The sequence below is a fragment of the Triticum aestivum genome, chromosome 2B, assembly GCF_018294505.1.
Source record: "Triticum aestivum cultivar Chinese Spring chromosome 2B, IWGSC CS RefSeq v2.1, whole genome shotgun sequence".
In the NCBI taxonomy this organism is placed as follows: domain Eukaryota; kingdom Viridiplantae; phylum Streptophyta; class Magnoliopsida; order Poales; family Poaceae; genus Triticum; species Triticum aestivum.
The window spans coordinates 793,453,665-793,525,753 of NC_057798.1; the positions used below are offsets into that span (position 1 = coordinate 793,453,665).

The 72,089-nt window shown below is 44.6% G+C and overlaps 2 protein-coding genes across 6 annotated transcripts; one reads left to right on the plus strand and one right to left on the minus strand.

Annotated features, from left to right (window-relative positions):
- Positions 1 to 9,969: 9,969 nt before the first annotated feature.
- LOC123047470 (uncharacterized) lies at positions 9,970 to 24,694 on the minus strand. Of its 5 annotated transcripts, XR_006422999.1 has the most exons (6): positions 24,424 to 24,694; positions 24,222 to 24,345; positions 11,935 to 12,053; positions 11,389 to 11,507; positions 10,157 to 10,246; positions 9,970 to 10,064 (listed from the first exon to the last, which is right to left on the minus strand). XR_006422999.1 is itself a non-coding variant. In XM_044471037.1 (5 exons), exons 1-4 carry the CDS (start codon positions 24,630 to 24,632, stop codon positions 11,390 to 11,392), a joined length of 570 nt encoding a protein of 189 aa, XP_044326972.1. In that variant the 5' UTR covers positions 24,633 to 24,694; the 3' UTR covers positions 9,970 to 10,240; position 11,389. The 5 variants fall into 5 exon arrangements, 3 of the variants coding, with proteins under 3 accessions (XP_044326972.1, XP_044326971.1, XP_044326973.1); XM_044471037.1 differs by having other exon boundaries at positions 9,970 to 10,240; XM_044471036.1 differs by having other exon boundaries at positions 9,970 to 10,246.
- Positions 24,695 to 26,336: 1,642 nt separating this feature from the next.
- Positions 26,337 to 34,188, plus strand: LOC123047471 (ABC transporter E family member 2). Its single transcript, XM_044471039.1, has 11 exons — positions 26,337 to 26,637; positions 27,923 to 28,008; positions 28,116 to 28,213; positions 28,301 to 28,418; positions 28,516 to 28,605; positions 29,183 to 29,487; positions 29,583 to 29,778; positions 29,860 to 30,042; positions 30,411 to 30,680; positions 31,310 to 31,555; positions 33,712 to 34,188. Exons 1-11 carry the CDS (start codon positions 26,535 to 26,537, stop codon positions 33,829 to 33,831), a joined length of 1,815 nt encoding a protein of 604 aa, XP_044326974.1. The 5' UTR covers positions 26,337 to 26,534; the 3' UTR covers positions 33,832 to 34,188.
- The last annotated feature ends 37,901 nt before the right edge of the window (positions 34,189 to 72,089 follow it).

Genomic DNA, 72,089 nt, shown 5'->3' on the forward strand with positions numbered 1-72,089 from the left:
AAATAGTTAGAGATAAAATCATCTTTGCACTTATTCCAAGAATCAATACTACTTTTAGGCAAAGACGAAAACCAAGTTTTAGCACGATCTCTAAGTGAAAACGGAAATAACTTCAATTTAACAATATCATTATCCATGTATTTCTTCTTTTGCATATCGCATAATTCAACAAAGTTGTTTAGATGAGTAGCGGCATCTTCACTAGGAAGGCCGGAGAAATGATCTTTCATAACAAGATTAAACAAAGCAGCATTGATTTCACAAGATTCAACATCATTAAGAGGAGAAGTCGGAGTGCTAAGGAAATCATTATTATTGGTAATTGAAAAATCACATAATTTAGTATTATCTTGAGCCATTGTGACAAGCAATCCAACACACAAGCACACAAGAGACACGCGAAAAAGAGGCAAACGGAAAAGAGAGGGCGAATAAAACGGCAAAGGTGAAGTGGGGGAGAGGAAAACGAGAGGCAAATGGCAAATAATGTAATGCGAGGGAGATGAGTTTGTGATGGGTACTTGGTATGTCTTGACTTGAGAGAAGACCTCCCCGGCAACGTCGCCAGAAATCCTTCTTGCTACCTCTTGAGCATGTGTTGGTTTTTTCCTTGAAGAGGAAAGGGTGATGCAGCAAAGTAGCATAAGTAGTTCCCTCAGTTTTGAGAACCAAGGTATCAATCCAGTAGGAGGCTCCTCCCAAGTCCCACGCACCTACACAAACAAACAAGAACCTTGCAACCAACGCGATAAAGGGGTTGTCAATCCCTTCACGGCCACTTGCGAAAATGAGATCTGATAGAGATAATATGATAAGATAAATATTTTTGGTATTTTTATGATATAGATTGAAAAGTAAAGATTGCAAAATAAAGTTGATTGGAAACTTATATGATAAAGAATAGACCCGGGGGACATAGGTTTCACTAGTGGCTTCTCTCAAAATAGCATAAGTATAACGGTGGGTGAACAAATTACTGTCGAGCAATTGATAGAAAAGTGCATAGTTATGAGAATATCAAGGCATGATCATGTATATAGGCATCATGTTCGCAACAACTAGACCGACTCCTGCCTGCATCTACTACTATTACTCCACACATCGACCGACTCCTGCCTGCATCTAGAGTATTAAGTTCATGAAGAATAGAGTAACGCATTAAGCAAGATGACATGATGTAGAGGGATAAACTCAAGCAATATGATATAAACCCCATCTTTTATCCTCGATGGCAACAATACAATACGTGCCTTGCTGCCCCTGCTGTCACTGGGAAAGGACACCGCAAGATTGAACCCAAAGCTAAGCACTTCTCCCATTGCAAGAAAGATCAATCTAGTAGGCCAAACCAAACTGATAATTCAAAGAGACTTGCAAAGATAACCAATCATACATAAAAGAATTCAGAGGAGATTCAAATATTTCTCATAGATAAACTTGATTGTAAACCCACAATTCATCGGATCTCGACAAACACACCGCAAAAAGAGTTACATCGAATAGATCTCCAAGAAGTGGAAGGAGAACTTTGTATTGAGAATCAAAGAGAGAGAAGATGCCATCTAGCTAATAACTTTGGACCCGAAGGTCTGTGGTAAACTACTCACAACTCATCAGAGAGGCCTTGGTGCTGATGGAGAGGCCCTCCGTGGTCGATTCCCCCTCCGGCGGACCATCGATGAAGGCTCCAAGATGGGATCTCGCGGATACAGAAGGTTGTGGCAGTGGAAATAGTTTTTCGTGGTGCTCCTGGATGGTTTCGGGATACGAAGATATATATAGGCGAAGGAGGTAGGTCAGGGGAGCCACGCGGGGCCCACGAGGCAGGGGGCACGCCCACCCCCTTAGGGCGCGCCGGCCACCCTCATGGCCGCCTCGGCTGCTTCTTGACGTCCACTCCAAGACTCCTGGATTGCGTTTGTTCCAAAAAGATCGCTGCCCATGGTTTCATTCCATTTGGACTTCGCTTGGTATTCCTTTTCTGCAAAACACTGAAATAGGCAAAAAAACAGCAATTCGGGTTGGGCCTCCAGTTAGTAGGTTAGTCCCAAAAATGATATAGAAGTGTAAAGTAAAGCCCATAAACATGCAAAACAGGTAATATAATAGCATGAAACAATCAAAAATTATAGATAAGTTGGAGACGTATCAAGGTGGTTTCGTACCCTACCATAATCTCTTCGTTTGTTCTCCGCTATTAGTGACTTTGGAGTGACTCTTTGTTGCATGTTTAGGGATAGTTATATGATCCAGTTTTGTTATTATTGTTGAGAGAACTTGCACTAGTGAAAGTATGAACCTTAGGCCTTGTTTCCTAGCATTGCAATACTCACTTTTATCCTTAGTTACCTTGCTGTTTTTATATTTTCACATTACAAAAACCTTTATCTACCATCCATATTGCACTTGTATCACCATATCTTCGCTGAACTAGTGCACCTATACAATTTACCATTGTATTGGGTGTGTTGGGGACACAAGAGACTATTTTTATTTGGTTGCAGGGTTGTTTGAGAGAGACCATCGTCATCCTACGCCTCCCACGGATTGATAAACCTTAGGTCATCCACTTGAGGGAAATTTGCTAATGTCCTACAAACCTCTGCACTTGGAGGCCCAACAACGTCTACAAGAAGGTTGTGTAGTAGACATCACTCCGGCGTGTCCGAGCAGCCGCCTCCTCCTTCACCTTGTCGGCAATGGCGGAACACAGACTCCGCCTCTCTGGCTGCTCCGGCGCATCGGACCACTCCGCCTCCTTCTACAACTCGTCAGCAGCAACAGAAGAGAGCCGCCGCCGCTCCGGTGTCTAGCAGTACAGCAGAGGCGGGAGGCAATATAGATTCGGTCCATCTCTCAAGCCTGTAGAGAAGTGACCATACAAGATGACCGTGGAGGAAAACGAGCAGATCGTTCAAGCCCAAGTGAAGGACTTCTTTGAAACGAAAATAGCTATGCAACATCCACCTCCGGAGGAGAAGATAGATCCGGTGAAAGTGAAGCGCACTCTCAATGCTCTGAAGCGACCACCACCGCGTTCACCGGATAACAACCATCTCCGATGTCTTAAAAATATGTTGCAAGAAGCGCGCCAGTCGGGAAGTACTTCAACTGACAAAAGGTTAAAAGAACGAAGAAGTGGGAAGAAAATTCCCCAGCTCGGAGAACAGGAGAACCAATCATTCCCCCCGCTCAAGGTGTCTAGCGATATCGTCGCAAATCAGCCGCTGCTGTCCGGTTTCACTATTGGTGATTACCTGCCCGACGATGTAGAATTTGAAACAGTGGAGGTGGATGAATTCAAATACCATTACGGGAAGGCTCTTGTCAAAGATACTCTTTCTCTAACAATGATGATGCCAAGATTCTATGATTGGTACATGAAAACCTGCAGAGAGTCTGGGAAGGATGCTTTGTCGATGCTGATTAAAGAGGACCACGACTTCATTGGACAATAACTGTTAGTTGTTGATTTTGACGATTTTTTTCCAGTTCTACAATCAAAAGACCCTTGGCAAATCACTTGCGGCTTGCTACTGTCTGTAAGAAAATATAAACAACAACTTTATTATTGCCTTTAGGGCATATTTGCTTCAAATCTCGCACCGAGAATTCCTACGGTCTCACTTAATGCGGGATATAGCATTCGCGCGTGCGCGCTTCCCAGGCTTCAGACGCGCTGGTCGCCATATAGGAGGTCCCGCCCTTAGCGAAGCCACCATTTTTTTACTTGCCGCATGCGGTCTCGAGCGATCGCCATATAGGATTAGTCTGATAAAGTATCGAGCCATAGCTCACTACGATTTTGATAATGGACCAGGCCCAGTTCCATTCATGTATGGGTTCTTGCGCATTTGTGTTTTTCATTTCCTCTTCCAGGAATAGTTTTTCTTCTGGTTTTCTACTATTTGTATTCAGTTTTCACATTTTCTTTCTTATAGTTTTCTGTATTATAAACATTTTTCTAAACTACGGAATACATGGTGAGCATTTTTATTATATGGCGAAGAGTTTTCAAACACATACCGACTTTTATTTCTTAATATACAACAAATATTTTTAACATTTTCTCAAATACACATTGAACAATTTTCGAATATACTAAGAATATTTCTTAGATACAATGAACTTTTTTCAATATACGGTGAACTTCTTTAGATGCACACTGATCAAAATGCTAATATACGATGAACACTTTTTACATAAAACGAAATTTTTCGATGAACGGTGATTTTTCAATATATAGTGAATATTATTTGAAATACACACTGATTTTTTTAATATATAGTAATCATTGTTTAACATACGGTGAATATTTTTTTCAAATACACATTGAACAAATTTCTAATATACAATGAACTTTTTATCAATGTACGGCAAACTTTTGTAATATACAGTGAATTTGTTTTGAAAATATACACAGGACAATTTTTGTTAACATATGGTGAACATTTTTTCAAATACACTGAAAGAATTTCCAATATATGGTGAATATTTCTAATATAAAAAGAAAAAAATCCAGTGTACGGTGAACTTTTCTCTAGGACATAGTAAACATTTTTAAAAATAAGTATATTTTTCCTAAAAAATACGAATAAAAGGAAGAAAGAAAAGAAAAATAAAGAAATTGTTAGAAAACCAGAAAAATGGGGGGAGGGGGGGGGGGACTAGTGAAAAGAAGGAAAATAGAAAACAAAACAGAAACTAATGAAAAGAAAATGGAAGGTTCCTGGAAATCAGTGAAACGTACGCAGAAGAAAACCTGTCAGAAAACTAGAAAAACGGGCAGAAGAAACCAACGAAAACAAGCAAAAATAAAAATAAAACCATTGAAAAACCAAATGAAAGGTTCTCGGAAACCAGTTGGAATTGTTCAAAACTAAATCATACAGAAAACCACAAAACCGGGTAAGGAAGCATATGAAAAGAAAAACATAGGAAAAAATGATGGAAAAATGAAATGAATATTCCCTTTTTTTTGAGGATCAAATGAAATGAATATTCTCAAGAGCAGGAAACGTTCCACAACTCCCGAGCGATCTATTTTGGCCCGGCCATGTTCATCCGCTAACGAGGGATCGCAGTGCGCTAGGGTGCCCCTATTTTTCGCTTTAAGCGAGACAAGGGGATGCCCCAGATGCGGGAGGCCACAGCCTGTTTTTTTTTCCTGTTCTCGTTTTTTGCTTTATTTCATAATTTTCTTTATACTTTAACTAGCAAAAAGGCCCGTGCGTTGTAACGGGAGAACAAAATACCACACGCTCTTAGTTTATAAAAAATGTTTTATAGTCTGAGAATTTGTAGCTATTTCTTAAATACATGAAGAGTTAAAAGGTTGTTAAAAATATACATAATTTTTTAATCATAAAAAGAGGTTTTTTCATCTAGAAAATAACTTTTTTTATGGTCTCATGTTGACGCAGGTACTTGCGCCCCTATTTCATCACTATTTTTTACCATATATGTCATAGGTATTGGTCTCTGTTTCATCACTATTTATTTCTTATCAAACTTGTCTTTTTTTTTGTCATGCATGCCTCCTTTTTCCTTTTTTTCATGCATGTCTGTTTTTCTAATTCTTATATATAGGAGAATAGCGCTAACATCTCGTCTCTATAGGATCTCCTCTGCATTTCTCTTTTATTTATTTTACAGCGGACATCCCATCTTTATTAGGTCCTTTTATTTCTTGTCATGCATATCCTTATTTATTGGGTGTCTCTAACAAATTTATCTTCAATTTGATGTCCAATCCTGATTTTGCTGAGGTGTTCATCCTCAATCGGAATTAGTGCCGGTATGAAAAAAAGACGGATAATGCATTGTTGATTAGCATTGCAGACTAGATCGTATTTTTCAGAAAAAAATTAACAGAATAAATAACATCATATTTAGATTCTATATAATTTTATAATGAAAATTTCATATATAATATGTTAAATTTGGAGTTACGGTTTAAGATATGAGTATTTTAAAAAACATTTGATATGTATTACGGGTTTAATGTAAGAAACATCAGGGAGTTTTTTATAAAATAGTATGACGGACTAAGAATACCTATTTCTTTTATTAGTAGGTATAGAAAATATTATATAAATTAAAAAACACTTTCCAAAAACATATTTGAAAAATCTTGAACAAGTATTTGAAAAAATGTTGAATAAGTATTAAAAATGCTGAACGAGTATTAGAAAAATGTTGAACAAGTATTTTGAAAATGTTGAATAAGTATTAAAAATATTGAACAATGATTTGAAAAATATTAAACAATTATTTGAAAAATATTAAGTATTAAAAAAATTAGAACAAGTACTTGGAACATGTTGTATGAGTATTCAAAAAATGTTGAACAAATATTTGAAAATATTGAATAAGTACAAAAAAGTTGAATAAGTATTTTAGAAATGTCGAACATGTATTGTAAAAATGTTGATTAAGTATTGAAATTTTGAACAACTATTTAAAAGATATTGAATAATTGTTTGGACATTGTTGAACTTGCATACAAAAAATGTTGGTCACTTATTAGAAAATATTTTTGACATATACGAATAGGTAGAATGAAAACAAAAACAAAAACAAAATATAAGAAAAAAATGGAGAAAATGAAAAAAATGTAGAAACATATGGAAAAAACTGGAGAAGAAAAGAACAAAATAAAAGGACAAAAATGGAGAAAATAGGAGAAGAAATAGAAAACCAAGAGAGAGAGAGAGAGAGAGAGAGCTCGATATTTTCCCTCGAGTAGTTCGCCTATACCTGGCCATACCTCAGGCCGGGCCGGGCTTCGGGTCAGGCCTAGCCAAGCCCGACGCAAAAACCCAGGTCCGAGCCCAGACCGGCCCGACCATCGCGCCTGTTTTCTGGGCCCGAGCCTGGCTCGAACACGTAAAAGCCCGTCGGGCTCCGGGCTGGGTCGGGCTTTTTCGGACTGGGTCGGGTCGGGCTTCTCATGGCCAGGTATAAGTTCGCCTGTGCTATTCTAACGTGAATACGACCCTGGTGCACTGGCTACGGGACTGTTTGGTTTGGAGCATGTGGACGCCACGCCAAAAATCGGCGTTGACCAAAGGTTGGGCTCCAGTTTGGTTTGGTACCAACTAGCAAATATGCCCGTGCGTTGTACCGGGAGAATCAAAACACACTTTCCTGGCCCAATGACCCAAGACAACATTCTGTTGCATCAGCCATGTAATATATATTTTACCAATGGTCTTAAAATGCATGTATGAGATGCTACACTTCAATCATGAAAGAATTGATTAATTTAAATATCTAAATTACCTTCCTAGTTAATTTGCAGTATAAGGAGTCATTACCTTCATCATTTGATTTATCATTGAGAGCCTAAATCATGAGAATCGTACATGTATGTACATATATAAGAAATTAAGGTTTAATTGGTAAGTTACCAGATGCCCATTACTGATTTTCGTTACCAAATTTCTTCTAAACATAGATGCATGGAGACCTATAAAGTCTAAAGTACAACTCAATTATCTTTCATATAGAAGGAAACATAATAAACGGATTTGCACATACCACACTAAAACGAATTTTTTATTTGAAGAGGTCACAATAATTTTCATGGAATCAGGTGTATGATTCGGAATTTCTTTTTTAACCATGCATGCTTCAAATTCCACAAAAAGGCATTATTCCCCGTGCGTTGAAACGAAAAAAAAATCATCCCTCATACACTCACCTGACAGCATCGGCGAATCCCTTCAAATCTTTCACAGTGCCACACAAGAAACAGCATGATAAGTGGTGTCGCGCAAAGTTCATAAGGTTGTATTATTTGTGAAATGTACTCAACATGTTTCCAATTTATTAGACAACAGAAATATCAATGTTAAGACGGGATTTTCAAAATACCCCATATAAAGAAGATATTAATAAAGGTTGCATCATAAATGGAATTTTAGGAATAATGATTAATATAATAGCATATTTCAAATCTACACATCTTTTTAAAGGGATTTCCATATATAACATGTTAGATTTGGTGTTAGGATTTGAAAGTGATTAAAAAAATACCATATTTGAAATCTACACATCTTTTTAAGGGATTTCTATATATAACATGTTAGATTTGGAGTTAGGGCTATAAAGTTATGAGTTTTTTTGAAATATTTGAATATGTCCAAAAATAGAAAGAATGAAAATAGAGTAACTGGTACATTGTGCAGTCCATCTGCTAAGTGACGCTGGGGCGAGTAGTAATATCCTACGCCTACCAACATTAATAGGAGAGAAAAAGAAGAAAAGAGAGAAGGGGGATCGAACCTGGGTCCCCCAGGTCAAGAGGTGAGGCTCAGACCACTACGCCAGCCATCCGCAAGTTATTTACTACATGGGCTTAACTTTAATAACCGAGCCTGCCGCGGATTTTAGAAGGGGCAAACCGAACCGTTTTTTCACTTACCAATGGCATGGTGGGTAATTCTTTACAACCTCAGGGGCAGTTTTAATGACGGACGACAGAAACCCAATTCTCTTTATTATTACTAGTACAAATGCCCGTGCGTTGCACCGGGCAAAAAAAGGCACAACCAGCTTCATGCACCATTGTGCATCTTTTTTATATTTAGTTTTAATAAATGTCCATAATAAGGTTAACCGTGAAAAATCCTTATTTTTAATAAAAGTTAACATTTTCATAAAAATTGGAACACTTTTTAAGAATAGTTAACGTTTTTATGAAAATTTGAACATTTCTCTAAAAAAGAACATTTTTTACGGGATTTTTTTAATAGATGTTTTTTATGAAAAGAATATTTTGTTTTTGGTTGTACATTTCTAGATGGACTTTGTTTTAGTAAAAAATGGAACTTTTTGGGAATTTTTAAGTTTTGTAGAAAATGCGAACATATTTTTTTAAACAAAGATAGTGTGAACATATGTAAAACCGTGAACATTTTAAAGCTATTTTTATTGTGTTAAAAAATTACAGATATTTTTATAGCATCTTTGTTAGGCAATTTTTACGTATGGTTGTTTAATTGGGAAGATTTTTTTTTAACTATTTGGGCTTGGCCCAATAAAGCACTTGACGTTAACTTTTATTAAAATATGGATGCACGAACTCATCTTCCTTATCGTTATCCATTCTTAAGTCTCCCTTGGCAAAGTGCTCTGCGCCGCCGCCACGTCGTGTCTACCTCCTATGTCGAAATGGGCCTATCCCTTCCTCTCGTGGTGCGCCGTAATGGAGAGTTCCCCATGGGGCTGGGAGGGGGAGAGGCGGGGCAAGCAGTCTCTGTTTGGTGCCCCCTACCAGCTGCGGTCAGAGTTGATCAATTGTTTCGTCCAAGCAGCACGTTTTGCCGAATAATACGCCACCGCAATCATGGGAGTCCAGTTAACGATTTTAATTGAAACTTAAACCATTATTGAATATATGCACACAACACCCATAAGAAGATCTTTGGACGACAGTGAGATCGAGCCATCCATGCATATAATCAAACTGCAACAGACCGTTTGATTAGAATCGTGCAGTGATCAGCAGCATAAACTATCATCCATGAAGTAGTTTTAGAGCAAATAAACTGCAACTTTCTGGAATATAACAATAATAAAAGCACCACAGTAGCAACTAAAGGGTTTGATTTCAGTCAAGGAATATAGCATTACATCAATAGCAAAACATGGTGATATTTGTGGAAATAAAATAATAAGAGCACTGCAACTGCTAGTAAAAGCAATATTATCCAACATGATCATTTGAACCAGCACATAGGACCACCATCAACCACAACATACTGTTAAAGAGTACATGTCTAAATTTTATGAAAGCTAGAAACTGAAAGTCATTTACAGCCAACAATTTGTAATTGACCCTACTGGTCTACATCCAATGAATTATGAGACACCATTTCATTTCCTACATATCCTGTTTTTTCAACAGAAAAGCCTGTTTTGACAGAATGGAAGTTAGCACGACCAAGTAAATCAAACTTGAAAAAAGAATAAAGTTTCGAGATGAGCTTACATTATCAATTTGCACAAATGTATGTCATATCTTTTCTTACAGATTCGTATTGGAGAATAAAGTTGTCCTGGAATCAACAAAATGTTCATATTACTCTACAAAGACCATCATTTTTTGTTAATATGAAACCTTATGAATCGTATTTCATTAAATATGTACGTCTCCCAGCCGCGCGTCACCACCTCTCTTCCGTCCATTTGAGAAGCTTCGCCATTCACCACGACGCCGCTGAGCCGTCGCCATCTATTTCTTTGCAAAGTTCGATAGATAGATTAGATAGATAGATAGTGCACTAAAAGAGAACAAATTCATAAGAAAAGTAATGTATACACCTGATATCCCAACTCCCAAGAATCAAACTGTGGTAAAACAAAACTAATACATACCATGGCTATCCAACAGCACATAGTAGTGACAAATCTGAACCGGGTCCCCTTCCCTTAGGATATGATATACCTTCAGGCCGATTAACTCTAGGTGTTCTATGAATTCTGAAAGTCTGAATCAACTCATGTGCAACTTTTGACGATGGTGCAAATGGAGAGGCATCACAAGATTGGATCCTTATCCTGCTATATAACTGTAGTACAGTTAAAGCAAATAAGCTAAGGAATTGGACAGCAGGATGAAGGTGCACCACACCATCCAATTCTGAAAAGGTGGCGGCTAATGGTCTTCCTTGTTGAATCCATAAGGACTATGCTTTTCTATCCTTGAACTAAGCTGAAACTCGAGCTCTAAAATCTGAACGAAAAAACTTGATTTCTTGGAAAGAGGGTCACTGCTCCAAATCGTGTTGCCTCGCCCGTACATCACCGAAGCTGGGGCACACATTGGAGCAGTGGCATTTGCGACGCCCAGCAGCGGGGTCACATCTCATCCCCATCAGCTCAAATCAAAACAGAACGCAAATTAGCCCAAACAGTTAGAAGACTTATTTAAACCGCACATGGTGCACTCAGACATAAGAGAAGACCCAAGCAGAGCGATCAAGCCATGCAATTCTAGTTATTAAAATACTAACTAGTTATTGTATCTAGACGGACAGTCTTATGTAAAACGTTTAGATTTACGTAGTAGTTTGCAAGGAGCATATACATACTATTTTTCAAATGGGGTGTATACAAGTATACAACTAATACTACTTTAACTGAAAACATCAGAGAGCATGTTTTAATTCATTCATGATCTCTGCATTTTATTTAGAAACAAGCATGCACCAAGATACTCACATAGAGAGCAGAATCCTCTCTTTCACAGTACTATTGTTTCATCTAGCTCTAACATATCCTCTCTTTCTCCCTTTTAATAAGTAGTATAGTTGATGCTATACAGACTTAAGAAGTAAGTAGTTGATGACAGATACAAATCGATGACACTGTAGTATGTACCTCAGGTCAGACGAAGTTTCGGCGGATAGTAGAGTATGTGCAGACAGATTTCCGGCGAAGTCGGCGGTGTACAGCCACGGCGCTGTCGGAAACTTGAGGCGTGAAGATGAGCCAAATAACTGCAGATTATTCCAGAGAGTTAGAACACGAAAAACTATTTGACCTTGCAATAGAATAAAAAGGGTTCGGCGATGTGCACATCTCTCTCTCTCTCTCTCTCTCTCTCTCTACCTCACCTCTTTTTTCACCACAAGTTACAAAACCAAATAACTGAATTTGTTGGCCCTGTACATCATTTAAAGATTAAAAGAAACTCAAATCCAAGATCAGTTGTCGTTCATGACCTCTGCATTTTATACAGAAACAAGAATGCACCAAGATACTCACATAGAAAGCAGAATCTTCTGTTTCACAGGGCTATTGTTTCATCTATCTCTAACATATCATTTATTTCTCCCTTTTAATAAGTAGTATAGTTGACGACATACATACTTAAGAAGTAAGTAGTTGATGACAGATACAAATTGATGACACTGTAGTATGTACCTCAGGTCAGACAAAGTTTCGGCGGACAGTAGAGTATGTGCAGAAGGATTTCCGGCGAAGTCGACGGTGTACAGCCACGGCGCTGTTGGAAACTTGAGGCGCGACGATGAACCAAATAACTGCAGACTATCCCAAAGAGTTAGAACACGAAAAACTATTTGACCTTGCAATAGAATGGAAAGGGTTCGGTGATGTGCACGGTCATATGCATGAAAGCATCGAATTTGTTTACATGTAACATCAGCAGTATATACATGTAGTCGCCTCCAAAATTGACCATATGAGCTTTCAAATGAAAGGACAAAAATGAAAAAGGAACATATAAGAAATGTGAGTTATATAGTATTTTATTACCAACATGGCATCACTCAAAGATAATACTTGTCAAAGAACAGCTTGATCAGGCACAAAGACCTAGACATGTGAAAGAGAAGGGAATCAACACATAAAATTTAACCTGAATCTACCTCAACCATGAGCAAGTACGAGCACTGCTCCTTGCCTTGAGTAAGTGCTTGCTTTGGCTTAGTTTGCCCCAGCACAACAGAGATCAATTCCCTGGATGGCATATATTTAATATACGTTCTCCTCCTAGTACTAAAAATAGGACTACATGGCTTCCTAGCGAGTTAAAGCTAACAGAGATCAGAGAGCAAACTAATTTCACCAATTTATCACTGTAATCTCTATTGAATGCAACACTTTGCCACATCTTGTATTATCTATATGGCATTGCTAAAGTGATTCTAATCTGAAAAAAGAATAAAAAAATCCAACTTTGCCATGTTAAACAGCATCCATAGTATTGCATGATGTAGTGACCCAAAATTAGTAGCACTATAATTGGATGGTTCAAACTCATGTGCCAAATGTCCTAAAAGTTCAGACTTGTATTCACAAAATAAGGAAATTCAACAATATATCTTCAAATGTAACTATGGATGGATTGAACAACCAAATTGCTACCTGATAGAGCAAAATTCCATATGCTTTCTGTTTTTTAAACCGAGTTCGAGGTGGATTCCATATTCTAACTGCACTTTACGGGAATGGATCTACAATCATATTAAGAGATTTCCTTCATCTTGAGCTGGTGCTTCAGCTGTTGGAACACTTAAGCTCAGATCTTCAGTATGATTTTCTTTAAGTGTAGGATCGAACAAAACCTACATGATAGATTGCTTACATTTATTAATAATCAATCAAGCAATTTTCTTGCACGGATAACACTATGTCATGAAATGTATTGCTGCTATATTTTCGTTCAGTTTTTGTAATAAGATAAAGTACTTAAATGATCTGCCAAGGAATAAACCAAATCAACAGCGACTCTATGGTCTAATTATCAGCTCTACACAATTAATAATACAAATAGAACTCTGGTACTAATTCTACAGAAAAGATACACCAAATACATTATCAGTCAGGTTCAGTACCAAGACCATTTTAGACATCTAAACATATTTATAGTATAGCGATATAGCTGCAGGTGTAAAGCGTGAAAATTCTCGATGGTACAAACTGTAAGCTGACAAATTGTCGATGCAATCACTGGTGGAAAAAGGGCCTTTGGTCGCGGTTCGCAACTGCCATTAGTCGCGGTTGCGCAACCGCGACAGAACGGGCGCGACTAAAGGCCCCCCCCCTTTAGTCGCGGTTGCTTAAGAACCGCGACTAAAGGCCCGTCCACGTGGGCGCCAGGTGGCCGTCGGGGCGGAGGACCTTTAGTCGCGGTTCTTCTGGCCAACCGCGACTAAAGGCCGCCGCAGGTTTAGGGTTTTAGCCCCCCCCCTTAAACCTGTTTTCTGTTTAATTTGTATTGTTTTATTTCTTTTGTGCTTTATTTTAATTTTGAAGGAGTTTCATATATTCTACGGTACTACATACATGCATATGAATGTACAATTTCAAATAAATTTGAAATTAGAACCAAAAAGAATTCAAGAGGAATATACAATATATATTCAATATCATCGGATGACCATATACAATTTTGAACAAGTTTCCATACATGATTTAATGCATATAAAGTTCTACGTCCTCGTAATAGTGTTCTCCTTTAGGATGGAGGACTTCCCTGCTGAACCATCCAGCTAGTTCCTCTTGAAGTGGTCGGAAGCGAGCTTCTGGACTAAGCATCCACCGAAGGTTATTCCTCTGAGCATTGGTATCACTCGGAACCCGCTCAGAGGTGTATCTCCGGATCATCTCACAGACATAGTATCCACATAGATTGGTCTCCGGTGGCTGAATATCCCCAGCATTCTTAGCCTTTAACATTTTGAATTCTAGCTCTTTTTTGAATTCACCGACCTTTGTATCTACGAACCGTCTCCAAACCCTACGAGGCAAAGAAAATTAAATGAACAAGAGAGTTATTAATTAGTTACTTGATATTAGGAAATGAACGAAATAGGCCGATCGATATAGAGCGCAAATGAATGAAAATAATTACTTCTGCAGCATTCTTCTCATGCCGCCCCAAAGCTTTGGATCCATATTCACAGAGTCGTGGACGAGACATTCTGAGGTGTTAACTTTAATTACTAGCAGAATCCAGTGGAACCTGCGGACACGATACATGCACAGTACGTCATGCATAACTCATCGATTAGCCGGCCACATACCATGCATGGAGTAAACAAAAGAGAATGTGCTCAAGACAGAAACACTCACTCAAAATGGTAAGGAAATAGAATATCACTTTTGAGTTCCTGCTTTGTAAGAAACTGCCACAGGTCTGCCTCCACGTCGGCGGGGTAACGCTCCAACACATGTCCATTAACGATGTGTGGGTCAATGAACCCAACATCATGGATGTTCCTTACTCTGCATTCCTTAATCTTCATTCTGCATGTATAATAGCGGACACAACAATATAGTTAGGACATATATATAGTGCAGGCAATATGAACGAGATGGGGTAGAAATTAATAAATCACTTACAGAACGTAGCAACTGATGATAGATTTATCGAGCTCGCGCAGATTGAAAAGCTGGAACAATTCACTCAGTTCAATTTGTACATAGTAATGTTTGAAGTGATGCTCATGTCTAACTTCCGCATAAATATATTCTTTGGCGTTTTTATTTTTTATGTAACCCTTGTACCATTTCAGCAGACCTTTCATTTGTGGAGGTAGATCCTTTTCCTGCGCAGGCTCGACGAGAGGCCCATTCTTGACATATGTAATTACTACCTCCTTCACTGGCGCCTCATCAAGGCCTAACAGTTCACGAAGAGTAATACCTAAGTTGGCCGCTTGTTCTCTGGCACTCGTTACAGTCAATCCCTGTGCTGCCGCAGCTTGTATGATCTCGGGGGCATCCGGACAGAAGGCTTCCACTATAAGCGGGGCAATCGATTGTTTACTTTGTTCCCCGAGCTGGGCAACTTGTTTCCCGCTTTTTTTACTTTCGGCCTTCTCCCGCTCTTTGTTCTCCTTGAACATGAGTGCCTGCCTGCGAAGTTCACGTGCATAGTCGTTAGGCAGATTCTTCGCGGCTTGGGACGGTGTGCTCAAAAATGACTTAGCCCACTTCTTTTGCTCATCAGAAAATACTGGCTTGGGCTCGGGCTCTCTTTTCTTCTTGCAGTCCGCCTTCCATTTCTCCAAATCAGCAGCCGCGGCCGCGTCGACTTCCTCGGCACTACGTTCCCAAGGCCTTGTGGGGAGAGGCTTCAGTGATGGCTCCGGTACCTTTGTGGTCTTAGGTACATAAGGGTCCGGGTTAAAATCCAGGACTGCTTCTGCTTCTTTGCCGGAGGTGGATTGGGGGGCGGCGTCTGATCACCCGCCGGACGAGGACTGGGGGGCGGCGGCTGATCACCCGCCGGACGTTGTGGACTGGGGGGCGGCGTCGGCTGACGTGACGGAGGTGTAGGTGAACCGCCACCACCACCACCACCACCACCACCACCACCACCACCGCCACCACCACCACCGTAGGGGGGTGGACTTGTTGTCCTTTGCGCCTCGCCTGGAAACTTGATAAACTTCTTTTGCCATAGAATGAAATGGCGCTTGACATCTCCAAGTCTTTTCTCCCCTTCAGGTGTAGCAATGTCAATCTCCAGGTCCTCAAACCCTTGGACTATGTCCTCCACCGTGACACGAGCATAGCCATCTTGAATGGGGTTGTTGTGGTGGAGTGCTCCAGGTAAACATGGTAAAGCACTGCCGATGGCTACCTTCATGGACATGTTCCCGATAGGATAATACAGATGACATTCTTTCATCTCCTTTATATCGTCCACGGGGTAGCGAGGATGCTCCGGTGAAGTAATTTCGACCACCAGAGGCTCCGGTGCAGTAATTTGGACCACCAGAGGCTCCGGTGCAGTAATTTCGATCGTCGGTGCATCTGCACCAGCCGGTGGGGCCTCCGTGGAAGCCACGCTGCTTCTCCGCTGCTGGCTTCCGAGATCCGCTGGATGATCTTCATGCTGCACCCGAGCTGCATCTCTTTCGGCTACTAGTACACTCATGGTTTTCTTCATCACATCCATTTCCGATGCCAACCGCGCCACAACATCTGCTTCCCGATCCATCTTTCTCTTACGGCTTCTGTAACCGTACGGGTCATCGTTTTGGGGGAACCCTATTTTCCACGGAATGTGCCCCATGCCTCGTACACGTCCTCCGTGTTCAGGATTCCCGAGGGCTTTTGTCAGCGCGTCGTTCTCTCTGTTGAACTTGATCTTCCCCTGTTGAGCATCCCTCATTGCGTTAATAAGGGCTTGGGTGGGTTTAATTAATTTGCCCCGGTAAACACACTCCCCTGTCTCCGGGTTCAGCGTTCCCCCATGCCCGTACCACCAGCTTTTGGCCCTTGGGTCCCATCCCTCCGTACCTGGACGGATTCCTCGCGCCCTCAGCTCGTTCTCCATCTTCTCCCACCTAGGCTCCCAAAGGCGATACCCTCCTGGCCCCATAACATGATTGTACTCCTTCTTAGCCGCATTTTCCTTATTTTTTTCGATATTTGAATGAACTGCTCCGATTTCTTTTGCTTCACAAATTCTGGCCAATCATGTTTCAGTTTCTCATATTGTCCTTTGAAATCCGGAGTCTTGTTCTGCTTGACAAAGTCATGGGCTAGATTTTGCTTGAATTTCCGGAATGCGTCGGCCATCTTATGAAGAGCGAACTGTTTGACTAGCCTCCTCCTCTCCTTGTTTTCCTCAATCTTGTTACCCTCCTCATCGAATTTGTTGTATTCCGGAGGTAGAACGAAATGTTCCATAAGCTTCTTGAAGCAATCTTTTTTTGTTCTCTTATCGACAAAAGTGAAACCATCAATTCGTGCCTTCTTTGGCTCATTCCACTCCTGGACGGTGATCGAGACGTTGTCTCTAACAATGGCTCCGCATTGGCTGACAAACTGGTGGCGTTCTTGCGGGGCTCCAGCGGCCTGCCGGTTGCACTGTCGACAACCTCGATGGTGCATGTTTCTCCTTGTTTCATCGTCTTGGTTGCGCCACGCTTTGACGACGTACTCGATTGTTTCGACGATCCGGCCGAGGGCTAAAATAAGAAAGAGTCGCGCGCGTTAGTACACACATATTTATTCAAATCAGTTAGTTTGTATCACCAGAGGCTCAATGTATATATATACCTCGGCGCCGGAGGTGGTTGCTACTTCCATTTGAAGATCGTCGTTTATCGACGTTTGTTCGGCATCATCTTGCTGACGGCGCCCTTCATCTTCACCGTCAAGGTTCAGATAAGAAGAGATATCATCTTCTTCTTCTCCGGTCAGCACATATAGAATATCGCTGTTTATGATGCCGAACATATGTGCTTCACCGTCCGGATCATAGTTGTCCATAATCGGGTCAGCTCTATCGTCCGCCATTATGTCAGTCCTGAAAACATGTAGTAAAAACAAATTAATTAAGTGAAGAAGGGGGGCGGTGGCGGTGGCGGTGGCGAAAGGGCGGTGGCGAAAGGAGGGGGCGAGGAAGGGGTGGGAGAGGGTGTCGCGGTAGAGCGCGAGACGGGGCGGCAGACGACGGCGTCACGGAGAGGGGAGGCGAGGACAACACATTTATAACCCTCGCCGTCCCCTCTCGATCCCTAAAAAAACACCGCGCGCATCGCCGCCCCCCTCGCCGCCCCTCTCCGTATAAACAAATTGTCCGAACAGAGCTTGGAGTAGACTGGCTAGGGTTTGGCCAGGGATGCGGATGGAGACGAATATATGTGGGGTCGGGATGGCCCATGTGCAGGGCGGGGGGTGCTGACAACACTCTTTTTTCTTTTCTTTTTCATTTCATTTCATTTTTTCTTTTCCTGTTTTTATCCTTTTCATCTTTAAAACAATTCAGTATATCAAAATATAGCAATGAAAAAAGATATTTGAGAAATCATAAAATGTATGTGAATTCAAAAAAATGAATCATAAAATGTTCATGGATACAAAAACATTGTGATTTTGCAAAAAAAAAGGTTTTCAAAAAATATTGATGATTTTGTGGAAAAAATTATTCGTGTATTTCAAAAAATTGATTTTATTAGACACAAAAAATTCTTTCACGTATTTTCACGTATTTAATTTTAAAAATTCTTTCTTTTTTTCTTCTTCCTTTTTTTCTTCTTTCTTTTTTTCTTCTGTTGTTTTCTTCCTTTTTCTTTTTTCTTCCTTTTCCTTTTTTCTTCCTTTTTCTTGTTTTTCTTCTGTTTTTCTTTTGTTTTCTTCTTCCTTCTTTCTTCTTCTTCCTTTTTCCTTTTTCTTTCTTCTTCTTCTTCCTTTTTCTTCTTCCTTCTTCTTCTTCTGCCGGCGCGCGGAGGACGGCAGGCAGGGCCAGCGGGCGGCGGGCGGCAGGGCGGCGGGCGGCGGGCGGCGGAGGCGGCGCTCACTGGCGGAGGCGGAGGCGGCGCTCACTGGGGACGGGGGCGGCGGTGCTCACTAGGGACGGGGGCGGCGGCGCTCACTGGGGATGGGGGCGGCGGCGCGCAGGGCTTCGGCGTCGGCGTCGGCGTCGGGGCAGGGCTTCGGCGTCGGCGTCGGCCGGGGCAGCGCTTCGGCGTCGAGAGAGAGGAGAATGGGAAGTGGCAAAACTGCTAAGTGCAGTATTTATAGACGTACCTTTAGTCGCGGTTGGAGAGGCGGACCGCGACTAAAGGTACCCTTTAGTCGCGGCCCGCCACCCCAACCGCGACTAAAGGGTGCCCTTTAGTCGCGGTCCGCCTCCCCAACCGCGACTAAAGGGTTTTGGCGCCGCCTCCGTTCCCGCGCAGAAAGACCCTTTAGTCGCGGCCCGCCACCCCAACCGCGACTAAAGGTACCCTTTAGTCGCGGTCCGCCTCCCCAGCCGCGACTAAAGGTCTGTGCTAGAACTGGCGCGGTGCGGTGGGATGTTTAGTCCCACCTCGCTAGCCGAGAGGCTTCGACAGTGGTTTATAAGCGCGGCTGCGCTCACCACTTCGAGCTCCTCTCAAATGCAGGCTTACGGGCCTATTCCGTCACTATGTGCCTGTGGGCCTACTGGGCCTTCTGCGGGCCTGAATCCTGGCCCTTTAATGGGTTTCTAGTCGTATTCAGGCCGTGGTGGCCCAGTAGGTGGCATATTTTCTTTTTTTCTTCCTTTTTTCCTTTTTCCTTTTTTCTTCTGTTTTTTTCTTCTGTTTTTTTCTTATGTTTTTCTTCTGTTTGTTTTTTTCTTCTGTTTTTCCTTTTTTCTTCTGTTTTTTTCTTCTGTTTTTTCTTCCTTTTTCTTCTGTTTTTTTCTTCTGTTTTTTTCTTCCTTTTTCCTTTTTCCTTTTTTCTTCTGTTTTTTTCTTCTGTTTTTCCTTTTTTCTTATGTTTTTCTTCTGTTTGCTTTTTTCTTCTGTTTTTTTCTTCTGTTTTTTCTTCTGTTTTTTCTTCATTTTCAAATCTTAAAAATACAATTATATATCAAAAAAATCAGAAAAATAAAACTAATTCATTTTAAAACCCCTTGAAGGTTTGACAAAAGGTTTGATACAATAAATTATTACACATCATTTCTTCCCTTGTGTCCCTGCTTGCTTACGATTGTGCCGTATCCATGGAGCATCCTCATCATTTAACTTAATGCTTGGGTCGGTGTTCACTTTGAAGGGCGGAATTTCAGCAAACATATTATAATCTTCTGACATGTCTGTCCTTTTTCCCTGAAAGAACAATGTGGCGCTTTGGATCATCGCATGATGCACTGATCGTTTTCTTATCTTTCCGTTTCCTCGGTTTGCTACTCATGTCCTTCACATAGAAAACCTGAGCGACATCTTTCGCTAGGACGAATGGTTCGTCAAGGTAACCAAGATTGTTGAAATCCACCATTGTCATTCCGTATTGCTGGTCCACCTTTACCCCACCTCCTGTTAGCTTGAACCATTTGCACCGGAACAAAGGGACCTTAAAGGAGGGTCCATAGTCAAGTTCCCATATCTCCTCTATGTAACCATAATATGTGACCTTTTGCCCATTCTCGGTTGCTGCATCAAAGCGGACACCACTGTTTTGGTTGGTGCTCTTTTTATCTTGGGCGATCGTGTAAAATGTATTCCCATTTATCTCGTACCCTTGGAAAGTCGTTATAGTCGAAGATGGTGTCTTGGCCAACATGTACAGCTGATCTACAACATCATTGTCATTCATTAAATGTTTTCTCAACCAACTGCCGAAAGTCTCCATGTGGGCCTTCCTAATCCAGGATTCAGGCTTCCCCGGGTTGTCCGAGCGTAAAATATTCTTGTGTTTCTCAAAGTACGGAGCCACCAAGCTGGAATTGGTCAGTACAGTGTGGTGTGCTTCAGTCAGAGAATGGCCGTCCATACATATCGTTGATTTCCTTCCGATCGTGCCTTTTCCACTTAGTCTCCCCTCGTGCCGCGATCGAGGAAGACCAATCGGCTTAAGGTCAGGAACAAAGTCAACACAAAACTCAATTACCTCCTCATTTCCATAGCCCTTGGCGATGCTTCCTTCTGGCCTAGCACGGTTACGAACATATTTCTTTAATACTCCCATGAACCTCTCGAAGGGGAACATATTGTGTAGAAATACAGGACCGAGAACGAAAATCTCTTCGACTAGGTGAACCAGGAGGTGCGTCATAATATTGAAGAAGGATGGCGGGAACACCAACTCGAAACTGACAAGACATTGGATCACATCGTTCTGTAACCGTGGTAGAACTTCTGGATTGATTACCTTCTGAGAGATTGCATTGAGGAATGCACATAGCTTCACAATGGCTACTCGAACATTTTCCGGCAGGAGCCCCCTCAAAGCAATCGGAAGCAATTGCGTCATAATCACGTGGCAGTCGTGAGACTTCAGGTTTTGGAACTTTTTCTCCGCCATGTTTATTATTCCCTTTATATTGGACGAGAATCCAGACGGGACCTTCATACTGCTCAGGCATTCAAAAAAGATGACCTTCTCTTCTTTGGTCAGAGCGTAGCTGGCACGACCTTGAAACCATTCCGGATGCCGGTCATCAGGGTCTTTCAAACGTTGCTGGTCCTGCCGTGCTTCCTTTGTATCATTTGTCTTCCCATACACGCCCAAGAAGCTTAGGAGGTTCACGCAAATATTCTTCGTAACGTGCATCACGTCGATTGCAGAGCGGACATCTAGGACTTTCCAATATTCTAGCTCCCAGAATATAGATTTCTTCTTCCACATGGCTGCGTGCCCGTCAGCTCCCTTCGGAACTGATTGTCCGCCAGGACCCTTTCCAAAGATGACTTTCAAATCCTTGACCATATCAAATACCTCAGCACCAGTGCGTTCCGCAGGCTTCGGCCGGTGATCTGCCTTGCCGTTGTAATGCTTGCCTTTCTTTCTTACTGGATGAATTTTCGGAAGAAATCGACGATGCCCAAGGTACACGTTCTTCTTACAATTTGGCAAATGTACACTTTCAGTCTCATGTAAGCAGTGCGTGCATGCATTGTATCCCTTATTTGACAGTCCCGAAAGGTTACTAAGAGCAGGCCAATCGTTGATGGTTACGAAAAGCAACGCTCGTAGGTCAAATTCCTCTTGTTTGTGCTCATCCCACACACGGACACCACCCCACAGCTGTAAAAGTTCATCAACTAATGGCCTTAGGTACACATCGATGTCGTTGCCGGGTTGCTTCGGACCTTGGATGAGCACTGGCATCATAATGAACTTCCGCTTCATGCACAACCAAGGAGGAAGGTTGTAGATGCATAGAGTCACGGGCCAGGTGCTATGGCTGGAGCTCTGCTCGCCAAAAGGATTCATGCCATCCGTACTTAGAGCAAATCTTATGTTCCTTGCGTCAGCTGCAAAATCTTTGAACCATCTGTCGATCTTTCTCCATTGTGTTCCATCTGCGGTGTGTCTCAACTCCCCGTCCGACTTACGGTCCTCTTTGTGCCATCGCAACAACTTGGCATGCTCTTTGTTCCTGAACAGACGTTTCAACCGTCGTATTATAGGAGCATACCACATCACCTTGGCGGGAACCCTCTTCCTGGGTTTCTGGCCCTCAACATCGTCACCAGGGTCATCGTCTCTGATCTTATAACGCAATGCAGTGCATACCGGGCATTCATTCAAATTCTCGTATTCACCGCGGTAGAGGATGCAGTCGTTGATGCATGCATGTATCTTCAGAACCTCTAAACCTAGAGGGCAGACAACCTTCTTTGCTTCGTACGTACTGGCGGGCAACTCGTTATCCTTTGGAAACATATTCTTCAACATTTTCAGCAAGTTTTCAAATGCCGAGTCAGCTACACCTGCCTCTGCCTTCCATTTCAGCAAATCCAGTGTGCAGCCCAGCTTTTTCAGACCATCATCGCATCCGGGGTACAGCGCCTTTCTGTGATCCTCTAACATGCGATCCAAATTCTCCCTCTCCTTTTCAGTTTCGCAGCGTCTCCGTGCATCAGCAATGGTCCGACCAAGATCATCAACGGGATCATCACGTGCCTCTTCTTCACCTTCCCCTTCACCTTCAGCATCCTCCATGAAAGTATCATCGAAATGAGCAAGATAGCTTTCATCGATGAAATCATCCCCTTCTTCATCTTCTTCCATTATAACCCCTCTTTCTCCATGCTTGGTCCAACAATTATAGCTTGGCATGAAACCGTGCCGAAGCAGATGCATGTGAACATCTCTTGAGGAAGAGTAACCCTTCTGATTCTTACAGATAACACATGGACAGATAACAAAACCCCCCTGCTTGTTCGCATTAGCCACTACGAGGAAATCTTTCAAACCCGTAGTGAACTCGCCGGAGAGTCGGTTACCGTACATCCATTGCCGATTCATCTGCATTATTATAATATAAAATATATAATTAACCATCATGCATTTGTTAAACTAACTAGCTACAAACAATATAAATTAAACAATGAACTGCACACATGCATATTTTATCAATGACACACATGCATGAAAGGTTCAAGTTGCTAACCGCGATCGAGGAGGAAAAAATAAATGAGGAACCTCAAGTGTGGCTCCAACACTTCATATCATGTTTGTTTCACCCTCTTAGGGCATTTCATCAAACACCTTGTGTGCATAAGAGGAACCAAAAGCAAACCTACACCCCCTTGTGAAGCTTGTGAAGAGAAGTGGCACCAAATGGCTAAGTGAGCGTGCTGAACTGGTATATATAGGGGAGGAGCTTTAGTCGCGGTTGGCCTGGCCAACCGCGACTAAAGGCCTTTGCGCACCTTTAGTCGCGGTTGGCCTGGCCAACCGCGACTAAAGCCCCTCACGTGCACCAGCTGGCCACCGAGCGCCCTGGGCCCAGGCCTTTGGTCGCGGTTCGTCTGCCGAACCGCGACTAAAGACTTCATTAGTCGCGGCTCCTACAGTTTCGCGACTAATGGGGCTGGACGGAAGCCTCTTTTTCTACCAGTGAATGTAGGTGCCAAATAAGTGTTGGCGTCATACCACAGTGCACTGACACAAAGCATAAAAGGAGAATAACATATTAACATTTCATTGTTGTACCAAAGAACAGACCATAGCTTCACAGCTAAGATTAATGCAGTAGTAGCACTACAATGACTTGTCAATAGTGACCTCGCACACACTGGCATTTTTACTGTAACTATTTTATGAGCTTGCAAATAAAAGCACAAAAATGAGAAGGGAACAAAAATGAAAATAGCACATATATACACTATTTATGTTTTGAAGGATACCAGTTCACAAATAAAAAATATATCTGTTCATGGACTATTTGGCGCAGTAGCAGAATTTTGTTTAAAAAATGGACTTGTGCTAATGGGAGAGATAGAGAGCAGATGGGGATTGCTTGCCCTATCTTGGTGCAGCAGAGGCATCATCCGAGGTGAGGAGGTGCTGCTGGCTAGGGTTCCTTCCTGCCCTTGACGGCAGCGAGCGTGGTGGATGGGGAAATCCCATGGCGTGCTCCATCTGCATCTGCAACAGAGGATATGAAGAGAAGGTGAGATGTAGGGGTGGAGGATCCCGGCCAAGAAAGGGGAAGGAGGGATGAACCTGGGGCCGCCGGAGACGGGCCGGCGAAGCACTGCCCGAAACCCTAGCCACGGGGGTGTGGTTGCGAGCGGGCAGTAGAGGCCGGGAGCGGAGAATCTGGACGGAGGGGAGGGAGGCGCGGAGCTTGGGGGGGCTCGGGGGCGTGCTGTGCGGCGCTGGAGCTCGCCGAAAGCGGCCGGCGTGGGCGGCGGCGGCGGCGGCGACTTCATGGGCGAGAGGGAGAGGAGGTGAGCCCGTGCGTGTGTGGTTGTGTTTTTTTTTTTACAAATCTGCTCAGACCGCGCGTTGAATACTCTGAACGCCAGGGTGTTTTGTGCAAAAACGAAACGTTTTCTCAGATATCCACTTAAGATAGGACTGCGGGTTGAATTCTCACAAACAAAGGGGCTTTTTCGCAAAAACGCCGACGACGTACGGGCAGAAGCACTCCGTGCTTTATTAGTAGGGAAAGATTAGGTAGTAAAGATAAAGATAAAGATAAAGAGGTAAAGATTATTTGGTCCGCCTGGGCTACATGGGCTAGTGCAGTTCACTTTTTCGCCAACGCGCGGCCAAATCGCGGGCGGCTTGGATGGTGCGCCAATTTTTTGGCGAGCCCGCAGGTTGGTAGGGTCAGCATGGGCAACATCCAAACGCATCCGTAGGAATCCGGGTTCGATCCCTGGGAACTGTTTCCCTCCTCTATGTCTTCCTGTTTATTACTATATATTCGCTAAATGGGGCGGCCCATTACTGCACGGGCTCTTTTAACACAGTATATACGCAAAACGTCATACATATGCACACACTTACCTGGGGATACCACTATCCTCGTACATGTTGGTTCAGAATTCTGGTAGGCTGGGGATACCACTGTCCTTGTACAGGCTGGTTCCGGTTATTCCTTGTAAATGTCACTTTCTATCTTCTCTAGTGCTGACAAGTGGCACATTGCATGCGCGCGGTTTATTGCAACCTAGGGATTTTCCTTTTTTTTACATTCATTTAAAAAATAATTTATCTCTTCAACCATGCATCCAAATCACGAATCGTTTTCATCCTTAGATTTCTCTCATTGAGATGTTAGAAATTAGATCCCATGTTAAAAGGTTTAAAAAATGCTCCCATTTTTTTCTAAACTGTTCACGTTATTGAAAATTATTCACAAATTCCAAAATATGGTTTTGTTTTATAGAAAGTTCAACTTTCCACAAAAAATGTCTATCTACTTTAAAAATCTTAAAAAACTTTGAAAATATTCAAAACTTTCATATTTTACAATTAATTTTCAATCAATGATTGTTTTCTTAGAAAAAGTCAAAAAAACGTTTGTTTCTTTTTCAAAATTTTTGAAAAACATTTTTATGAACTGCTTGTGCTTTTTTCAATATCGGACAGACACCTTCCAGAAGCTTGGTAAAACCTGAAAAAACAGAAACAGAACCTCCCAAAACCGAAAGAATGTAAACATATTAACAACCGACCGGCTATGTGCGGATGAGGACAATTTGGCGCAATATGTTGAATGTAAAATTCCATCTAGAACCACCGATCATTGACACATATAGATAGGGTCTGCATGCGTGCGTTCATAGAGCCGAGTGTATGAGCCTGCGTCTGCACTAAGAAACATAAGAAGAAAACTATCAATGGTAACACAACGTGTCAAAGTACAAAGAAATCTGTGCCATCTGTCAAAAATTTCAAGCTGCATCCTGCATCATTCAGTCAAAAGAAAAAGAAAGGAAAAGCATCTCGAAGGGGCTCATGGGGTGGAGTGGGCGTGCGTGCGTTTATGGGGATGAGTGTATGCGGGTGGAGTATGTATGAGCGTCGGTGTCTGTACCGTGTTAAAAAAATCAAAAGAAAAATAATAGGATGGAAAAAAAGAGAGAAGGAAAGCAACGCGTATCATATCCGACCGGCACCGGCCCGAGTCGAGTCGAGTCGAGTCGGTTCGCAGCAGATCCCCACCTGCGGTGCAGCCTCGGGATTTCACTGGAAAAAAAAGACCTGCAGGCAGCCTCGGGTCGGTTCGAGCAGCCGACACCTGCCACCCGCGCCGCCGCCGCCGCCGCCGCTAGGGCTTCCTCCCTCCACGCCGCCCGCGATCGCCGCCGCCGCCGGGGGAGATGGCGGACCGGCTCACGCGGATCGCCATCGTCAACGACGACCGCTGCAAGCCCAAGAAGTGCCGCCAGGAGTGCAAGAAGAGCTGCCCCGTCGTCAAGACCGGTAACGCCCAATCCCCCCCTCTCCTCTCCTCTCCTCTTGCCCCCCTCGGCCGCCGGCCGGCCGGCCGGGAAAAGCCAGGTCCTTTGGTCGAGCATGAGGGTGTAGATCCCCAGGTTGATTCGGCCGTTTCCGCCGCCGCCGCCCGCCCGCAATCTGTTCGACTCCGTGCGCGCGCGCCTCTGGCCGAATTGCTCGCGAGATCTGGGGGCTTGGTTGGCACTCAAGGCGACCCCTTGATTTCTCCCCTGAGCCCTGCTACGGGCTCTTTTAGGAATTTTGTTCTCGTGCGTGCATGCGAGTATGCGACCAATTTAAGCGCTTCTCTCCGCCTCTTGAAAATAATTGAGGCTGTGCTTTTGAGTTTTGACGAATTAGGTCCGGTCAATGGTGAAGTCAAAAGCTTTGACTGACATCTTCTGAAATATCTGGACTAAACATGCTTGAAGAAAGCCATGTGTAAAAATTGCCTTCAAAAATTATGTTGTCAACGTGTGCCTTGAATTGCTGGTGGAAAAAAGGTTGTGCTTTGGGGACCATGTTCATGCCCAGAACAAATTTGAGAGAACCGGCTCTCTGATTGATTGATTCGTTATTCGTGTTGTAGTCCGTGAAGGGCATCCTGCCGGATGGAAAAGCGAGGTCGTTTGGTCGAGTAGGGCCATGTTGATTCGGCTGCTTCCGCTGCGCCCACAATCTGTTCGTGTCCGTGGGTGTGGTGTTTTGATCTGGCGCACGCCTGTGGTCGAATTGCTCGCTAGATCTGGCTGCTAGGCCCGCAAGGAGACCCCTTGATTTCTGCAGTGCTACGGACTCTTTTAATAATTTGTTCTCATGCATGCGAGTATGCGGCCAATTTAAGTGCTCTATATGTACACGCCTCTTGAAAGGAATTGAGGCTGTTCTTTTGACATTAGGTCCGTTCATTAGTAAAGCCAAAGCTCCTTTGACTAGCATCTTCTAAAATACACTATCTGGTCTACACATACTCGAAGGAGACCATGTTTACGCCCAAATCAAATTTTTGGAGAAACCGGCTATCTGATTGATTCATTGATTGTACCTATTGTAGTCTGTCAAGGACATCTGGCGACTGGCGTGCATGTTTAATTTGTAGAGTACCACTTTTTCTGTTTGTGTACACCAACTCTACACTTGCCATGACGTTTTGTAATACTGTATATCCTGATGCATGCTTGTTCTGATTGTATACATTTCCGGCTTTGAGACCATGGCCTATTCTGATTGAACTGGATTATGACAACTTGCTGGTTATTTTGTTGCACAGGGAAGTTGTGCATTGAAGTTGGTCCGGCGTCCAAGGTTTCCTTCATCTCTGAAGAGCTGTGCATTGGTTGTGGTATTTGTGTCAAGGTATATATATGACAACTTTTACACAGCTACTAAATTGCCTGGTCTTTATTAAAATATGCACTCTACTATTTGGTCTTCTCATTCCCTGTAATTAATTCTTGCTGCAGAAATGCCCATTTGATGCCATCGAGATCATTAACCTCCCAAAAGATCTGGAAAAGGATACCACCCATCGCTATGGGCCAAATACATTCAAATTGCACAGGTACGTTTTGTTTGATGAAGACTTCTCGATTTGTATCAAGTTGCATGTTATTTGTCATTTCTGCAATTACTAATTTTGCACTTGCAGGCTGCCTGTTCCAAGGCCTGGTCAAGTTTTGGGACTTGTTGGAACCAATGGAATTGGAAAGTCCACAGCGCTTAAAGTCTTAGCTGGCAAGCTGAAACCAAATTTGGGACGATTCAAAGTATGTATCCCGTACCTCCTACACAAAAAATTCTTCCGTATTCAGTGAACTGCTCAAGATAGTGTTATTTAGCTCTGCACTTCTCCTTTTTTTGCAGAATCCACCTGATTGGCAGGAGATCCTTACATACTTCCGTGGCTCTGAACTTCAGAATTATTTTACACGTTTATTGGAGGATAACCTGAAGGTACTGTATTGCCACAGTTTTTTATTCACCGTGTTCGTAATTCAGGCAGGGTCTGTTACTATTTAGTTTCTAACAAGAAGCTTGTGATAACCTGTTCATTTGCCGTGTTATTTTTCTCTTCTGTTTTATCATATGTGAAAATAGGCATGCAGGCTAGTAGCAATATTCTCTCCCACTTATGCATTCAACGATATGCTTGTAGCAGAGTAGGCATATAGTACCGCACTTATGGTAAACATTCAACTTCTTTTGTCCTTCAAATAGTAATATGCAATGATCATTTCAGTAAAACCATGGCTACGGCGATTCTTGTATTAATGCTTCTAATGTGGATGCCTTGAGATAACACGTTACTATGTGAAGTGTTGCAAACTTGCAAAATTAAGCATATAATAGCATACTCTATATCTTATGGTTTAGTCTTCCTGATATTATTTAGTCATGCATTTGTTACCATGCCCTCTGTTACTGTCTGACATCCAAATACCTGCTCTTTCATATTTCTAATAGACTGTTGTACTGTATGTTTTTTTTAACAGTTGAATACTTCTGATGATTCCTCGCACTCTCTCTGCAGGCAATCATCAAGCCTCAATATGTTGACCACATTCCGAAAGCTGTCCATGGAAATGTCGGGCAAGTACTTGAGCTGAAAGATGAGAGGGATATGAAAGCTGAGCTGTGCGCTGACCTTGAATTGAACCAAGTTATTGACCGAAATGTGGGAGAACTTTCTGGCGGTGAGCTCCAGAGATTTGCAATAGCAGTTGTTGCTGTGCAAAGTGCAGAAATTTACATGTTTGATGAACCATCAAGTTATCTCGATGTTAAGCAGAGACTGAAGGCTGCACAAGTCATTAGGTCCTTGCTGAGATCGAACAGGTAATCTATATTTGTTTTCATGATTATATTTCGAATCTTTTGACTAATAGACGCTTTGAAAATTTTACTGACAAGTAGTATGATTTTGTTTCCAGCTACGTCATTGTTGTGGAACATGACTTGAGTGTCTTAGATTACCTGTCCGACTTCATTTGCTGCTTATATGGAAAGCCAGGAGCTTATGGTGTAGTTACATTGCCATTTTCAGTCCGAGAAGGTATCAACATTTTCCTGGCTGGATTTGTTCCAACTGAAAATCTTCGGTTTCGAGATGAATCTCTTACATTTAAGGTAAGGCAACATACGCAGATAATATTTCATATCCTTTTTCCGTGATGAAAACATGTTCTGATGTTTATATTGTCTTCTTAGATTGTGGATACGCAAGACAACGCGGAGGAGATTGAAACATACCAACGATACAAGTACCCTTCCATGAGCAAAACTCTGGGAAATTTCAAGCTCACTGTCATGGAAGGTGAATTCACTGATTCTCAGATTGTTGTGATGCTTGGTGAGAACGGAACAGGGAAAACTACCTTCATCAGAATGCTGGTACATCTCTCCACCCCTTCCTCCCCCTACCTTCTCTCTATAAATATGTATGTTGCGCTCTTGATCTTGCAAGGCACCGCTATATTCGTGTAAATAGTGTTATGTCTAAAATGATACAAATGGAAGCTTTGTGCTCTTGACCTATAATGCCATAAGTTCTGTGATAATGTTATAAATCCTTTCCTAAGTATTATCATCAACCGTTTCATTGTCGGAATTTTCAGAATCAATGATGTCTTGTTTTCTGTTCTCAAGTCACAACTGTTACTGGATAGCTACTCTTCTATACAAGAAATTTGTAATATAATTTGCATTTGAATTGATGAAGCCCTTGGTTCTTATGTTCATTGTCTTTTATGACCGGACAGGCTGGGCACTTGAAGCCAGATACCATGGAAGGAGTTGAGATCGAAATTCCCGAATTTAATGTGTCCTACAAGCCCCAAAAGATTAGCCCAAAATTCCCGGGCTCAGTGAGGCAACTGCTTCATAAGAAAATACGCGATTCATATACTCATGCTCAGTTTATATCCGATGTAATGAAGCCACTACAAATTGAGCAGCTCATGGATCAGGAGGTGCTGAATTTATCAGGTGGAGAACTCCAAAGGGTGGCGCTATGTCTTTGCCTTGGACAGGTATCTCCTTGTATTCGAAGTTCTGAACTGTTGCTTAGTATTCTTGGTTTAGCAGGGCAACATAGTTGTTCACGTGTGACCACCTCATTTGTCTTGAACTCTTGATAACAGTATCTTGCATGAGATACCTCCACATGGAAATGAAGAGCATTTTTTTTTTTGAATTCAAGAGCATTTTTTAAAGTAAATCAAGAGCATTAGATAGAGCACAAAATGCATTTGAGAAGATGTCATTCCTACTTCACGTTGTCTGAGAGAGACTGGGAGTGAGAAGGTAAAGAACTAAAGAAACATGGCACGTGGACTTGGTGACATTTTAGTCATATTGTTGTATGAATTTGTGCCAAGATAAAAAAAATTAGATGGCTGTTTTAATTGTTGGCGTGGAAGGTATTAGATATAACTCCAGACTAGTTTACTGTAGATGCTATAAGAGATAATTTCATTTGCAACATGCCAAGTGATTCATGTTCAGTTGCTGGTGACTATTTCTTCAATATTTCTTTCGTACAACAGCATAATATGGATGAGACTCAGCTAGCACAACAGATGTGGGATACAAGAATACGAGTACCGTCATCAGCATGTGTGGATAACTAACTAACTTTGTGTTTTTTTTTGCTTTTCAGCCTGCAGAAATCTACCTTATCGATGAGCCGAGTGCGTACCTTGATTCGGAGCAGCGCATTGTCGCGTCGAAGGTGATCAAGAGGTTCATCCTCCATGCCAAGAAGACAGCGTTCATCGTCGAGCACGACTTCATCATGGCCGCCTACCTGGCGGACAAGGTGGTAGTCTATGAGGGGCGCCCCTCCGTCGAGTGCACTGCCTGCACGCCGCAGTCCCTTGTGTCTGGGATGAACAGGTTCCTATCGGTAAGTGCATAAGCAACATCCATCCATTTAGGGAAGCAGAGAGCGAGGCCAATCGATGAGCTTTCCTGGTCAGTTAAATTGATGGGCACAAAAGTGGACTTTGAGAAGTTTAACTTGCTTACCAGTGGTATTGGCAAAGGCATCCAAAATATCCTTCAACAACTTGGTCTGAATAACCTCCCCTTCTGTCACAATTAGAGTCATCCGCACATTGTAGCATGGGGCAGGGTTGAGAATCTAGTACGGGGTGTCGAAGCAACTCATGAGAGGCAAAATTCCTGATGGTTTGCTGCAACACATCCAACTACCACAATGAAGAGCAGGGGGGAGGTCTCCCTACCTCGATCTCCTTTTAAGGTCGTTCCAGTCTCCCGGTATTCCTTGCGAGTAGAATTGATGTCTTGGCTATGGTTAGGAGTGCTTCCATCCATCCAATCCAGTGATCATTAAACCCTCTGATCCTCATAATAGAGAACAGCACGTCCCAGGAGACTGTCAAAAGCCTTTCTTTTTTCCTTTTTCTGCAGGTTTGGGCCAAATCCATTGCATATAACAAATTATCCGGAATGCATCGCATCCTGTCAAATCCTGTCTGGTCATTGTTAACGAGCCAAGTAATCAACTTTTGCAGTCTTGCCGCTAAAACTTTAGTAATCCATTTGGCTCAAAAATTGAGCAACGAGACCGGTCTGAAGGTACCAGGAGAGTTGCCATTGTCTTTCTTCCTAAGCAATACCATCAAAGATCTATAATTCTCTCCAGTTGCAGCTTCCCAGAAAGGAACTGATTGGAGAAGGCAATTATAATCATCTTTAATGACTTGTCAAAAGTCATGGTAGAATGCTGAGCCGAAACCATCCGGTCCTGGGCTTTTATCCCTCAGCACATCTCTTATAGCTTTGAAAATCTCATCTGAAACCCATTAGTCAGAGAAGACAAGTCAATCTGATCTGAATATAGCTGAACCATGTCAATGCCATAATAAGTGTTGGATCGAGTCTCCATCAGTTCTTTGTAGAATTTAGTCTGGACATCTCGTTTTGCCGAATGGGAAAAGTGGGGGCACCCCATCCACAGTAACAGATTTAAACCATGTATCTTCCCGCGCTTCCACGGCAACCGAATGGCAAAGTAACTGAATTCTGAACTTTACCATAGTTCTTTAAATGAAATTCAAGCTGACACTTGTGTTGTTGCACTGACAAAATAATGCTAAATCCGGAGTTCTCTTACCTGTGCTTTATCCTAGTCCTTCGGTCTGGAGTACGTGTCGTGTGGAGGTGCCCACCCTGGCCCGTCTTCATGTTTGCCAATATGCTAATAAGAAAAACAATTATGAGAAATTACTTGCACAGAAATCCACGAGTTAAGTTTCAGTTACATATATGCAGGATTGTATAAAATATGTTGCAAAATACTTAGAAATCGAGTTCAGCTAGTTAACTACACCAACCAGTGAACTGTGAGCAGAAGAGCAGGGGCGCGCAGCGTAGTAATTGCTTTAATGTTTCATGAAGTTGGCAAAGCCCATTGAGCAGGGGTGCACACCTGACAATGGGTAGTGCTGAAAATTACCAATGTGGTAACTACTTCAATGGGCTTTGCTTTAATGTCTTTCCTGTAAAGTTACACTTTGGTAATTTCTCCAGCTATTAGCTTAGATGTTTTGGCTATGCATATTATTCATTTACTATGTACACTAAATAACTAATTTCAAGGCTGAGTCTTGTTTGAAGTCTAGTGTGGTTGCTTGATACACTGTTTTGCAACAATGGCAAATTGAAATAGGAAGAAACAATATTAATACTTAGTTGGATATGCCCATAAACTGAATGGCTGTGTACATGAAAAATGAATGCGAAAAACAAGTATGATGTGCAGATTCATAATTCAGTATGATGCATTTATGGACTCTGGCATGCGACATCTCCTAGCCGCTTTCTGTTGTGCTTGATTGCCAATATTTTTGTGCAAAACATGAAAGAAATGTTTATCTGTCTACTAGTATTATTTATATTTGTCGAATCCAAACCCTCTAAGATGTATAAGTGGTTATATCCCTCTCCCAGCATCACTTGATTTGAGCATCGCGTAGAGTTTTGCATCTGTAGTTATCATCATCGCTGATTTCCGTTGTTTTTGGTTTGGTTTGGCAGCACCTTGACATCACGTTTCGGAGGGACCCGACCAACTACCGGCCTCGGATCAACAAGATGGACTCGACCAAGGACCGGGAGCAGAAGGCCGCGGGGTCCTACTACTACCTCGACGACTGACTGACTGATTGGCGCGCCGCCCCTCCCGAGAGAATTCAGTTTGACTGATCTTGTTTTTAGGTGAATTGAACTATGCTCGGATAGACAGACATTCAGACAGATGGCGTGGAATCAAGCGTAGGAAACAAACCAGTAAAATCTTGCCTCGTTCATCTGACAAACCTGGGTTTTGTCCTGTTTTTTTTTGGGGGTACTGACGTTGGATAGATTTGGCAGATGAGACAGCCAACTGCACCTGCTCTGTCCCAGGTCAAAGCAGCTCTGTCATCTTGGTTACTTAATTAGCAGCTACTAATTGAATTAGCGCACATGCAAACCCAGACCTGATATGATGGTTATGTTTCCTGTTCTTTCTCATGTCGCTGGGATTTTATAACTATGTTCAGGCTGCCATATGAAAAATCTACCTTCTCGCATTTTCTTTTGAAAAATTGACCATCTTAATATGCAAAAACGGAAAAGCCGCAAACGACTCATATTCATGCACATGCTAGCCATGCAATTTGTTTATCCATGTGAAGGAGAGAGATAAGCAAAAATGAAGGGAGTGGCTTCCCATGCAAGGGACTGCCTCTACATGTGCTTAGGTAAGATAGTAAATGTGAACCCAAAGCATCTGAGAAAAACAAACCTGGTACCCCAGGACATTGGAGCTTTCTTTTTAATGCTATCATAGAACAGGCTGGGGTGAGGGAACTAGATATGCATGGTAGACAATATACTTGGGGTAACAATTTGCCCCAACCTACCATTGAGAAATTAGATAGAAATACTATGTGATGTGGAATGGGAGGAAATCTATCCTTTAACTGAAAATCTGATCATGTGCCATTATTCCTAGATACTCTGGTTTCTCAGGGAAGGGCTAGATGAGCTGGTTATTAGAACATGGGAAAAAACTGTTTCTAAAACTTCTAGTCTGGATACCTGACACAATTAAGAAGCTTGAGACTAGTACTGAAAGGGTGGAATAGAAACATGAATGCATGGTATATGGAGCTTAAAAAAGACATCCTTGTGAAACTGGATAATATAGACAAAAAAATGTGAGATTTATGGTCTGAATGCAGCTGATAGAAAGGAACAAATGGAGTTTAGAGCACCAATGGATAGATTGTTGAGCCAGAAAGAAGGTAAATGGAAACAGAGAGCTAAAGTAGATGAACTGATAGATGGGGACTGTAACACTGAATATTTTCATGCGAAGGCTAATGGTAGATGTAGGCGAAATATGATAACATGTTTGGATCAAGAAGAAGGAAAAATTGAAGGGGAAAAAGAATTAATTGAATATATTACAAACTTCTACACGAAGTTATTTGGACATTCTGAAGTATCAAGTATCTCCTTATGTGTTGATAATTCCATTAAAGTATTGCTAGCACATAAAGAGATATTGGTTAGTGGTTTCTCCTTAGAGGAAATCAAGACAACAATTTTCCAAATGGCCCATAATATATCTCCTGGTCTAGATGGTTTCACTGTTGAATTTTACCAACTCTTGTGGGACCTGGTTAAAAATGATCTTAAACAAAAGTTTGATGATTTTTATAATGGGGTTTTAGACATAAAGAGATTTAATTATGGGATTATTACCCTAGTACAAAAAAAAAACAAAGACGCAAACCACATTCAGAAATATAGGCTGATTTGTCTGCTGAATTTGAGCTTTAATTTTTTTTACTAAGGTTCTAATGAATAGACTTAATCTGGTAGCTGATACTATAGTCTCTCCGGTACAAACTGCTTTTATTAAAGGTAGATACATAATGAAGGAGTTTTGGTGTTGCATGAAGCTCTGAATAATGTACATACAAAAAAAACAGAGTGCCTTGCTGTTAAAAGTGGATTTTGAAAAAGCTTATGATAAAATAAAATGGCCTTTTGTTTTTCAGATGTTAAAAGGGAAAGGTTTCCCTGACAAATGGATAGACTGGGTTATGGGGACTATAAGAGGAGGGAAAGTGCGTATCAAGGTTAATTAAAACTATGGACCTTATTTTCCCACACATAAAGGGCCGAGACAGGGAGAGATAGGGGGATTCCCTGTCTCCCCTGATGTTCAATCTAGCCGATGATGCTTTGGCTATCTTGATGGATAATGCCAGAAAAGCTGGCCTAATTAAAGCATTGTTGGCTAAAAACTTGGAGGGTGGAGTTAATATGCTGTAATATGCAGATGACACTATCTTTCTTATGCAAGATGATTATGAAAGTGCTTGTAACTTGAAATATATTTTATGCTTGTTTGAACAAATGTCTGGCTTGAAAATCAACTTTCATAAAGTGAATTGTTTTTGTTTGGTGCAGCTATTGATAGAAGATAACACTACTAGAGAAAACATTATACACAGAATCTTAGCAGCAACGTGGTTTAAAAACAAACGCTACTGCTAATTAGCAGTAGCGAGCTTAAGAAAACCGCGCTACTAATAGCACAGTAGCAGCAGTGCTCTAGGTGAAACAGGCGCTACTACTATAATTTCCACGGCGTTGCCTCCAGGCTAGATATAGTAGTAGCGCCCTTCTTCTGGACGCGCTACTGCTAAAGTACTTAGTAGCAGCGTTTTTCTTCAAAACTCTCTGCTGCTAAGTATCACCCCCCTTGCAACTAATTAAGTTTAGTCCCATACTGCTAAGCGAACAAGGTGTTTACTACCTTAAATATGTTACTTCTCAAACTATCTCGAGCACTTGGTCTTCATTGAACTATATGAGTAGGATTTGTGGCTGCAATATAAATCCTCGCCTGTACCTTATAGGCGAGGATTCATGTTGACTATTTAGATTCTACACAAAAAGATCAATGATGACCAATGTATATTTTTGATGTTTTTACATGCTTAGACTTAATAGTAGCGTTTTTAGGACAAAGCGCTACTGATATTGGTCTTAGTAGTAGCGCGCTCCCTGTACCCGCACTACTATTAAAGCAAAACAAAATACGCGGCCCGACCGGCCCCCGCACGCTCATCTCTCGATCGCCCCCCTCCGCCCGACGCCGGCAGCTGCGGTTAGGGTTTCTCCTCCGCCACCGCCGCTGCAGGTAATGCTCCTCCCCCCTCTTGCCGCCCCTCCGCTGCTCCTCCACCCTCTCACCGCCCACTCTATCGCTGCACGCGAGGTCCGGCCGGGCGTCTTTGGCCGACTGCCCTTGATCCCCTCGCCGGCCGCTGTCGTCCCCCCCTCTCGTAGGAAAGTCACCGGCCTTCCCCCCTCCTCGACAACACCCCCCGAGGGCTGCCCTACCTAGATGCAGCAAGGGCTTACGAATTTCATATGGATAACTAGATGCTTTTGTTTTCTTAATAAGTTATATTTTGCAAAATGTAGGTGCTAGTTTAGTTCAAATGCTTTGGTAGGTGGTACCGTGATCTGCTAGATATTGGTTTTGATACAAGTATTTAGTTTGCAAGTGCTAAGTTAATCCCAATTAAATTTGCCACTTGTTTTTTAATCAATTATCTTAGGCAATAGGGGCCAAATTAGATGAAATGTGTCTTGGTAGGTGGTACCTTGATTTGGTAGATAACTTATTACAGATCTTAGGATTATACCTTTGGTAGGGGCCAAATAGTTTTTTCGGCAATAGGTGACACTGAAATGCTTTCGTAGGTGATACCTTGTCATCTTGTATGTTACTAGATCTTAGGATTATAATTGTCCATCAAATTGCTTCTCGCGGAAGAATCTCTTCATCAAATTGAGAGCTTGTTGTTTACTTTTTGGGATCGGGTTCCACTATGAAAATATAACTGAAGAAGAACCAAAAATATCACATGCTACTATTTTTATTTCCTGTGAAGTGGATCATTAATCCTTTTATCATATTGCTTTAGGAAAATGGCGCCACCACCACCACCACCATGTCGACTGTGCAAGTCAAGGTGCGCCAACAGCCTTGCAACTGGCCAGCTGTTCGGCATCTACTTCCAGCTGAGTTTTCGTCATGCGGTGGTAAGAAATTATATGAAATATAACAACTATTTTATTTTTAGTGTTTTCATTACTGCATTGTGTCATTTTGCTTATTTTACACAGATTGTCCCATGCAATGTGAGGTTGAAATTCAACAAGCTGATAGGAGACACTATGACATTTGAGGCTCATGGGGGGCCGTACACTATGGAGGTCGAGAAAGGACGCAATATGTCACGGATTGGAGGAGATGGATGGGCCCGTTTCCTCGCCGCATGCATCTTACTGGTGGTGAGTTGATCAGCTTTTTCTTCAGAGCAGAAAGACCCAAGCTGTCTGTCATTTATATCAACCTGGTGGAAGATGATGAAGATGACGATGATGATGAAGATGATGAAGATAATGAGGACCCACTCGATGAAGATGATGAGGACACACTTCATGAAGCCATCGTAGCTCAAAGAATGAGACTGAGCGAGGAGGAGGTGTGCAACCTATGGGACATAATTCCGCCACGTGCTGACTTTGTCGGGGTGCCATTCGTGACCCGCCTGACAAGTACCATGGTCGATCGACATGATATGGTATGTTATACTTACAAATGCAAATTATCCGATGATATGCTTAGTGTAGAGTCCAATGATATGTTGTGTGGAATCTAGTCGATGACATGCTTTAGTGTAGAGTTCGATCACATGCTTATTAGAGTGTAGAATCTAAGGAACTATTAATAGTGTAGGTAATCCATGTATACCTATTTGCAAGAGTATGTGCGAGGCTATTTGTTAATTGATATGTTTTTCTTATTTACAAACTGGCAAAGAGCCAATATGTGAGTTATGGTATCGAGCCTGATGAAGAAGGCTCAGCTGGACTACGCGTTATCGCAAGGGGCTCCGTCACAACTTGTACTTACCGCGTGGACACGGACGGTCGCACACAGTTAAACTTGGTTGGGTGGAAGAGATTCCTCGATGGCAAAAATCTTCGTGTTGGACAGGCCATCCTAATTACTATCAGGAACACCCACCGCACAGGCTTGAGGATGATGACCGTCTTCGGTATCATCTAGAACTACATATGTGTGTGTGTGGTTATATCATCTAGAACTACATATGATGATCGTCGTCGATATCATCCAGAACTACATATGATGATCGTCGTTGATATGACCTTGTACTGCTTGAGGATGCATGTTGACTATACATGAAATTGTTATCTAGTACTCCTTTCGTTCCAAATTACTCGTCATGGTTTGAACTAAAACCACGACGAGTAATTTGGAACGAAGGGAGTACTACCTAGTACTTATAATGGTTTATGAATTTGATATCTAGTAGTACCCAGTATCTAAAAATTGCAGTTTATTGAAACCGAAAGGGGTAGGAAGCGGGGGAAAATGATGAAAGATATAGCAGTAGCGAGGGACTAGGAAATCGCTCCAGCGAACTAATAGTAGCGCGCTCCAGAAAAGTGCTGCTGATATCGTCAACAGTAGTAGCGCGGGTGCGAACCGCGCTACTACTAACAGTTAGCTGTAGCGCCTTATTAGTAGCACGCCCCCCCGCTGCTGCTAGCCTCAAAACCCGCGCTACTACTAGGGTTTTCCCTAGTAGTGTAAGAGTACTCTAGGATCTTTACTTGTCCAGTGGGGAGCTACCTATGAAATACTTAGGACTCCCTATTGACCAAAAAAGAATTAGAAACAAACACTGGAAACCTTCTGAGGATAAAATGGAGAGGAAATGTGGGACATGGCAAGAGAGGCTACTAGCTAGTGTTAGGAGACTGACCCCGATACAATCCTCATTATCAGGGATCCCTTACTTTATGATGTCCTTTTATGGATTGCCAGTAGGAGTTGAAAAAAGAATGGACTTTTTAAGGCCAGATTGCCGTGGTAGGTAAACAATGATAGGAAAAAATATCACCTAGTTAAATGGTCAGAGGTTTGTAAGACCAAAGATATGGGGGGGGGGCTAGGCATACAAAACCTAGCTCTTATGAATAGAGCTTTGTTATGCAAATGGTGGTGAAAAATTTATAATAATGATGGGATGTGGCAAAAGGTGCTTAGATGTAAATATTTCAAAAAGTTCTGTATCACCAATGTCAAGGGCAAAGTTGGGGACTCATAGTTTTGGGGGAATTGTTGAAACATAAAGACTTCTTCTTCTCTTTATGTAAATTTAATGTGGGGAATGGCGAGAATACTATATTCTGGAAAGACAGGTGGATTGGACCAAAAGCTTTAAAGGATAGTTACCCTCGTCTCTATAGCATTTGTTTTGATAAAAACAAGTCAGTGTCAGTTATCTTGCGTAAAGGGATTGCTAATGTTAGATTCAGGAGAACACTATTGGGGGAATTATGGGAACACATCAAGGGAGCGTGTGAGAGCTTGAATGTGAATGAACACCAAGACAAGATCAGATGGACCTTGATGGGGGATGGCAAGTACACTGTAAGTCCTGTTATAGACATCTGGTCCAGAGTGGGTTCAAATATCCTTATAAATTTCTATGGAAAATGAAAATGCCACCTAGAATTAAAGTCTTCCTATGGCTGCTGCTAAGGAATAGTATTCTTACTAAAAACAACCTAAAGAAAAGAAGGTGGCAAGGTGATAGTAGTTGTTCCTTTTGTGGGAGAGAAGAGGACATAGATCATCTCTTTATACATTGCTATGTGGCGAAAATGCTATGGATGGTCATGAAATGTTCGCTTGGAATGCAAGATATTCCTGACAATGTGAATGATATTTTTGGGGGGTGGATTTATAAATTTGAAAAAAATGACAAGAGTCTTATGATGGTTGGTGTTTCTGCAATGTTATGGACTATGTGGAAACTTAGAAATAGATTGGTTTTTAATAATCATAGGGTGGTTGACCCCTGTGTTCCTTTACATGACTGGTGTGTGTTGCAGAAAAACCAAGGAAGAATAAAGCACATGAAGGAGGGTGTAAGGCAGTTTGAACAGGTGGCAACGAAGATCTTCAAAGCTATGGATGGATGGGCGATGGGAGTCCCTAAGCTAAAATGCTCCTGAAGATCAAACATGCTAAAGTTTCTCCGCCTCGTTTTGTGGCTCTTTTATCTTCCTATTATTTTGGTCATGTAAGAAATAATTTTCTGTACCAGTGGTATGTTTAGTTTCCTATGTTGGGTAGTACCCGGTGTTCCCACCAGGGGGTAGCCTATCTTGACAAGAGCTATGGTAGGAGGGGGTAGGGATGGCTCCCTGCCTATACCGTAGCGCTGCCAGTTTAGTTGTAATGCTATAGCAGTTTGGGGTGTGGAGTCTATGAACATTGTGATTTCCCTTAAATGAAATCAAAGAGAGTGCTCTTTTTTTTAAAAAAAGGTAAGATAGTAAATGTGAGAAAAGAGAAGCAAAAATAAAAAGAAGCATGCACGCGCGCCCACATACAAAATTCTAAAAGCCAACACTGTAGCCAACCTATTATATGTTGGAAAGATGACCTAGAGGCAATAATAAAGTGGTTATTATTATATTTCCTTGTTCATGATTATGGTGTCAAAACCGGCAGATCTCGGGTAGGGGGGCCCAAGCTGTGCGTCTAAGGATCGATGGTAACAGTGGACAAAGGGACATAATGTTTACCCAGGTTCGGGCCCTCTTTAAGGAGGTAAAACCCTACTCCTGCTTGATTATATTTGAAGAGTATAGAGGTTACAAGAGTTGACCTACCTCGAGATCGTGGTAGCTAAACCCTAGATTTCTAGCCTATGAATATTTCGATGATGGTAGTGATGATAATGATACCCTCTACGGACTAAACCCTCTGGTTTATATACACACCGGAGGGACCTAGAGTTTATACAAGGTCGGTTTATCAGGGAAGGAAACAATACACCCAGACTCTAATCTCGCTGTTCACGTATGGAGAAGTCCCACCCAGACACGGAGGATGGTCTTTAGCTTGATCTTTTACTGCCCATCCAACCCGGCCCATATTCCTGGGCCGGACACCTGAGGACCCCCGAATCCAGGACTCCCTAAGTAGCCCCCGAACTTGCCTTCAATGACGATATAGTATGCGGATGTAAGTCTTTCTCCACCATACTCTAGATTGACAATAGTCCGGCATCGGCTTCTGTGTCTAGTCTTTATGATTCCTTCCTACCGTCGCTTCGATTTCCACGCATACAAGCGAATGTGAACAGACCATTACCTTTTTACATTTTAACCCTTTAACAGGCACGAGTGGCGTTTATATAATGAGGTTAGATCCCAAAACGCCATCCGTCATCGCCCAAAGAGCAATAGAGAAAACTACGAAAAAATATCAAACCATGGCTAGCGCCCCTGGCTCCTCCTTGCGTCCTCATGGCCCTCAAGAGGGGGATTGGCGAAGTTGTTCTGTATCCCATCTTCATCTTAATTGTCTCCAGACGCAAGGATATCTTCCCCCCGCGGATCTAGTCTCCGTACGGGCAGGATTAGCTTCTACGGGCGATGGTGCATTGGTGGAGAATTTTCCCAACCCCAGCCAAGGGGAGAGGGTGTGCTTCATCTCGTTCCTTCTGAGGGGCGTAGGATTCCCGATCCACCCTTACTTAGGGGTCATTGGAGTACTACGGGATCCAGCTGCACAACCTCACACCAGGTTCCATTCTGCACATTTCTGGTTTTGTCGCCCTCTGCGAATTAGTTTTAGGCTGCGAGGCTCATTTCGAACTATGGTAAAAGTTCTTCTGCCTCGTCCCCCACCACCAGGATGGAGGGTCTATATTTTAAGTGGGCGGCGCCGAAGTATGGCGCATAGCCGAATCTGGATACCCAGTTGGGACTCCGAAGAGAGGGTCCGAAGAATGGTCTTCGGAATGGTTCTACATTGAGGATGTTCCTCTTACGGACCCAGTCCGGCGAGGACTTCCCAAATTCTCCAGCGCTCCCTTGAAGAAGCTACTCAACTGGCACCCCAAGTACCCTGAACAGGAGGATATTGCGGAGGTGATGAGACTAGTCAGCAAGGCCAGATTGCTAACCCATTCCGGACTCTCCATCGTTGAAGTCATGGCCATTGCAATAAAGCGATGCATCCAACCTCTTCAATCCAGAGTGGCTCCTTTATGGAACTATAATGGGGAGCATGACACATCTCGCTATAAGTGGGAGGGTCCAGATAACCAAGCCGCATTTTCTGCCATGCTGACCAACCTATATAAAGGGGAAGAAGAAGGCTTCACCCATTTAAATTGTCGGGAAGGTTTCTCCATGTACAATCCCATTGAATGGGTAAGTTAGTCAGTCGGCACTTCCTTTATCATTGGGATGCATTAACCGAATACTCTGGTTTCTTTAAAATAGTCATGGAGGAAGGTGGTCAAGAACATTTGTTGCCCCCCTCCTCATCCAGAGGACCATGCTCGCAATGAAGACCCCGGATTCCATGAGGATCCGGATATATTCGTAGAATTTGAAGATGAAGTTTATTATCAGGTGAGCCTTGATGGCTCGGAGGTAGCCATTGTGGCCGACTACCCCGATCTCTATCCCTTCGTTAAGGTAAGTGTTCGGAAATCCTTTAAAAGGGGAAACACTTCTACTCACAACTTACCCTCCGTACTGGACCGTGTTTCACATGATCGGCGCTCAACAAATCATACCCAAGCACGGGCAGTCAAAAGGAAAACGGCTCCTTCGCGGGGTGAGTGCACGAAACGAAAGGAGACCGGGAAAACGGCTGAGCCTGCTCCATCACCAAAGAGGTATATTCATTACTTCATGTCTAGGTATAAAGCCAAATCGTCATTTTCCTCCCCCTTCTATCATCTCAGGGGAGGTATACGGCGAACCGTAGCAAAGATCCCAGCAAGCCGAGCCGCAGCCAATGCGATGCCGAACTCGTCAACTAAGAGGAGGGCGCATACAGGGATGGCGCCGTCTCATCCACCTCATGAAGATCCGGATGAAGTGTGTCACTAACTGCGAGGTGGAGAGCGCGATGAATCATCGTCGCTAAACAGACCCTGCGCGCCCCGGCCCTTTCGGAGTAAGAGTTTACCACTCTTAGCACCATGGACGCGTATATCCGAGCTGCCCGGGATGGACTTACTGGAGTTACTAATGTCTACTATGCACCTTTATTCTTGTAGACACGTGTTGGACCTCCAAGCGCAGAGTTTTGTAGGACAGTAGCAATTTTCCCTCAAGTGGATGACCTAAGGTTTATCAATCCGTGGGAGGTGTAGGATGAAGATAGTCTCTTTCAAGTAACCCTGCAATCAAATCCAAGAAATCTCTTGTGTCCCCAACACACCCAATACAATGGCAAATTGTATAGGTGCACTAGTTCGGCGAAGAGATGATGATAAAAGTGTAGTATGGATAGTAGATATGAGTTTTTGTAGTGCGAACAATAAAAAACAGCAAGCTAGTAAATAGTAAAATGGATCACAAACGGTATTGCAATAATGGAAAATGAGGCCTAGGGTGCATACTTTCACTAGTGCAATCTCTCAACAATGTTAACATAGTTGGATCATATGATTATCCCTCATAGTGCGATGAAGATCACTCCAAAGTTCCTATCTAGCGGAGAACATAAGAATAAATTGTTTGTAGGGTAAGAAACCACCTCAAAGCTATTCTTTCCGTTTGATCTATTCAAGAGTTCGTAGTAAAATAACACAAAGCTATTCTTTCCGTTCGATCTATCCTAGAGTTCATACTAAAAGAACACCAAAGCAAATTCATATTCATAATACTCAATCCAACAAAAAGTACTTCAAAGAGTGTCCCAAGATTTCTACCGGAGAAACAAAAGACGAGAACGTGCATCAACCCCTATGCATAGATTACCCCAATGTCACCGCAGGAATCCGCGAGTTGAGTGCCAAAACATATATCAAGTGAATCAATACGATACCCCATTGTCACCATGAGTATTCAATTGCAAGACATATATCAAGTGTTCTTAAATCCATAAAAGTATTCAATCCAATAACAACGAAAAATCTCAAAGGGAAAAACTCAATTCATCACAACAAGATAGAGAGGGGAAAACACCATATGATCCGACTATATTAACAAAGCCCACGATACATCAAGATCGTGACATCTCAAGAACACGAGAGAGAGAGATTAAACACATAGCTACTGGTACAAACCCTCAGCCCCGAGGGTGGACTACTCCCTCCACATCATGGTGGCCGCCGGGATGATGAAGATGGCCACCGGTGATGATTCCCCCCTCCGGCAGGGTGCCAGAACAGGGTCTAGATTGGATCTCGTGGATACAGAGGCCTTGCGGCGGCGGAACTTCTGATCTAGGGCTACCCCAAAGGGTTTCGAAATATTTGGGAATTTATAGTGCAAAGAATAGGTACGGGAGGCCACCGAGGTGGGCACAACCCACCTGGGCGTGCCTGGGGGCCCAGGCACGCCCTGGTGGGTTGTTCCCCCCTTGGGGCACCCCACAGGTGATTCTGTGGCCCATTGTTGGTCTTCTGGTCCATAAAAAATCTCCAAAAAGTTACACGGTGTTTGGACTCCGTTTGATATTGATTTTCCGCGACGTAAAAAACAAGCAAAAAATAGTAACTGGCACTGGGCACTTGGTCAATAGGTTAGTCCCAAAAATGATATAAAGTTGCTATAAAATGATTGTAAAACATCCAAGAATGATAATATATTAGCATGAATACTTCATAAATTATATATATGTTGGAAACGTATCAACATCCCCAAGCTTAATTCCTACTCATCCTCGAGTATGTAAATGATAAAAGAAATAATTTATGAAGTGTGAATGCTAGCAAAGTGCATAAGTTTGATCAATGATAATTTCAATCCCTAGCATCATAACATCAACTCTTTCTCATAAAATTTCTCATGTTATAGTAGCAACCAATTCACATGTTAAGGTTCAAACAATGAATTCTCTTGAAACTCAACAACCTATGTTCTCAGTCAACAAGCAATTGCAATTCAACTTATTCAACAGAGTCGAAGTAAGAGCTCCACATACTCAACCATCATATAGTCTTCTATGATTGCTAACACTCACCGCATGCACATGAGCAAAACATTTCAACCGGACACATAGAAAGATAGGGGCTTATAATTTTTCCTCCCAACGTATTCACCTTTGGGTGATGTCAACAATAATAACTCATGCTACCCATATCCAACTGGATATATGTGCCTAGATATTTCCTCACCACATGATGCTTGCCAAAGGAGAAAAATAAAAAGGAATAGAGAGAAAAACTTTGACTCTTTGCATAAAAGTAAATACATAAAAGTAAAAGATAGGCCCCTCACAGAGGGAATAAGAGGTTTCCATGCGCTTATTTGTTTGTATGCTCAACCCCTTAGAGCAAAAGAATGTCACATTATATTACCCCTTATGATAGCAACCTTTATTATGCAGTCTGTCGCTTTTATTCTTTGCCATCACAAGTTCGTACAACGCTCAATTTTCTCTTACACTAAATGATCTAACACTTTTAGAAGCAATTCTTATTACCTTATTACACCGATGACAACTTACTTGAAGGATCTTGCTCAATCCTTAGGTAGGTATGCTGGACTCTCAAAACAAGATTCGGGTTTAAGGATTTTTGGATGCACAAGTAGTATCTCTACTTGGTGCGGAATTTTTGGCTAGCAAAGACAGGGGGCACACACCACATGTTGAAGGATCTATGACAATATAACTTCTATGTGAATATGAACAAACATAAATCATTACATTGTCTTCCTTGTCCAACGTCAACGATTTTGGCATATAATATTTTGATGGGGGCTCACAATCACAAAAGATTTCCAAGATAGTGTATTTGCATGTGAAAGTTCTCTTCCTTATACTAATTATTCGTGAATTGCTTGTATGACCAATATTGTGATTGTCAAGCTTCAAAAGCTTTCACTTTCTAAACCCAATGTGAAGCCACTACTAGGCATGATATGAACTTGTAATTTGAACTTTATGATATTCAATTCATTCAACAATTTACTCATAGGAATATAAGTGAAGCACTAGAGCAATTGACAAGCTACTCCAAAAATATATAAGTGAAGATCAAGTGAGTAGTTATGTAAATGGGTAGCTATTTGTGGATTCTCTCTTATTTAAAAACTTTCAGATCTAAGTATTTTATTAAAACAACAAGCAAAACAAAACAAAATGATATTCCAAGCATAGCACAACTCATGGGATGAAGCAAAAACTTAGGCTCAACAGATTCTAACCGATAATTGTTGAAGAAGAAAGGTGGGATGCCTACCGGGGCATCCCCAAGCTTAGATGCTTGAGACTTATTGGAATATTAGCTTGGGATGCCTTGGGCATCCCCAAGCTTGAGATTTTGTGTCTCCTTAATTCCTCTCATCACTACAAAAAAAAGACACATCCATGACATTTTGGGCCGAACGGATTTTTTTCTGTCATACTTATGACACTTCTATGACGATAATTGTGACAAAACCCGGTATCATCATAGATGTGGTGGGCTCCTACTTCTAGGACAAAAAATCATGACAGAAAACGGGCTTTTCGTCCTGGGCAGGCCGGAGACACAGCTGCATGACATTCTTTGGGCCGTCCATGACAAAAAAACCGTGGTAGAAGCGAGGGCAAGGAAAATTCGGGGAGTTCCCGGTTACAGTGGGTGGTCGGGGGCCGAGCGATGCGTGTTTCTCTCGTACTCGTACGCATGTGTGTGCGAGGCGTTGGGCTCTAACTGAACCCGAGTGAGGCATTGGGCTCTAACTGAACCCGAGCGATTGCACTACAGACTACGCGTTACTGAACACGAGCAATCGGTCGATGGCTGCTAACTGAACCCGATCGAGCGATTCCTTCGCTACTACTGCTAACTGAAGTCGATCGATGCTGCCTCTGGATGAACAGGACGACCCCGTGGATGGCTGGATGAACTGTAGACGGTGGAGGGGTGGATGAACAGTAGCCCATGGAGGGGTGGTTGAACAGGAGCCCGTGGAGAGGGGTTGTTGAACAGTGGCCGATGGAGAAGCACGCGGTGGAGGATGGATGGCGTGGATGAACAGTCGCAGGTGGAGGCTGGAGGAGGTCGACGGTGGATGAACAGTAGCCTGTGGAGGCTAGAGGAGGTCGACGGTGGAGATGAACAGTATCCCATGGAGTCTTGTTTTGCGGTACGCCACCTCCTCCCCATGAACAGGACCCCCGTTTCGACCGTAGCGCTCCAACACAAGTCCTTTTCCTCCATTTTGTGGTACGCCACACCCCTCCCGATCAACAGGACCCTGTTTCGACCGTAGGAGGTCCAACACAAGTCTGTTTCCTCCGTTTTGCGGTACGCCAGACCCCTCCCGATGAACAAGATCCCGTTTCAAACGTGGCCGGTCGACCACAAGGCCGTTTCCTCAGTTCTGCGGTACGCCAGGCCTCGTTTCCATCGCCTGTTCCGTCCAAGCCGGTTGGCTCCCGCGCGTTCCATTGCCTCCCGATGAACACGACGCATTCCGTTGCCTCCCGATGAACACGACGCATAGCATTTCCTCCCCATGAACACGACGACGACGCAGTTTCTCCGTTCTGACCCAGCCATGTACACGAGCCCTGGCCGTACGTATGCGCGAGTAGGCGTTCGAGACCCCGCCCGTATGTATGTACGTGGCCGTATTTTCTTTCTTGCACACTGGCCACTGTATGTACGTGTACATGCTACATGCGCGCCTCTACTACGACATGTGCGCGCCTCTACATCGACCAGTATGTACGTACACGTTCACGACCAGAATGACAACGCCACGTACGCTTCGACCAGGTGGGTCCCGACTGTCAGGCACTTCCTTGCGTGCCAAGATGTAGATGGTGGGTCCCAGCAGTCAGGGGGCGAATCGTTTTTTTGCCCGGACGCAATTCCTTGCGTGCGAAGATGTAGCTGGTGGGTCCCAGCAGTCAGGGGGGAAACATTTTTTTCGCGAAATATAGTGGCCCGTCTGGTGGGTTCCTGCTGTCAGGTGGAGGAATAATTTTTTTTGCACGTAATAAGGAGCCAATTCCTTGCGGCTGCCCTGGACCTAGCTGTCAGCCTATCAACGTACAGTACTCTTACGATGGAAGTCGTTCCTTGACCATGTTGACCACGCCGCGCCAAGAGCACCAGGGCGGTGGATGACGGCGAGGCCTAGGAAGGGGACGACGCGGAGCCGGGGAAGACGCGGCAGCGGATGCCCACGCGGAGAGGAGTACAAGGGTTCACTGGTTCGACTGCGCTGTGAGGCTACCGTCGTTGCAGGGCCTGGCCAGCAGTGGGAATAGTAGGGGCGGTGAGGCCTCTGCGGCAGCATAGCCGGCCATGGGAGGCAAGAGCATGCGGCATGACAGGTGCTAGTTTGGGCGGCTGGAGCAAGAAGACCAGAGGTTGAAGAAGCACTAGGACCGTTGGATGGACATTGTACGGTCACTGGAGCTAGAATCGTTCATATTGACTAAGTTGACAAAGCCCTCCGTCCCTGTCAACTTAGTAGGCCCACGAGTCAGCCCCCCACCAAGGTGGGTCCCAGCTAGCAGGGGGAGTATTCATTTTTTTGTGCGTAATAAGGAGGCACTTCCGGTGGTTCCGAGCTGACAGCAGGGGGAACATTTTTTTCACGAAATATGGTGGCCCATCCAGTGGGTCCCCGCTGTCAGGTGGAGGAATAATTATTTTGCGCGTAATAAGGAGGCACTTGCTTGCGGCTGCTATGGACTCAGCTCCATGTACAGTACTCTTCCGATGGAAGTTGGTCGTTGACCACATTGACCACGCCGCGCTGAGAGCATTACGGCGGTGGACAAAGGCGAGGCATAGGAAGGGGACAACGCGGAGCCAGGGAAGACACGACAATGGAAGCCCGCACGAAGAGGAGTACGAGGGTTCACTGGTTTGGCTGCGGTGTGAGGCTGCTGTCGCCGCAGAATAACAGGGGGTGTGGGTGAGTAGAGGGATGCCTTGGCCAGAGGTGGGAGTAGTAGGGGGCGGTGAGTCCTGCACGACAGCACAGCCGGCCACGAGAGGCAGGAGCATGTGGCACGACTGGCGCTGGTTTGGGCGGCTGGAGCAAGAAGACCAGAGGTTGAAGAAGCACTACGGCCGTTGGATGGACATCCAATGGTTACGTCTGTGTGGCACCCCGGCTCGGAGCGACCGGTTTACCCTGCATTGCTAGCCCAGAGATCTTGTCTTCTGGCAACACACAACACGATGGTACAGAAAATCAACCGCTTTATTCATGCTACCGGAGCATAGTTTATATTACAACAGTTAGCGAGGCCAAGTGGCACACACGGTGCGGCTGAACAATATGTACATTATTTAGTGAACATAAAGGGGCCTCGATCATGACAACTACTCGACAGCGGAACAACGTCGTAGCGGGACTCCATAGCACAAGGACACCGATGTGGACACGGCCTAGACTCGGACAACACTACTTCCCAACGAGACTTTCCTGAAATCTGGCATGACACACCAGGTCAGTACATTGAATGTACTTGCAAGCTCATAATAAGCATAAACATAATGACAAACAATATCAAGATATTTAACCATTTAAGCAACAATGCAACCATACATCTAATATGCTGTGACTATGCTCAACTGGTACTTCTTACCGGACGTGATCATTTCCAGACCACAAATGTGATAACTTCGAAAACACACGTGTGATCCTTTCGGCGATCACCACCCGACCAATTCATGGCCTATGATCCTTACGGCGATCACAACCCGACCAACTCTTGGCCCGTGATCCTTACGGCGATCACAACCCGACCAACTCATGGCCAAACTCAACACGATGGCCTCACTGCCATCCTCAGTACAAATTTAGTGTGAATATTTTATTAAGTGTTGACCCATGGTGTACCCTACTTTCTAGTGTGTCCGTAACCGTGGACTCGGCTATCGATAGATTAAAAACACTCTACAGAGGTTAGTACACTGTACCCACACTACGGAACGCATGACCTCGCACTCCCATTCGGGTGGACCAACAGCGTTCCGATGAAACCATTTCATTGTCATGACACTCTCTCGGCCATTCCGACTCAGACCCCATCGGGAAAGTCCTCGGTGGCCCCGTGTCTACCTCCAGACACCTCGACAACTGTCATGGCCACGATGCACTCTGGGATCCGGTACCAAAAATTAACTTACAACGGGCTCACAAGGTTATGCTTGCCTACCGGGCCAGGGTACAACACACCCATAACCTTCCCTAAATGGAGGCACCGACCAGAGGCACGACAATGAAATGCATTAAGGCCGTCCCATACCGGAAAATGTGGTTGCACTGGGAAAGACTCGTTTCAGCGGCACCATGACCCGGTCAAGAACATATTCAAGTTGAGTTATTAATCAGGTTCAACTTAATGTGAAAATAACCGGTGTCATAATGCCATACTATGCATCACTTAACATATGCATCACATAACCATGCAAACAACTGAACTAACCACGCTCCTACGGAGCCATTATCAACTCATGCTTCTACTCTGGTTAAGATCACACCTCACTTATACCAGAATCATTTCTAGCAATCTCGTTACTTTTCATCATGCAAAAATAATGATTAAACTAATTATCAAACTCTATGAACATATCATTTACTCATCACTTGCAACTAAGTTCTCTTTAACTTACCAACAATATCTACCTCAAACATTCTGTAGTTCAAGTATGTTTAACAAGACAAGCATTTAACAGAATATAATCATTATATAACTTATTTAAATGCATAAGTATTCATAAGTTCAAGTAGAAAAATCACAAATATTGAAGTGGCACTATGAAAATGTCACTGTGGCTTGCCTTAGTGCTGATGAGGTTCACAAAGCTCCTAGTGATCCTCAAGACAAGCTGGCTCTTTTGAAAATAATCAAAACCACAAAAAGAAAATATCAAGAAACCTTCTGAAATTCACCAGAAAATCCAGACAACAATGAAAAATCCCATCTTTTGGGTGCTGTTAGATTTTTGGTCAAAGAACACAATGCAAAAAGAATCAATGCATTTGGACTTTCAGGTAAAAAGTTGTGGCTGTTTGAATGCTACTGGAATTTAAATGAATTTGAAATAAATAATAAACAGCCAGGGGGGGTGACGTCGAACACGTAAACTCCCAGGGCGCCGCCACTCATACCGCTTCGCGCACGTAATGACTAGCTGACTAGCGGGCCCCGCTAGTCAGGCCGAAGGGAGGGAGATGGAAACAGGGGGAGGCGGCACTTCGCCGGAGCTCACGCCGGCGATGAGGCTTCTTGGAGTCGAACGAGAGGGAGGGATCGACGGAGAAGATGAGTGTGTACCTGCCCATACCCGTAGCTTAGCAAACGGTGACCGGACGGCGTCGGATTTGACCTCTCTAGTGGAGGCAGAGGGTGGAGGTTGCCGGAGAGGAAGAAGAAGGCGGCTTGGGGCGGCTCCAGGGGCTCCAGGGGGGTGGGTTGGCTTCACGGAGGAGAGCCGGAGGCCCTGGCAGGGTCGCCTTGGCTTGGGAGGGGCCGGAGCTGCGGGAATGATTCGAAGGGGATCGCCGGCAAGCTCGGCTCTAGGATGGCAGCCCGCAGCCTGCCCGGTCGGGCTACGGCTTCTACTGGCTCTAGGAGGGAGTGGGAGTGGCGAGTGGTGCTCTAAGAGGCTGCGGGTGGCTATTTTTATAGGCGGGGCGGCGATAAGGGCTCGGGCTCCGCCGAAGGACACCTGTCCACGGTGCCCGGCGATGAACGGCGCCAGAAAGAGAGAAGGAGAAGACGACGGAGGTCACACAGGAACTGTGCGCGGGCGCGGACGAGCACAGGAGCGAGGGGGAAAGAGACGAACACAGTGCACGCGCACTGTGCCGTTGGCCGGACCGTGCCCGTGCTCGCTGCGGTGAGCTCCGGCATCGGCGAGCGGCAGGGAGGAGTTATGGAGGTGGAGACGAGGATTGTGGCGAGGTGCGGCACGCTCTGGCTAGCTGGGCAGCGAGCACGCGCTCCACAGAGGCGCTGGCGACGCGCATAGCACGCGGATTGCATGCCAGCATGCTCGGACGAACGCGGTCACCGCGTGAACCGTGACATCAGGCCACCCTACGCACTAACAAAGATGTCTGGCGTGTACTCCCTCCGTCCTTTAAAGAGTGTACTTCCAACTTTCTTGGAAAGTCAATTTTTTTTATATTTGACCGTGTTTATATAATAACACATCAACATTTATACCATCAAATTAGTAGCATTAGATTCGTGATAAAATATACTTTCATCATATACCTATTTGATTTCATAAACATTGATATATTTTTGCACAAACTCGGTCAAACATTGAAATAGTTTGACCCTCCAACAAAGTTGGAAGTACACTCTTTAAAGGACGGAGGGAGTAGTCCCTAGTAAACTGAGTTGTTACCACGGTTTGGTTAGGTTCCAGGTGCAGTAGAACTAAACTTGTTCTTCTGAAAAGTTACTGGACATTAACTTTGGAGAGTTATTGTGTTCAAACCACTGGGCTTCAAGGGCTGAGTTTGGGGTTTTTCTATCTCTTACTAAGGTGAATAGGCACAGGGAAAACCAGCTATGATGGAGCTAGTAAAAAGGTAGTTGCTGTCGAAACTACCATTTCTGCCCATAAGTGACTATATTTTCTGTAGACAAAATATTCCAGAGTGGTGAAATATTTTTGCTCAGAAAGGTTCCCTAGGGTCCAAAGAATAATTGGGATTTTTCTCAGGATTTTTGGGGCAAGAAAAATTGGGGTTGCTTTGGAGCTCAAAGGGTTAGCTAGGGTTTAGGAGGCCAAAATGAATATTTTTCATTTAAGAAAAATATTCCCAACAATATTTTTGGGGTTGGCCTGGGGTGAAATGATGGTTGAGAGGAGGAGAGGGAACACTTGGGTGAAAATCAAGGGGGGTACCCAAGGGGTTAAGTCCAAATGAAATGATTCAGAACTCCAAATTCAAAACCAACTCAGCTGAAAATCAAGCAAAGAAGAAGAGGGCAAAAACCATGCTGTCACAAACCTCTCCCACTTAGAATGAATCTCGTCCTCGAGATTCAGTTGCTTGGGAAAACCATTCCGGATAACATGACCTTAGAAATTCCTCTGATTCCCAGGTTGATTCTGACTCGGTATGATGCATCCATTGGACCTTGTAAAACTTCCGTGATTTACTGCGAGTGACTCTTTCCATCTGATCCAAAATTTTCACTGGCCTTTCTTCGTAGGTCAAGTCCTTTGCCAGCTCTATCTCTGTCAAATCGGTCTTTTTCTCGGGCGGTGATATGCACCGTCGCAGTTGGGAAACGTGGAACACGTTGTGCACGTCTGACAGCTCAGGGGGCAACTCTAACTGATATGCCACAGCACCTACTCGTGTCATAACGGGAAATGGACCGATAAACCTGGGTGCCAATTTTCCACAGGTTTGAAACCTTTTTATTCCTTTCATAGGTGTGACTCGAAGGTAGACATGTTCTCCGGGTTCAAAGCTGACCTGTCGGTGCTTTGCATCGTAATAACTTTTCTGTCATGATTTGGCCAATTGCATTCTGTCTCGGATCTCCTTGACTTGCTTTTCGGTTTCCAGCATGAGATCTGTTTCGAAAATACGGCTATCACCAGTTTGAGACCAATTTAATGGAGTGCGGCACTTACGGCCATACAAGGCTTCATATGGTGACATCTTTAAACTGGTTTGGAACCCATTGTTATACGAGAACTCAGCGCATGGTAAGCAATCTTCCCATTGTGATCCTTGGGACAAAACACAGGCTTGGAGCATATCTTCGAGTATCTGATTTACTCTTTCTGTCTACCCATCCGTTTGAGGATGATAAGCGGTACTGTATTTCAACTCTGTCCCGAGGGCCTGATGGAGATGGGACCAAAAAACGGAGCTGAAAAGCGAACCTCGGTCAGAAGTGATGGTTCGGGGAACTCCATGCAGACTGACAATTCTAGATACATATAGTCGTGCAAGTTCGTCTGCTTGGTATGAGGTTTTGATGGGGAGGAAGTGGGCCACCTTGGTTAATGTGTCTACTATGACCCAGATTGCATTATTGCCTCGTCGGGTCTTAGGTAGTCCTGTGATGAAATCCATGCAGACATCGTCCCATTTCCATTGTGATACAGGCAGTGGTTGGAGAAGTCCGGCTGGCTTCTGATGTTCTGCCTTTACTTTGTTGCATATGTTGCAACATGCTACGAAATAAGCAATGTATTTCTTCATTCCATCACACCAGAATATTTGTCGAAGGTCTTCATACATTTTTGTTCCTCCCGGGTGGATTGAATACGAGGATTAGTGGGCTTCTGACAAAATTTTCTGCTTCAGCGCAGCTTGATTAGGCACACAAATCCTTGCCCTGAATCGGAGGGTACCATATTGATCCTTCGAGAAATCGGAAAACTTGATACGTTTCTGCAGATCGGCATCGCCTGACTGGGCTTTGCCGATTTGTTCCTCAAGAGTCAGGGTAACCTTCAGAATATTGGCAAGGCCAGCCTCACATATGACCAGGTTGAGCTGAGCTATCTCCTCTTTAAGCTCGGAAGGCAAAGATTCCAACATGACGTTCAAACTGACGGGTTTTCGACTGAGTGCATCGGCAACCATGTTGGCCTTACCCGGATGTTAATTTATTCCAAGGTCGTAATCCTTGACCAACTCAAGCCATCTTCGTTGACAGAGATTTAAATTCGGCTGAGTAAATATATATTTGAGACTTTTTTGATCAGTAAAAATTTGGCACCTTTTCCCGATGAGGTTGTGTCTCCAAATTTTCAAAGCATGGACTACCGCGGCCAATTCCAAATCATGAGTGGGGTAATTCCCTTCATGGGGCCGTAGCAGCTGCGAGGCATAAGCTACTACCTTGCCATCTTGCATAAGTACGCATCCTAGCCCTTGCCGGGAAGTGTTGCAGTATACGTCAAAACTGCGGTAGATATCAGGAAGTGTTAATACTGGCGTAGTTGTCAAACGTTCCTTCAACTCGGGGAAACTTTTCTCACGGTCCAAAGTCCATTCAAACTTGTTATCCTTTTTGAGCAGCCCCGTCATGGGCTTAGCAATCTTGGAGAACCCTTCAATGAAACGGTGGTAGTATCCGGCTAGTCCAAGAAAACTCCGGATCAGAGATACAGTGGCGGGTGGCAACCAGTCGAGCACATCTTTCACCTTGCTTGGGTCCACGGCTATACCTTCAATGGATAGCACATGCCCGAGGAATCGAACTTGCTTGAGCCAAAACTCGCATTTACTAAATTTGGCGTATAACTGGTGCTCACGGAGTCGTTGTAACACTGCTCGGAGGTGTTCCTTATGCTCTTCTTCACTTATTGAGTAAATAAGTATATCATCGATGAAGACGACCATGAACTTATCGAGGAAATCCATGAATACTTTATTCATCATGTGCATGAAGAAAGCGGGGGCGTTGGTGAGGCCGAAGGACATGACTGTGTATTCATAGAGACCGTAGCGGGTAGTGAATGCTGTCTTGGGAATATCCTCCTTTTTAATTTTGAGCTCATAGTATCCAGTCCGCAAATCAATCTTTGAGAATACCTTAGCTCCACTGAGCTGACCAAACAAATCATCAATTCTTGGCAGAGGGTATTTGTTTTTGATTGTGACATCATTCAGCTGATGGTAATCTACACACATGCGGAGACTGCCATCTTTCTTGTCCACAAAAATAGCAGGCAATCACCATGGTGAGGAGCTGGGGAGGATATACCCTTTTCGGAGCATTTCATCAAGCTGTTTCTTTAGCTCCACTAATTCTGATGACGACATTCGATAATATTTCTTGTGTATTGGGGTGGTTCCGGGCACAAGTTCTATTGCAAACTCCAGCTCTCGATCAGGTGGCATGCCTAGCAGTTCTTCTGGGAATACATCAGAAAATTCACTGACCACCGGAATTAATTCCATTTCAGTTATTGCTGTAAAGACCATTTCCTTGGAGGGTATGTTCCTACGAGCAATAAACTTTGTAGTTTGCCCATCTTGGCCGGTCAAGTTGACTTCTCGGTTTGCACAATTTATGCATACTTGGTACTGAGTCAGCCAATTCATACCCAAGATAACATCCAATTTATCAGACTCAATAAGTATCAAAGATGTTGGAAAACGGATTTCATTGCTACTGACTTCCAGATTGCGGCAGACTAAATTGCTTCTGATAAGGGATCCCGGGGTTTGTACCAGCATATTCTTGCCCAGAAGCGAACAAGGAAATTTTTTTTGGGCAAGAAAACTCCAAGAAATAAAAGAGTGGGAAGCCCCGGAGTCAAATAAAATTACTGCAGGTATGTTATTAATAGGGAACATACCAATGACGACTTCAGGATTTTCTTGGGCTTCGTCGGCGGAAATGTGATGAACATATCCCGTGACGTCGTGCTGACTTGGACCTGCCTCCAAATAATGGACTTGTGTCACACCCTAGCTAGTCATGCATTAGAGTGTTGCATCATGTTTACTCTTTCATCAGAAACTTGAAATGGGGATGACAGAACCCCCAGTCCCCTCTGAAACCAACTAGGGTTACTAAAATAATTTTTCAATGAACCTGAAATGCCCTTCTAAAATGCCCATCATTTTTGTCTTTGTTCAGAACCTCTGCCAAAAATGGTGCACATTTTCCTAGGCCATCCTAGGGTTTTTGAATTAAAACATAAATATTTGAATTTGGGCATTTAAAATAATATAAAATATTTAAATGCTCAAATATCTCCAAACTAAAATGTTTCATGTTGGAAATAATCCAACTATGGGCCAGGAATAGTTTGGTGATTTTTGAAGTTGCCTAGGTATTTTATTTAATTCAACAAAGTTGCAGATATATTAAATAAAACAGAAACAGAAGAAAAGGGGAAAACTTACCTGGGCTCCTCTCTGTGCGGCCCAGCCAGCTGGCCGGCCCAGCCAGCAATCGACCCAGCCCAGCACTGTAGCCCTCCGTCGTCTTCCTCCCCTCGCCCCGAAGCTGCTGCGTGCTCGCGCGCGCACGGCCGCGCGGCCACCTCCTGCTTGCCGACGAGCTCCTGGCCGCGTGGACGACTCCCGCAGGCCGTCCCGATCCCCCCTGCTCTCTCTCACTCTCCCCGGCTCTTTCCTTCCTCTCCCTCGCTCTCTCTCTCTCACGGCCGAACACCACCGTCGCCGCCGTTCGCCGTAGCAGCCATCTCCGGCCACCCCTCGCTCCCCCGATTAGCTCAGAAGCTCCGCCACAACCCCCTCTTCCTCCCCACCGCTCCACAGCTCCCCGGAAGCCCTGCATCGCCGCCACGTCGCCGTTCCCCTCTTCGGGCTCCGATCATCGTCGCCGTCGAATTCGTCGTCTCCGGCGCGTCCCCGAGCCCGCTTCGACGCCCACTGCAACCGCGGTGAGCTACGCCACCGTTTCCCCCTCTTCTCCCCCTCGTTCCCTCACCATAGCCTCCTCCCCACCACGGCCGAACCTCCGCCGTCGCCGAGCTCGCCGTCAACACAGCTCCGGTGACCATTTGGTCACCCCGGCGAGCCCAACGAGTTCGCAAGACCCCGTAGAGCATCCCTAGCGCCTCGCTTCGCTCGACTTCGAGCTCCAACCCCGTTCCCGTGCACGACCGAACCCCGGCGGCCGCAGCCGAGCTCGCCGCCGTCGACTCCGGCCACCCCGACCCCAACGGACTCCGCCAAGAGCTGCGGGTTGTCCTCAGCTCCACTCCGGTGGCCTCCGCGGTCCATTTGGTGGCCGAAATGGCAAAAACCACTTCCGCCGCCGCGTCGGGCTCGCCGGCGGCTAAACGCCGGCAGCCGACTTTGACTTTGACCACGGGTGGGCCCTGGTTGACTCCCCTGAGTCAATGACAGGTGGGGCCCAGCCCTGTTAATTAAACAGGATTAGTTTTAATTAACTTTTAATTAAATTAATCACCCTGACATGCGGGACCCACTGTCAGGTTTGACCCAGACCTGTTCCGTTGACCTGCTGACGTCACACTGACGTCAGGCTGACGCAGTAATTGATTTTCTGGATTTAAATTAAATCAGGAAATTCCAGAATATTATTTAAACTTCAAAAATTCATAACTTTTATTCTGTAACTCCAAATTGGACAAATTATATATGAAAAATGATCAGAAAAATCCAATCTATCCATCTGTACTATTTTCATGCATGATCAAACAAGTTAAATTGATGTTTTAAGCAGAATAAGGAAAAGCACTTAAAGAGGCCATGTTTGAGTTTGAAATTTGAATTCTTGATTCAAATTTGTTCAAACCCTTCTGGTTTTAGTTGCATTAGCCCAACACACTCATATTGCCATGTTTCATGCATGCATCATATTGTTGCACATTGTTTGGTGATGCTTGTGTATCGATGTCCTTTGCGACAGGTTCTGTCTCCGAGGAGTACCGTGATTACCCTAACGAAGAATCATATCCGAGCATCGAACCATCAGGCAAGCAACCAACCATTTGATCATATCGATACAATCCCATGTTCTCGCTCCTGCTCTCTTTTACTGCATTAAGACAACGCGATTCAAACTGCTGTGTGCTACGGTAGTTGAACCCATTTCCTCTGCATGACCTGTCATTGCCACAGTAACTAGATGAAACCCACTAGCATGTGTAGGAGTTGATTGAGCCATGTGTATGTGTTGTTCCTACCTTGCTATGCCTGCTATGCTTAGAGTCGTGTCAGGTCTGGTTCATCTGGGTGATGGGCTAGAGTGAAATGATTATGTCGGTAATGAGAGTGGTGTGGTGAACACGATTTGGTAAAGGTATCGATGAGAGGCCATGTAGGAGTACATGGTGGGTTGTTTCATTGAAGCCGACCTTAAGCACTGAGATCTGTATGTGTGATTTAAGATACAGCTACTACCATGCATTGGGCCCTGAAATATGACCCCGCTCGACTTCTTATTCACCCTAGCTCTCTGTCCAGGAGTTGCAAGTAGTTTCTGGTGTTTGTAGCTACTGGAGGCCGTGGACAGCGCTGACCGTAGGGGTGGGCTGTGATGCGGTAGGTACGTGGCCGGGTGTACCGAATACCCGTTAGGTATCTCGGGAACCCTGTTCACATCGTTCGGGGCCGTATGGGAAACCTCGGCCGGACTCCCTGCGGATGGAACCTGAATAGGCGATAAACCTGGACTAGAGGCTTAAGTGTTTAGGTAGGTCGTGGTCTACACCCACGTCGGCTTTCGCTTGAAGTCTGCCGAGCACATATCGTGTGCAGACGCTAAGTGGTGGAAACATGTATGAAGAAGTACACCCCTGCAGGGTTATCATGATCTATTCGAATAGCCGCGTCCGCGGTAAAGGACTACTTGGTTGCCTATACAGTTCATAGACAAGTAAATGGAAACTACTAAAAGCCTCAAGATAAGTGTGAGTGCCGAGGATGGCTCTTCCGTAGGAAGACGGAGGTGGATCCTCGGTAGTGTATTGAAGTGGTGAGTAGTGGACTCGTGTGCGCAAAACATTTCAAGTTGGGGTATCGTAGGATAGCCTAGCCAAGAGTCAAAGCTGGCTTGCTGCAATAACTCCACCAACCCTTCTTGATACTATGCATGTATGTAGGATCTGATGTAAGTCTTGCTGAGTACCTTTGTACTCATGTTGCTATAATCTACATTTTTACAGAAGACGCTGCAACCCCTTCTGATGGGTTCTATGTAGACGTTGACATCAACGAGTAGGCTAAAGACCCAGGTGGTGACCCTGAGCTTGTGATGGACCACGTAGTATAGCTAGGCTTTCCAAGCCTCTTTTATTTTACTAGTTGTCTGTACCCAGACAATGTACTTCCGCTGCTGGCTTGTATGATTGTATGACTTGTATGTTGGGTCGTGAGACCCGTACCTTTGTGAATGTTATGTATGGCTCCCTGAGCCTTAAATAAAGTACTTGTGTCATAGAGTCATGTTGTGATGCTTCGTTGTATTTGCACATATCGAGCATATTGTGTGTATGATTGAAATGCTTGGTATGTGTGGGATCTGACTATCTAGTTGTTTATCTTTAGTAGCCTCTCTTACCGGGAAATGTCTCCTAGTGTTACCGCTGAGCCATGGTAGCTTGCTACTGCTCTGGAACACTTAGGCTGGCCGGCATGTGTCCTTCTTCGTTCCTGTGTCTGTCCCTTCGGGGAAATGTCACGCTTTGAGTACCGGAGTCCTGTTAGCCCGCTACAGCCCGGTTTACCGGAGTCCTGCTAGCCCAGTGCTACAGCCCGGACCCACTTGCTGATGACCGACACGTTCGAAGCTGGGTCATGGATGCCTGTCCCTGTAAGTCTGTGCCACTTTGGGTTTACGACTAGTCATGTCAGCCCGGGCTCCTTATCATATGGATGCTAGCGACACTATCATATACGTGAGCCAAAAGGCGCAAACGGTCCCGGGAAAAGGTAAGACGACACCCGTGGGGATACCGTGCGTGAGGCCGCAAAGTGATATGAGGTGTTACCAGCTAGATCGATGTGACATCGAGTCGGGGTCCTGACAGCGTTGGCATCAGAGCCGGACTGCCTGTAGGTTCTCCAAGCCAAACTGGTCGATGTTGAGTCTAGAAATTCTTTAGTTATATGTAGGGGAATTGTTTGTGGGATGGAACGTAAGGCTCTTTTTACTCCTTATACCTTATGACTTTCTGATCTGAGTCAGTCCATTCTTCCACCGGGGGTTAAGGAATTAGGATCTATTCTCTCTATCAGGATCACGTGTTACTAATCAGTAGTACCTTATAAGTTTGATGGATACAAGCCTAGTTCAGTTCTACTACCACATTATGTTGCCAGAATGGTTTCAGAACTTTGATATGATGATGTTGAGTGTGTACGAAATCCTTTGTCAAATGTCTCAAAATCCTTTTTGAGCATTTACAGCTGTTATGCTGCCGAAATTTTGCTAGAAATTCTAATGCCTTTGCATTATGATTATGCTTTCAGATGGCCACTCGCGACCTTAATCAAGTGGTTCGCCTGACTCGATGCCTAGATGTACCCGGCCATACTGCCAAGTTGGTCAGGGTAATGACTGAGGCTGGATACCGCTGGTATCCTGAGTACACGGTCGAAGAGCAATTCCGGGACTTCAATCAAAGCCAGTATCTCTGCACTGTCAGGATATTTCCATCTTATCCTGGATCCACCGAGCCTCTTCACTGTTCCTATGGACTCGGGGTTACTATTGAGATGGCTGTGCAGGACGCCGCCTACTCTATGATGACCATTATGCGAGTCAGATCTGGTTTATTTCGGGACTCTGATTTCCGGTATATGCCAGGATCACTTCCGGGAGCACAAGGATATCTCCAGGCTATCTATGCTGACTCCACTCAGGAGGATTCACGGACTCGCACCACTGCTGAGATGCTCGAGGATAAGGACCGTGAAAATCGGGCCTTGAGGTTAGAGCTCTTCAATACCCGTGCTGACCACTGGGCCACTTTGACTCGGTTCGCACCGGCGGTGCAAGCTGGATATTCAGATATGCGCGATCTCTATCCTGTGAGATCTGCTCTGCCAGACGTGATGGTTTGGCGTGATGTAGGAGGCATCACCCCACCTCGCGGTCCCCGCAGGCCACCGTTTGTTGGTCCAAGGCCTCATCCTAGCCCCTATGGTCCACAAGCTCCGCGAGACCGTCTGTTTCCGGATGATCATGTTGAGCTTCCAGGCTATGGAGGTGACTTCTACGAGGACTACTACGGATCGGTCTGAGTTAGTGATAGTATCACTAGTTCGCACTAGCTGTGTCATCTATCGTCCCGCGTGACTCGTGGGATATGACCTAGTTTGTACTCCTTCCGGAGGTGTAGAAAAATAATGTATAGGAGCTTGGAATGCCTCCGATGAGATGTAATCCTTTTCTCACCGTAATAGTACTTTGTTTGGTCTTGTACTAAACCTTGTATGGTGTGTATGACGATGGAATAAAAGAAGCAGTTTCTGTATTTACCATGTCATACGGATGATCATCTTACATTCCGAATTATTCCTTACATTCTGTATCCTATGTCGGAATTTTATCGTTCTGACTAAATCATTGTCTTGTTACCTAGGATGGTCAACACGCGCGCTAACCCTGCTTCTCAAGAGCAGGCCGAAGGCAGTGAGGGCAGGAATGAAAATCTGCCTCATCCTCCTTCACTAGCCGAGGTTATGATGGAAGCTGAGAGAAACAAGCGGGAGACAAACCGTTTGTTGGAGCGTATTGAACAGAATACAGCACACCATCAGAGGGCTAACGTGGTGTCACTCAGTGATTTTATCAAATTGCATCCACCCACGTTCCACCACTCCGTCGAGCCTCTCGACGCTGATGACTGGCTTCGCAGTATCTCTCACAAGCTGCGTTCCGCGCTGGTAGCGGAGGCTGACAAGGTCACCTTTGCTGCATATCATCTTGAAGGCCCCGCCAGTCTATGGTGGGAGAATTATGGAGCCATGCGCCCAGCGGGCCATGTCACTACTTGGGCTGAGTTCAGCGAGGCTTTCCGTGAACATCACATTCCGGAGGGTCTCATGGACCGTAAACGTGAGGAATTCTGCAATTTCACCCAAGGCCGACTTTCTGTGGATGTCTATAGCAGGGAGTTTGGTAATCTCGCCCGATATGCAACTGAGGAAGTGTCTACTGACGCCAAGAAGCAAGCAAGGTTCCGTAAGGGCCTTAGTCCTGAGCTTCGCCGCGACCTCCGTCTGCATGAGTGCACATCTTTTTCGAAACTTGTCAACAAAGCCATCAGTGCTGAAACTGGTCAGACTGACTATGACGCAACACGCAAGCATGGCCGTGACATGGGTTCCTCATCCGGTGCTGGTCCTCAGAAGCGCCGCGTGTGGGTGCCCAACACCGCCCTGCCACCCAGGTTCACACCGAGGCCATCCTTCCAGGCGCCTCGCCCTGTTCAACAGTCTGCACCGGCCAAGCCCTATGGGGGTCCAACCAATAATGCTCCTCCACGTACCAGTTCCGTGACTTGTTTCAAGTGTGGGGAATCTGGCCACTATATGCGTGAGTGTCCCCAGACCAACCCCAATCAATCTGCTAAAGCTGTTCGCCGTGGCAAGCCGACAGGGAAAGTGTTCCACGCTAAACCGGTCACCGCTTCACGTGGCCATGTCAACTGTATCTCTGCCGAAGAAGCTCAAGAGGATCCCAACGTCGTTCTCGGTACGCTTCTTGTTAATTGCCACCCGACATCTGTTCTTTTCGATACAGGAGCCTCTCATTCTTTTATATCCGAAAATTATGCTCGTTTGCATAACGTTGCATTCTGTGACATGCCATCCACTATGGAAATTTCTACTCCTGGTTCTAGATGGCAGACCTCTAGGGTAAGTTATGGAAATGAAATCCAAGTCGACAGACTTGTTTTCCTTGCATCGTTGATAGCCCTTAAATCTTCAGATATTAATATCATTTTGGGTATGGACTGGATGTCAGCTCATCAAGCCAAAATTGATTGCTTCTCTAGGACTGTTCAACTCACCCATCCTTCGGGGAAGATAGTTAATGTCTTGACCCGAATAGCCAAGCGACAATTATACTCTCTTAACGCCAGCCCTTTGCTAGACCTTGAGGACGTGCCGGTAGTCCGTGACTTTCCGGATGTCTTCCCAGAGGAACTGCCAGGTGTTCCACCTGACAGGGATGTTGAATTCGTAATAGATCTCATTCCAGGAACCGTTCCGATTGCTAGAAGACCCTATAAGATGGCACCCCTAGAACTAGCCGAGCTTAAGAAACAACTCGATGAGTCCTTGAAAAAGGGTTTCATCCGCCCTAGTTCATCTCCGTGGGCTTGCCCCGTCCTATTCGTCAAGAAGAAGGATGGTACGGACCGGATGGTTGTAGATTACCGACCTGTCAATTTGGTCACAATCAAGAACAAATACCCGCTTCCCAGGATCAACGACCTGTATGATCAGCTCGCTGGATCCTCAGTCTTCTCCAAGATGGATTTGAGGTTGGGCTACCATCAAATCAAAATCAGAAACGGGGACATTCCTAAAACGGCCTTTGTTACTCGTTATGGCCAATACGAGTACACCGTCATGTCCTTCGGTTTAACCAACGCTCCAGCCACCTTTTCTCGGTTAATGAACTCAATCTTCATGGAGTATTTGGATAAGTTCGTCGTAGTTTATCTCGATGATATACTCATCTACTCCAAGAACGAGGAAGAACATGCCGAACATCTAAGGCTAGTGTTGCAGAAACTTCGAGAGCATCGCCTTTATGCCAAATTTTCTAAATGTGAATTCTGGTTGCCAGAAGTGACCTATCTGGGTCATGTAATATCTGGTAAAGGTATTGCTGTTAACCCTGAGCGAGTTCAAGCCGTCCTTAATTGGACTCCACCTGAATCGGTCAAGCAAGTTCGGAGTTTTCTAGGCTTAGCGAGCTATTGCCGTCGCTTTGTCGAGAACTTCTCCAAAGTTGCCAAACCTCTAACCGAACTCCTCAAGAAAGATAAGAAGTTCGAATGGACTCCACAATGTGAGCACAGCTTTCAGGAACTGAAAAGACGCCTGACCTCTGCTCCCGTACTGGTACCGCCAGACTTCTCCAAGGACTTTGTTATCTACTGCGACGCCTCGCGACAAGGACTAGGTTGCATTCTCATGCAAGATCGACACGTAATTGCCTACGCTTCACGGCAATTGCACCCACATGAGGAGAATTATCCTACTCATGATCTAGAGCTTGCAGCCGTAGTCTATGCACTTAAGACCTGGCGACATTACCTCCTCGGTAATCGTTGCGAAATATTCACTGATCACCAAAGTCTGAAGTACATTTTCACCCAACCGGATCTGAATCTCAGGCAAAGACGTTGGGTTGAATTGATTACAGACTTCGATTTAGGAATAACCTACACCCCAGGGAAAGCCAACGTCATGGCTGATGCGCTAAGTCGTAAATCTTATTGTAACAACCTGATGTTACAACAAAGTCAACCGCTTCTCCATGAGGAATTTCGGAAGCTTAACCTTCACATTGTTCCTCAAGGTTTTCTTTCCACCTTGGTAGCAAAACCTACTCTTACGGATCAAATCATCGCTGCCCAAAAGCGAGATAAGGGAATATCTAAAATCAAAGAGAACATTGCTAGCGGAGGTGCTAGTTGTTTCTCCACAAATGATCATGGTGTTGTGTACTTCGAGAACCGTCTAGTGGTTCCCAAGAACCAGCATCTACGGCAGCTGATCCTTAAGGAGGCTCATGAATCTCCTCTCACCATTCATCCCGGTAGTACTAAGATGTATCAGGACCTACGCCAGAGGTTCTGGTGGACTAGGATGAAAAGAGAAATTGCTCAGTATATTGCTAATTGCGACGTCTGTCGTCGTGTAAAAGCAGAGCATCAACGGCCTGCTGGCACCCTTCAACCCTTAGCTATTCCTGAATGGAAATGGGATAAAATTAGTATGGATTTTATTACCGGTTTTCCCAGGACCAAGAGAGGGAATAATGCTATTTTCGTCGTGGTCGATCGTCTTTCCAAAGTAGCTCATTTCTTACCAGTTCGTGAGAGTATAACCGCTAGTCAGCTGGCAGACTTGTACATCTCCCGAATAGTGTCTCTCCATGGTGTTCCTTTGGAAATTAACTCGGATCGAGGAAGTCTTTTCACCTCTCGATTTTGGGAAAGTTTCCAAAATGCTATGGGAACCCGTCTCTCCTTTAGCACCGCCTTCCACCCTCAGTCGAGTGGTCAAGTGGAACGCGTCAACCAAATTCTAGAAGACATGCTTCGAGCCTCTGTTATCTCCTTCGGAATGGACTGGGAGAAGTGCCTTCCATTTGCCGAATTCGCTTACAACAACAGCTATCAATCTAGCTTGGGTAAAGCCCCTTTTGAAGTTCTCTATGGACGACGATGTCGAACACCCCTTAACTGGTCAGAGACCGGGGAAAGACAATTCTTTGGCCCGGACATGATTCAGGAAGCAGAAGATCAAGTTCGTATCGTTCGTGAAAAGCTGAAAACAGCCCAATCTCGTCAAAAGAGTCAATATGACCGAAAACATAGGGCTATGACTTTTGAGGTTGACGAGAAGGCTTATCTTCGGGTCACCCCTCTGAAGGGAACCCATCGTTTCGGTATCAAAGGCAAATTGGCTCCTCGTTACATTGGACCTTTTCGCATTCTCGCCAAACGAGGAGAAGTTGCCTACCAGTTGGAACTACCTCCGCACCTCTCCAGAGTTCACGATGTCTTCCACGTTTCTCAACTCAGGCGTTGCTTCTCGGATCCTATCCGTGAAGTGGACCACGAAACGCTTGATCTCCGAGATGATCTTACATATCGAGAGTACCCCATTCGCATCCTCGATCAAGCCGAACGTACCACGCGACGTCATAATATCAAGTTTCTCAAGGTTCAATGGTCGCACCATTCTGAGGATGAAGCAACTTGGGAAAGGGAGGATCGTCTTCGACTCGAGTATCCCGCCTTCTTCCCGGAGGAACCCAAATCTCGGGACGAGATTCTTTTGAGTGGGGGTGAGTTGTCACACCCTAGCTAGTCATGCATTAGAGTGTTGCATCATGTTTACTCTTTCATCAGAAACTTGAAATGGGGATGACAGAACCCCCAGTCCCCTCTGAAACCAACTAGGGTTACTAAAATAATTTTTCAATGAACCTGAAATGCCCTTCTAAAATGCCCATCATTTTTGTCTTGGTTCAGAACCTCTGCCAAAAATGGTGCACATTTTCCTAGGCCATCCTAGGGTTTTTGAATTAAAACATAAATATTTGAATTTGGGCATTTAAAATAATATAAAATATTTAAATGCTCAAATATCTCCAAACTAAAATGTTTCATGTTGGAAATAATCCAACTATGGGCCAGGAATAGTTTGGTGATTTTTGAAGTTGCCTAGGTATTTTATTTAATTCAACAAAGTTGCAGATATATATTAAATAAAACAGAAACAGAAGAAAAGGGGAAAAACTTACCTGGGCTCCTCCCTGTGCGGCCCAGCCAGCTGGCCGGCCCAGCCAGCAGCCGACCCAGCCCAGCACTGTAGCCCTCCGTCGTCTTCCTCCCCTCGCCCCGAAGCTGCTGCGTGCTCGCGCGCGCACGGCCGCGCGGCCACCTCCTGCTTGCCGACGAGCTCCTGGCCGCGTGGACGACTCCCGCAGGCCGTCCCGATCCCCCCTGCTCTCTCTCACTCTCCCCGGCTCTTTCCTTCCTCTCCCTCGCTCTCTCTCTCTCACGGCCGAACACCACCGTCGCCGCCGTTCGCCGTAGCAGCCATCTCCGGCCACCCCTCGCTCCCCCGATTAGCTCAGAAGCTCCGCCACAACCCCCTCTTCCTCCCCACCGCTCCACAGCTCCCCGGAAGCCCTGCATCGCCGCCACGTCGCCGTTCCCCTCTTCGGGCTCCGATCATCGTCGCCGTCGAATTCGTCGTCTCCGGCGCGTCCCCGAGCCCGCTTCGACGCCCACTGCAACCGCGGTGAGCTACGCCACCGTTTCCCCCTCTTCTCCCCCTCGTTCCCTCACCATAGCCTCCTCCCCACCACGGCCGAACCTCCGCCGTCGCCGAGCTCGCCGTCAACACAGCTCCGGTGACCATTTGGTCACCCCGGCGAGCCCAACGAGTTCGCAAGACCCCGTAGAGCATCCCTAGCGCCTCGCTTCGCTCGACTTCGAGCTCCAACCCCGTTCCCGTGCACGACCGAACCCCGGCGGCCGCAGCCGAGCTCGCCGCCGTCGACTCCGGCCACCCCGACCCCAACGGACTCCGCCAAGAGCTGCGGGTTGTCCTCAGCTCCACTCCGGTGGCCTCCGCGGTCCATTTGGTGGCCGAAATGGCAAAAACCACTTCCGCCGCCGCGTCGGGCTCGCCGGCGGCTAAACGCCGGCAGCCGACTTTGACTTTGACCACGGGTGGGCCCTGGTTGACTCCCCTGAGTCAATGACAGGTGGGGCCCAGCCCTGTTAATTAAACAGGATTAGTTTTAATTAACTTTTAATTAAATTAATCACCCTGACATGCGGGACCCACTGTCAGGTTTGACCCAGACCTGTTCCGTTGACCTGCTGACGTCACACTGACGTCAGGCTGACGCAGTAATTGATTTTCTGGATTTAAATTAAATCAGGAAATTCCAGAATATTATTTAAACTTCAAAAATTCATAACTTTTATTCTGTAACTCCAAATTGGACAAATTATATATGAAAAATGATCAGAAAAATCCAATCTATCCATCTGTACTATTTTCATGCATGATCAAACAAGTTAAATTGATGTTTCAAGCAGAACAAGGAAAAGCACTTAAAGAGGCCATGTTTGAGTTTGAAATTTGAATCTTGATTCAAATTTGTTCAAACCCTTCTGGTTTTAGTTGCATTAGCCCAACACACTCATATTGCCATGTTTCATGCATGCATCATATTGTTGCACATTGTTTGGTGATGCTTGTGTATCGATGTCCTTTGCGACAGGTTCTGTCTCCGAGGAGTACCGTGATTACCCTAACGAAGAATCATATCCGAGCATCGAACCATCAGGCAAGCAACCAACCATTTGATCATATCGATACAATCCCATGTTCTCGCTCCTGCTCTCTTTTACTGCATTAAGACAACGCGATTCAAACTGCTGTGTGCTACGGTAGTTGAACCCATTTCCTCTGCATGACCTGTCATTGCCACAGTAACTAGATGAAACCCACTAGCATGTGTAGGAGTTGATTGAGCCATGTGTATGTGTTGTTCCTACCTTGCTATGCCTGCTATGCTTAGAGTCGTGTCAGGTCTGGTTCATCTGGGTGATGGGCTAGAGTGAAATGATTATGTCGGTAATGAGAGTGGTGTGGTGAACACGATTTGGTAAAGGTATCGATGAGAGGCCATGTAGGAGTACATGGTGGGTTGTTTCATTGAAGCCGACCTTAAGCACTGAGATCTGTATGTGTGATTTAAGATACAGCTACTACCATGCATTGGGCCCTGAAATATGACCCCGCTCGACTTCTTATTCACCCTAGCTCTCTGTCCAGGAGTTGCAAGTAGTTTCTGGTGTTTGTAGCTACTGGAGGCCGTGGACAGCGCTGACCGTAGGGGTGGGCTGTGATGCGGTAGGTACGTGGCCGGGTGTACCGAATACCCGTTAGGTATCTCGGGAACCCTGTTCACATCGTTCGGGGCCGTATGGGAAACCTCGGCCGGACTCCCTGCGGATGGAACCTGAATAGGCGATAAACCTGGACTAGAGGCTTAAGTGTTTAGGTAGGTCGTGGTCTACACCCACGTCGGCTTTCGCTTGAAGTCTGCCGAGCACATATCGTGTGCAGACGCTAAGTGGTGGAAACATGTATGAAGAAGTACACCCCTGCAGGGTTATCATGATCTATTCGAATAGCCGCGTCCGCGGTAAAGGACTACTTGGTTGCCTATACAGTTCATAGACAAGTAAATGGAAACTACTAAAAGCCTCAAGATAAGTGTGAGTGCCGAGGATGGCTCTTCCGTAGGAAGACGGAGGTGGATCCTCGGTAGTGTATTGAAGTGGTGAGTAGTGGACTCGTGTGCGCAAAACATTTCAAGTTGGGGTATCGTAGGATAGCCTAGCCAAGAGTCAAAGCTGGCTTGCTGCAATAACTCCACCAACCCTTCTTGATACTATGCATGTATGTAGGATCTGATGTAAGTCTTGCTGAGTACCTTTGTACTCATGTTGCTATAATCTACATTTTTACAGAAGACGCTGCAACCCCTTCTGATGGGTTCTATGTAGACGTTGACATCAACGAGTAGGCTAAAGACCCAGGTGGTGACCCTGAGCTTGTGATGGACCACGTAGTATAGCTAGGCTTTCCAAGCCTCTTTTATTTTACTAGTTGTCTGTACCCAGACAATGTACTTCCGCTGCTGGCTTGTATGATTGTATGACTTGTATGTTGGGTCGTGAGACCCGTACCTTTGTGAATGTTATGTATGGCTCCCTGAGCCTTAAATAAAGTACTTGTGTCATAGAGTCATGTTGTGATGCTTCGTTGTATTTGCACATATCGAGCATATTGTGTGTATGATTGAAATGCTTGGTATGTGTGGGATCTGACTATCTAGTTGTTTATCTTTAGTAGCCTCTCTTACCGGGAAATGTCTCCTAGTGTTACCGCTGAGCCATGGTAGCTTGCTACTGCTCTGGAACACTTAGGCTGGCCGGCATGTGTCCTTCTTCGTTCCTGTGTCTGTCCCTTCGGGGAAATGTCACGCTTTGAGTACCGGAGTCCTGTTAGCCCGCTACAGCCCGGTTTACCGGAGTCCTGCTAGCCCAGTGCTACAGCCCGGACCCACTTGCTGATGACCGACACGTTCGAAGCTGGGTCATGGATGCCTGTCCCTGTAAGTCTGTGGCACTTTGGGTTTACGACTAGTCATGTCAGCCCGGGCTCCTTATCATATGGATGCTAGCGACACTATCATATACGTGAGCCAAAAGGCGCAAACGGTCCCGGGAAAAGGTAAGACGACACCCGTGGGGATACCGTGCGTGAGGCCGCAAAGTGATATGAGGTGTTACCAGCTAGATCGATGTGACATCGAGTCGGGGTCCTGACAACTTGTGGCTTGAACATAACATTGGTCCGGTTGTTCTTGGGACACTACTTAGCATAATGCCCGGTTTGTCCACAACTGTAATAGGAATTATTGCGCAGGCGATTCTCCAGAACTGGGTTGAGCACGTCATTCTTGACTTGGGTGGTGGCCTTGTTAATATTTTGTTGCCAGTTAGGCTGGTATGCCACCGGAGTTGGCTGCCAGGTACGAACCTTCTGCACTGGTTGCATTTCCTTTTTGGGCTCAAACTTGCGTTTGTGATCGTTATGAGCAGACTTATTATCTGATGCAAGCTTGTGTTCCCTTTCAGCAATGAAGGCCTTGTTCACCAGGGTTTGGAGATCCGGAAAATCGAACACACTGAGAGCACAGCAAAGTTAAGGGTTTAATCCACCAAGAAATCTGTCCATCTTCCTTTCTTCAGTGGCTACGTCATATTGAGAGTAATGTGACAGGTGATTAAATTTCTGCAAATACTCCCCCACTGACTGACTTCCTTGGAGGAGCGCAAGAAATTCATGTTGCTTAGTCTTAGTGATTCCCGCAGGGATGTGATATTTTCAGAATTGCTCCTTGAATCTTGACCAGGTAATTGCTCCATTATCAGTCCCTAAGGCCTTTTCATTTTCCCACCATATGGCAGCAGCGCCTTCCAGATAATGTGTTACAAACGGAACCTTATCCTCTTCATCAGTTCAAGCAACCTCAAGATTCTTTTCCATAGTTCTCAGCCAATCATCTGCATCAA

Excerpts from the sequence above, each read along its gene's own strand:
- LOC123047470 (XM_044471037.1), bottom strand. The coding sequence starts at position 24,632 with ATGAAGTCGCCGCCGCCGCCGCCGCCCACGCCGGCCGCTTTCGGCGAG. Across the intron at positions 12,054-24,221 it reads CTCTGCTGCACCAAGATAGG|TTATTTGGTTCATCGTCGCG; the intron begins GCAAGCAATCCC and ends GATAGTCTGCAG. Across the intron at positions 11,508-11,934 it reads GAAACTTTGTCTGACCTGAG|TTATTTGGCTCATCTTCACG; the intron begins GTACATACTACA and ends AATAATCTGCAG.
- LOC123047471 (XM_044471039.1), top strand. The coding sequence starts at position 26,535 with ATGGCGGACCGGCTCACGCGGATCGCCATCGTCAACGACGACCGCTGC. Across the intron at positions 28,419-28,515 it reads CAAATTTGGGACGATTCAAA|AATCCACCTGATTGGCAGGA; the intron begins GTATGTATCCCG and ends CTTTTTTTGCAG. Across the intron at positions 29,779-29,859 it reads ATGAATCTCTTACATTTAAG|ATTGTGGATACGCAAGACAA; the intron begins GTAAGGCAACAT and ends TTGTCTTCTTAG.